This window comes from Corvus hawaiiensis, chromosome 3 (assembly GCF_020740725.1).
Source record: "Corvus hawaiiensis isolate bCorHaw1 chromosome 3, bCorHaw1.pri.cur, whole genome shotgun sequence".
In the NCBI taxonomy this organism is placed as follows: Eukaryota; Metazoa; Chordata; class Aves; order Passeriformes; family Corvidae; genus Corvus; species Corvus hawaiiensis.
In genome coordinates this window covers 100,137,172-100,207,082 of record NC_063215.1, presented here as the reverse complement: position 1 = coordinate 100,207,082, position 69,911 = coordinate 100,137,172, and the positions used below count along the sequence as shown (strand labels likewise).

At 44.7% G+C, this 69,911-nt stretch overlaps 4 protein-coding genes across 6 annotated transcripts; 2 read left to right on the top strand and 2 right to left on the bottom strand.

Annotated features, from left to right (window-relative positions):
- Positions 1–2,822: 2,822 nt before the first annotated feature.
- On the bottom strand, positions 2,823–14,977 carry LOC125323000 (adipocyte plasma membrane associated protein). Of its 2 annotated transcripts, XR_007202330.1 has the most exons (10): positions 14,858–14,977; positions 11,719–11,835; positions 11,111–11,226; positions 9,838–9,930; positions 6,475–6,591; positions 5,803–5,977; positions 5,214–5,348; positions 4,663–4,855; positions 4,237–4,403; positions 3,582–3,670 (listed from the first exon to the last, which is right to left on the bottom strand). XR_007202330.1 is itself a non-coding variant. In XM_048297507.1 (9 exons), exons 1-9 carry the CDS (start codon positions 14,947–14,949, stop codon positions 3,461–3,463), a joined length of 1,248 nt encoding a protein of 415 aa, XP_048153464.1. In that variant the 5' UTR covers positions 14,950–14,977; the 3' UTR covers positions 2,823–3,460. The 2 variants fall into 2 exon arrangements, 1 of the variants encoding a protein (XP_048153464.1); XM_048297507.1 differs by lacking the exon at positions 4,237–4,403 and having other exon boundaries at positions 2,823–3,670.
- A 4,654-nt stretch (positions 14,978–19,631) lies between these two features.
- LOC125322360 lies at positions 19,632–25,562 on the top strand. The gene is made up of 6 exons (XM_048296013.1): positions 19,632–19,745; positions 20,349–21,140; positions 21,354–21,723; positions 22,330–22,451; positions 24,086–24,246; positions 25,192–25,562. The coding sequence occupies exons 1-6, from the start codon at positions 19,632–19,634 to the stop codon at positions 25,262–25,264; spliced, it is 1,632 nt and encodes a 543-aa protein (XP_048151970.1). The 3' UTR covers positions 25,265–25,562.
- A 3,659-nt stretch (positions 25,563–29,221) lies between these two features.
- LOC125323352 lies at positions 29,222–58,411 on the bottom strand. Of its 2 annotated transcripts, XM_048298226.1 has the most exons (6): positions 57,943–58,411; positions 46,361–46,533; positions 37,905–37,973; positions 32,688–32,791; positions 31,125–31,329; positions 29,222–29,941 (listed from the first exon to the last, which is right to left on the bottom strand). In XM_048298226.1, the coding sequence occupies exons 4-6, from the start codon at positions 32,786–32,788 to the stop codon at positions 29,477–29,479; spliced, it is 771 nt and encodes a 256-aa protein (XP_048154183.1). In that variant the 5' UTR covers positions 32,789–32,791; positions 37,905–37,973; positions 46,361–46,533; positions 57,943–58,411; the 3' UTR covers positions 29,222–29,476. The 2 variants fall into 2 exon arrangements, with proteins under 2 accessions (XP_048154183.1, XP_048154182.1); XM_048298225.1 differs by lacking the exons at positions 37,905–37,973; positions 46,361–46,533; positions 57,943–58,411 and having other exon boundaries at positions 32,688–33,386.
- Positions 43,203–54,531, top strand: TLR5 (toll like receptor 5). Its single transcript, XM_048298224.1, has 2 exons — positions 43,203–43,312; positions 50,611–54,531. The coding sequence occupies exon 2, from the start codon at positions 50,615–50,617 to the stop codon at positions 53,198–53,200; it is 2,586 nt and encodes an 861-aa protein (XP_048154181.1). The 5' UTR covers positions 43,203–43,312; positions 50,611–50,614; the 3' UTR covers positions 53,201–54,531.
- Positions 58,412–69,911: the final 11,500 nt, after the last annotated feature.

Below are 69,911 nucleotides of genomic sequence, written 5' to 3'. Positions count from 1 at the left end.
GAGAAGAGTCTCAGAGATGCAGAGGTGTTATGTTCCTGCACTCATATCATCAAGAGAGAAGACTGGCTGTTTTCTTCCAAGCCTGTCTTGTTCCAGGTTTCTCCTTGCTCAAGGCAGGTGTGTCACCATCCAACTGAAATCAACACACCATTGACTCAGCCTCTGTGGAACGAGCCTGTAAAACCGGTCTTCACAGGAGCATCAAGAGGAGTTTATGCCAGTTTGTTTATTCCACAGGCATTTTAGTGCTGCTGCTTTACTCTTGCATTTGAGAGCCCACCAAGGATTAGAAATCTCTTTAGAAAAAAATTGTTTCTAGAAAAATACTGTTCTTAAGCACCCCTTATGCTGCATAATGAGACCTGTGTGTCAGCCAACCTGTTTAATCTGGGTTTTACTACAGTCCCCCCCACTTCTGCATATCATGGATGGATTATCAGGATCCAGCAGAACACCAGAATGGGAGCCAGCTAAAATGAAGTGTTAAGGTTCTTGTGAGAAATGGAACACCAATGGCCTGGTTAAGCAGCCTGTCACCATGCAAGGATTGTTGCTTAGCATTGTGCCACGCACCACAGTTGGGATTTACAGGCTTCAGAGGCCTTTAATCTCTCAAACTGAATAAATCCTGTCTGTCCAGCCTGTAGAAATAGAGGGAGTTTATGGGGTACAAGTCCAGTCACTCTGCAGTACCCTTAAAAAAAATTAACTGAGAACTGCACTCTGTCCAAAGGTTACTTGGTGAAATACTTTGGCAAATAAATCACTAGTGATAACTGTGTACCAAGAGGTAAAGCTGTGTTTGCCACAAGGCTGCCAAAGCATCAGGGTGAAAGAATTACCACAGCAGATCTGCTTTTTCAACCCCAATTTAAGATCCCATCAAGTTCATCTTTTATATCCCACCAGAAGGGGACAAATAGTTGCAAGGGCTGGCAGAGCAGTGTTAACCAGCTGGTGCTGAAGCAGCCTGCCCTGGACTGGGTTTTCCCAAAACCAGCAGCCCCTGGCCTGTACAGGAACAAATCAGCCTGATCCAGTGGCCATCAGCTACTTGCCACAGGACTGCTGCAGCCTGGCAGTAACACAGAACAAGGTGACAGAAGCACTGACAGGGAAGAGTCATTTTCATTTGCATAGCCTTCCATTAATAGAAGAGCAGAAGGCCAGTGAAATCAGGTGACATTTTTAGCATCACCTTCCCCTTTTCTGGTGCTTTTCGTTACGTATTTATAGCAAATCTCTTTCCTTTCCAAAGGTGAGGAAATGGAGCAGTAGTGTAAGTTTAGGTTGGATTGTCACCCAGTGGCAGAAGATGAGAGAGCAGCAAAAGCTTCAATTCCAAAGTATCAATGCACTAAATCACACAGCAATTGAAGCAACCCCTTTAGCTCTCCAAGATGCAAAACCTCTTACTTAAAATCATTGTATGCTTTGGGTTGGAAAGGACCTTAAAGATCATCAGGGACACTTCCCATGAGACCAGGTTGCTCAAAGCCCCATCCAGCCTGGCCTTGAATGCTTCCAAGGGTGGGGCATCCACAACTTCTCTGAGTAACATGTTCCAGTCTCTCTGCTCCATGATCCTGCCAGGCTGTAATTCCCCAGGTCTTCCTTTTTCCCCTTTATTTTTAAATTGAGGTTATTTTTCCCCTTTTCTAGATGGTGGGAACTTAACTGGACTGCCATGACTCCTCAAATATGATGGAGAGTGACTTAGCCCCTTCATCCATCAGTTCCCTCAGGACCCCTGGATGCATTTAAACAGGTCCTGTGCACCTTCATGTTCTTCAGATGATCTAAAACCTGATCTCCTACAGTGGGTGATTCTTCAGTCTCCCAGTCCCTGCCTTTCCCTTCTGCAACTCGGGCAGTGAGGCTGGAGCACTTCCTGGTGGAGAAGGGGACAAAAAAGTAACTGAGTACCTCAGCCTTTGCCATGTCTCAGGTAATCAGGTCTCCCCTTTCCTTCCAGAGAGGGTCCTCATTTTTCCTAGTGTTCCTTTCATCACCCACATACCCACAGAAGCTTTTCTTCTTGTCCTTGATGTCCCTGGCCATGTTAAATTCTCTCAGGGCTTTATCTCCTCTAACCTGATCTCTGGCTGCTTTGACAACCTCTCTGTATTCCTGCTAAGCTACAGCCCCTGCTTCCACCCTCTGTAGGCTTCCTTTTAGTGTTTGAGCTTGCCTAGGGGCTCCTTGTTCATCCACACAGGCTTCCTGGCATTTTTGCCCAACTTCTCTCTGTTGGTGAGCACCAGGTCCACCACAGCCCTTCTCCTCCTTGGCTACTCTATGAAGCTGATTTGTTGTCTGGAATTCCTTTGTGCTGCCAGCCATTCCAGACACAACATGTAACAGCACAGGCTTCCCTTCGCAATAGCTGACAGAAAAGCACTCTCTGCATTTACCAAGCAGAGTATCTGTTAACAGAGGAAGTCCCTGGAGATGCCAGAAAGCATCCATGAGTTACTACTGCATTCCAAAATCCTCCACCTAAGCCTTCCTCATCCACCAACAGTAGATTTTACAGGGGCCTTTTGAGTCCACATCCATATTCAGACACCAGTCTTCCCCACAATCTTAACCATTTCTTCATAAAGAGCATGTTGAAGAGGATTCCTGCAGCTAGCCCTCTTCTCCCAGGCACAGTCACATAGACAAGGAACAGGAGACTTTCAGGACCTGGTAAACATGAAGGAAATACTACAAACAACCCTTTTAAAAACCCACTGGAACTAGTCCTTAATAACACCGAAAATGCAACTTTCATTCATCATCTGACCTCAAAGCTATAAAGAAACACAGGAGTCCACAGGTAACGATCCACTTTGATCCTGCATGTTGATTAACAGTTAATTGCAATGTCTGATGTGACTTACACAGGTTGAGACTGAAGAAACCCAATGGCATTACTAGATTCCTAGGCATGTCCCGGATGTTGCTGCCTCTACCACAGCACCATGGTATGACATTAGAACATGCACTGTAATCACTCCTGGACAGGAGGCACTAAAACAGAAATAAACACATGCAAGCCACCCTCTTCCACCCAAATCATACACAATTATATTCCATCCATCACAAATCCTTCCAGTGTAAGAGGACACAGAGTTGCATTAAAGGTGACATGATGGTGTCTGTTTAAGATGACTCCAAACAAGGCTGGGCACAGGAAAATCGATGGATTTCCTTGGAGGAACAAAGAACTGAATGAAGATGCCTCACCATAGTCCTTAGATATGAACAATATGCAGGCCAACTCCAGAGCATGAGCAGTCAGCCAAGACAGAGGACAGGTACAGCAAGCTGTACGTTTTCCTATGGCCACAGTGCTACTGCACCTTAACAGACTGTCTGTCACTTTTTGTCCTTGGTCACACCCTGCCTCGAGCACATGCTTCCTTTGCGCCTCTGGAGTAGTACAGGACAGCAGGACTTCATCATGGATGGGCAGTTAAACATGTTGGAGATCAAGTCTGCAAATATAGGGAGAGCGGAAGGATCCCAGGTAAAGGTGTCCATTGTGTTCATGTGCCTCACTGACATAAGCCACTGTCACTCCGTTGGGATCATGGAAGCTTCTTTTGTAGGATCCTGTCTCACTGAGTTCAACAACAAGGCTATATTTGGGTACAAACTTTGCCACAGTTTCCTGACTCAGCAACTGAAAGAGAAGAAAAAAAAGAAAATTAACAAGAGGTTTTGTTCTCCACAATCAGATCTCAGACATTTATACAGGCAAAGACCACTCCACGCTCCTCAGAAGCAGCAGCTAAGAGCATAAGGACACATTTTGAGTAAACACCATTACACAGGGTTAACACATTAATATCTGAAAAGCCAACTTTAGAAGAAACAAACAGATCAGCAGAAGCTCACTGTACTCCAGAGGCAGGCTGAAAGGTTGCCCACGCAAGAGACAGCAGCTTGTTCTGGTGCAGCTGATGCCAAGCTCCCCACAGCATCACTCAGAGCTCCTGCACTGCACCAGGAGAGACAGGAACAGCACAGAGCTTGTTCAGCTGCAAGGGAATCCTAAGCACTGCTTGCTGATTTTTATTTTTTCGAGGACAGGAGTATTTCCAAGTCTTTGCATTGTTTGAAAAGCACCATGCTGTTTCTCTAGCCCTTAAAAAAATACATTATCCTTGCTCATCCTAAAGCGGGGTGACACAACAACAGGCATAGTGAACCAGAACAAAATGTCACCTAACACCATCCACAACGTACACTCTGTCTCCTAGGGTGCCTAGGGCAGGCATGGGAACAGCTCATACTTCCCAAATGCTCTTCAGACACCTGGCAATAAGCAGTTTAGGCACTTCAGCTGAAGTCTTCACATATCCAAATGTAGATCCTGTGTTGCTGCATGGTTAGAGATAGGCTCTTTTTCTTTCCTAAGATCAAGATGGAAGGCAACTTAAGAGATGTGCACCTGCTACTCAAAGAAGCAAATGCTAAATTTTACTGCCTATGAATACAAAAGGATTATTCTACCAGGGGAAAGCAACAACAGTTTTAACCACAGCCCCTAATGTTTTTTTAAATCTTCCTGTGAAGAGGAAGAAACACGACAAACAAATATTTATCACTTCCATTCCTATACTGAAGGTGATTTTTTAAAAAAAAAATCTTTTTAATATTATAATTTTTTACCTTAAATATCATCCTTTTAATCCATGGTTTTTCAGATAAGAAGTCCAACAAAGAAAATCCAGGATTGGGTCGCACAGCTGCCATAGCTACCCAATATCCTCCAGAGCTGCTTAACCTGATATTGTCTGGAAGACCAGGCATATTCTCAACAAACATATCTGCTCCACCTTTCATCAGCCCAGACACATAATACCTGAAAGTTATAGATAATAGATTAGAACATCTTAACTCAAGCAGTTTAAATAATAAATGAGAGTTCCAAAATTTAAAAAAAAAATTTTTCCCCATTATTTTTGGTACAGGGAAATACAGCACTGCCACACTTCTCCCCAGGAAAAAAGTGAGCTTGCTCCACTGTGCTTAAGGAGCCCATGATGGAAAGATTATGCAGCCCAGATGTTTACAGTGTAATAAAAAAATTAAGTATTGAAGAAGGTCACCTTGTCATTTATAACTAGGCATAAATAAAGTGTAAGGTTTCTTCAGCCACTCCACTTGTTTATTTAAACAATCCCTACACAGACTGGTAATAGTTTCCAAGTCATACTTGCCTTCTGATTCTAGCCATGGTTGTCTCCTGCACCAGGACAAAGTCTTCCGCAGGAGAGAGCTGCACACCATTGGGAAACCTCAGCCCCAACATTAAGACTTTCACTTCTTTTGTCACTGTGTCATATTCGAGGAGGCTAAAAAGAAACCATATTCGAGTGAAGATGAAAATTTATGCATCTGTGTTTTGTTCTTCAGGCATTCCATCTTTTCTCACACACACCTCACTTGAGTTAAGAAGGCAGAATAGCGAGGAAGCATTTGTTTATGAACACAAGAGAAATAAGAGAATAAGGCACTTGAGACTGGCAGCATTCAGGAAGGATTTGGGCTGAAGGTAATGCTAACACCTTCACTTTTAAAACAAATGTCCCATGCCACTCCTCTTGAAGGAAAAAGGGGAATCTCATTTATTTGGCTGCAAGGTCTCATTAGCAACACCCACACATTCCCTCACCCTCTCCTGGGCAGTGCAATGTTTGCAGAGGTGGGTTTATAAAGAGAAAACATGTGAAGAGCAAGGAAGTGGTGAAGTCCACTCCTACAAGTGAGCTTACAGCAAGTTAAATGCCTTGGGGAGGAGATACTTGCCGCCCATCATCTGTGCCTTCCATAACCAGGAACAAGTAGTCTCGTCTTTGCCATTTACTGCTGGAGTCAGTGAAGTAGATTTTCCTCCCATCCCTGGTCACTGTAAGATCATTTACAAAAGACAACTTCTGGCCTTCTATCAGTGTTTTGGTTGACACGAGCGTTTTCGTTTCACCTGGTTACAAACAGAAGAAAAGAAAAGACACACAGTGTAACCACACCAAAATGCATCTCTCTTCACTTTGTGTAGATTTGGGTTACAGGGAAGGGGAGAGCTTTTCACTACCACAGTGAGATCAAGGCAGATGCAAAAGTACAGCAAGCATGACAGAAAGTTTTATGTAACAATCTTTTTCCTTTCCTTTTATGAAAACCAAAACAGCTACAACAGAGCTCTATTCATGGACCCAGGGGTACCAACTTTAACAACAAAAATCAAGTAATGCCAGAAGATAAGTCACTGGTAGCTCTGATCCAGGCAGTCAGATACAGAGAGGAAGTGATTGCTACAGGAAAATAAATATCAAGTTCTTGCATGAGTCATTTCATCCAGACAGCTCCAAATCACTTTACAAAGAAGACAGGCATTGTTTTGCCTGCAACATCTGGCAAAACTGCAAATGAAGCCCAGATTTGTCAGTGGAAGAGAACTTCTGTGCAGAAAAGTCATACCTGTATTAGGATCAACTTCGTAGAGTCCATAATAAGCATCTGCCACAAACAGGGTGTTATTTGGCCCCACGCGCATGCCAAGGGGTCTTCCACACATTGGCTCATCCTCACGGCCTCCTTTGGAAACAATTTTAAAATGGTTTTGCAAACAGAAATTCATACAAGGCATTCAGGGTACCTACACAGGTGTGTTGGGTCTGGCTGAGATGAAGATGCTTTGCACAGGCAGCTAGAAAGGTGTTTTGGCTACTGCTGAGCAGGACTGGCACAGCATCAGTGCTCTCCCCAGCATTCCCCGCTCCAGCAGGCTGGGGGTAGGCAAGATCCTGGGAGGGGACACAGCCAGGATAGCTGGCCCAAAATGACCAAAGGGACATTCTATACCATATGGTGTCAGCTGAGATATGAAAGCTAAGAAAAACGAGGAGAAAGGGGAAGCATTCATTATTTAAAACATTTGTCTTCCAAAACAAACTCTACACGTGCTGCAGCCCTGCTTCCTGCAAAGCAGTCAGATATCACTGGCTGATGGGAAGCAGAGAATAAAATATTTGAGGATTTTTCTTTTTCCTTTGCTTGGACATGTGACCTTTGCTTCAAACTGTGGTTTATAAAAACTCTATGACATGTATGTGGCACATACATTCATTAAAGAGATGATTCTTAGTTTACTAGGTGGGACTGAAGCAGATATCCCCACACCATGTTTTCATCAGTCATAATCACAGAATCTGTCAGGCTAGTAACTAACAGCTGCCGAGGATGGGGTAAATACCAGAAAAGTGCATTTAACAAGATGCTTCTTCTCAGAAAGAATCAGTTTTACTGCAGGTTTGGCGGGGGGGCGGGGGGGGGGGTGATTTGGGTTTTTTTAAATTAAATTAATTTTTAATTTAGAAGAACCTTTCTTTTTCTGGAAAGGTCCAACAGTGAAACAGCTACTTTCTCAAGACAGACTCTGAAGACTCCTATATGAGGAGGAAGGGGAATTCTGCAAACCCGAAGAATTTAGATAAATTCAAGGAAATATTTGAGTCCTGAAGAGCTAAGAACTTCAGAACATCAGCAGTTTGAAAAGTTACCAAGAGAAATTTTTGGAGAAGGCAGATGGCTACAGCCTTTCCACTTCCCAAATCAAGGAACACAAAAGTCCAGGTTCCCCATTACCACTCTGGCCCCAAAGAAACAGGGCAGCACAACCTTCCCACCTCTCCCAAGCTGTTCAAGTCCAATGGAAATAAGCACAGCAAAGGTGATTTTTCACACCCACCCCCATCCACATTCATGCCTAAATCCAGCTTCCCATCAGCTGTCCTACCAAGGCTGTTCTACCTGTCAGGCAGCCAAGAGAGTGCTGCCAAATCAGTCCAGAGTCCAATCACGTGAGCATCCACATAAAATTACATGGATAAAATGATTAACATGTCAATGAGAGCTAATAGGGACAGCAACAGTTGCTGACCTTAACTTCTAACTGGCAATCAGCACAGGGCTGCAGAACCTCAGATGAGCTTCTGTATCATTACCACAAACAAAACCCCCATCAGTCCCAACAAACACCAGCCAGGCTTCTCACCCTGCCCAAGCACTGCTGAGATGGCCAGCATTAAGCTTCCCATAGAGATGGTTCTGTAATAAACAAGCTGCTACCAGTTTTCCCCATTCAGTTCCAAAACTCTCATTAAATGAAGCAAATAATTTGTTCAGAAAGAGGTGTGGAATTCCACAAGAAATAACTGCAATTTAGCAGTGAGAAAACAAAAATACCATCCCCAGTGCAGGATCTCTGCTAAAGCAAGGGCAGCCACAACTCCCACTGTACTTACAAACAGAGGAAGGGAAATAGGTACAACAAAATGCAAGGCAGAATTCTGTAGATGGGGAAGGGGATATTTATTTTTAAAAATCTCTAAGTAAGTTGTTGTCCTTCTGTCCTGGGTAACACAAAGACTGTGTATTGTATTCCGTATCTTCCCTACACCACCCTGCCCAAGATGACCACTGTCCCTTTAGAACCCAGGGGTTGGAAGCAGAACTGGGGTGTTTCACCCTAAGCTCACAGAGGCAGGTGGCCTGAGGTCCCTTTACAATAGAGAGGGAACAGGCACATGGAGCTCCTCTGTTCTCCCCAGGACTTCAGTGCAGAGGCTGCAGCTTTTTTTGGCCAGGCTGCCAAGAAAGTTGCCTGTGGCAGGTTCTCTGAGTCGAGGCAGTGCGAGGCAGCTTGGCAGGTTTGTTTATCTCTGGGCTTTGCAGAATTCCATAACAGCTTTTTGGCCGCTGCTGCCAGGGACAGCCCCGTCTCTGATCCGGGGAGGATGCTTCCTTCAGACCTTTGTATTCCTGCTGCCACCCAGGACAGCTCCACCAGCACCATCCCCCCCTCTCCAGGAGTCCCAGCTGCTGCCACAGCTCCAGCTGCCACTGTTGGGAGAGCTCCTGTTGGGTGGTGTGGAGCAGATGGATCGGCACCATTTGACTGGTTTCGGACAGGAACAGTTCTCCAGGGTTCTTCTGTTTTGTCCTTGTTCCCAGCTAGCTGTTGTTTGGCGCATGAGAGAGTTCTGTGACCATGAAGGCTTGGTTGCTGTGTTGGCTTTTCTTTGTCAACAGGATTCAGCACCATTTGTATCCAGTGGTTATTACTGTTATCTTGGTTTTTGCTGTTTTATTTTTTAGTAAACTGCTATTTTTTCACTTACATCTTCTCACGTTCATCTCTCCTTTATTGGTGAAAGGGGAAGGGTTAAAAATATAAGGAGAGAGAACTCATTTTGGAGTGTCCAGCCCATATAATTGTTTTAAAGCAAGACACTTTTCCACTCACACATTAGCTTAGAGTTCATTCACTCACACTTGTTTAGGAGTCCTCAGTTTTTATGAGGTGGCCCTTCACCTCAGAAACTTTAGCTTCCACAAATATCAGACCAGGTTGCTGCCCATTTTCTTCTTAAGATAAATGCTTTTTCTGGATGGACTAACAGGAAAAGGAATGTTATTTGTGATGCACTTCAACTTTGTCTTCCTCCCGATGTTAAGATGCAGGATCTTCCACCAGCACATCATCCATGTTGAAGGCCTTGTAGTCATGACACAAAATCCCCTTGCATTCTTTACTGCTGGAAACTGTGTGCTTTGCTATCAAGACCATCCACTCCCATTCTTTTGGCCCTCTGTTCTACTCTTCCTTCCAATGTACATATTTTCACTCATACTTCACTGAAACAAATACATCCATATTTCTGCTACAAATTCCTGCAGAGCAAGATATGCACCTGCAATCCAGACTGAACACAGTTCAACCAACATATGCCCTTGACCCAGACATTTTCAGGCACACTATGTTCAGGAGCTGTCACTCACCACAAGGACCGTGGCCAATTCTAGCTACTGTTTGTATTTCCCCATCTTCAATTTTGACAATCTTCCCATCAGCTGTCCCAGTAAACAGAACATCTGCAAAAACAACTTGTGTGATTAGGCTGATCACAAAACCATACTGGTAAACATCCTTCTACTAGCATGAAGTAGGGGATAAGGAGACTTCAACATTTATTCACAGAAAACTTATTCCCAGTCAGGTTGATTATTTCACTCATAGGTCAGCTGTCCCTTGCAGGAAAGCTTCCATAAAGAGTTTCCAATGAGACTGATGAAACCAGGCAACATAAAAAAACCAATAGCTTCAGGTAATCCTTTTCGTACATTGTTTACAGATACAGGTAAAAAAGCGTAATCTGAGGAAGGAATTTGCAGTAGCTTCTTACTGGATAATGTAATTTCTTTAAAATATTTTGCTATTTAATTAGAAGATATAGTAGAAGGAAAATAAATTATAGGGCTTCTGAGCACCTCTTGCACTGAAGGATCTTTCAGTAAGGGTTAAGAGTAGTTTCTAGCCTTACCCCTTCTTCAGCAGGCACAAGAAACAACCCCTGTACAACGCTGGGTTCCTGCTAAGAGGATGTCATGGCATTAGAAGGACAGGTAACTCATTAAGAAAGTGCTCAGAGGTGGCAAGGGTTTGTGATCTGGGGAGAACACATTGCCACAAGAGGGAAGTACAGAAAGGCACCTGTGTTCATTAGATTTCTTGCAAGAAGAATCCAAGCTTTAGGAGTTATTAATATGGAACTTGAGGGAGTTATGAATATGGGCTATGATATTGTGCAACAGCACTAAAATGTAAATATGCTATTTATCAATTTGAGATTTTTTTTCTGTCATAAAAGAAAATATGAACATCACAAAATTCAGCTCCCTCAGCAGCAAAGGGCTTTAAAAGAACAGGCATAGCTTCTAAATATTAATTCCCAGTTAAGAGCTAGCCAAATGAAAAAATGGGACCACTTCCTCCAAACATAAGTAGCCCCTGACTACATTGCTAATGCTTTCAGTCCTGGAAGATAAGGACTTTTAATCTGGCAACGAGATTTATTTTGAACTCATGAAAGAGGAGAAAAGCAGTATAGAGCACCCAGGTTTTGCTGCATAATACAATTACTTTTACAAAAACCTACCCATTCAAAGTAACTTCCAGAATTTGTTATCTAGGAGGTCTACTGCTGAACAAACTCTTACCAATGGAACAACATTTAAAGAGCCTTCTTTAAAAGCTGATTTTGTCAGTGCTTACCCCCAATATTGACAATGGACTCTGGTCCAATGAGATGGTTTTCCCACAGCCGTTCAGCTTTTCGTAACTTGGTGTTGGGCTCTAAAACACCCGTCAGGAGGGGAGGCTCCTTCAAACTATAAAACAGGAGGACCTCATGATCTTTTGCACAAAATGCAAACATTCTTGAGCAACACATTTGTTCATTTTTTCCCCTAGTTTGCCAACTCCTGCCCATCTGACTTATGCTTTACATGAAGCATATTTCAAAAAGTGTCGCAATAGCCTGAGCACTTGGCCTTTAGTGAAAATGCAGTTCTTGTCTCACAGAAGGCAAGAGTGTATATGTGTAATCACAGGCTGCACTGACAGTTTGGGCAGCAGAAAATAATTTTCTAGATTAATGACTAAAGAAAGTAATTCAGCTCCTTCAATGATCAGCAGTGACACACCACTGCACAAGATGGCTCAGAAACAGACTGGGTGCGGATTGCAATCACTCCTCAGTTTCTCAATCCACACAGAACCACTTCACATTGTTAACTCTTGTTTGCTGAAACAAAACAACAGAGCACACAGGAGAAGTTATGCTTCCAGAACATTCACTTTGAAACCAAACAACCATTTACCTTATAGGCTGAGGGTCTATAGGACAATCCAGCAGAACAGTCACTCCAAGCAGTGGCACAGCCACAGACACAGCCAAAGTCAGGAAGGTAACACGGAACACCTTGCTGCTGTAAGTGCTGCCAAAACCAAACAAGGAACAGGATTAATACTATTTTCAGATACTATAGTCCTCAAAAATTCTGTAGCAGCCTGCTTTCTTCAGAAAAGGAAACTAACACTTTTGCACAATCACCATCCTGACCTTCAAGGTCCATTTTGAACATATTAGGATAAGAGAAAAATCTCAGAATACCAGCATCATACAAGGCTGAACATTTTTATGTGAAGGTTTCATTCATTCTACAAGTTATAGCTGACTAAAATAAAAACAAACAAACAAAATAAGCCAAAACAAAACCAACCAACCAACCAAAAAACCAAACCAAACCCCACCCAAAACCCCCCGCAAACAAGCAAAAAAAACCCCAAAAACACCTAAGAGACAAGGGTTTTTTGGCTGGGGAGTGGTTGGGGGGTTTTTAAACTTGATCTTCAGTTTTGGCAATGCTTTCCATCCAGCACTAACTTTGAATAAAAACTTCCACTAAAACAGCAAACACAGAGGAAGTTAAATGAATGGCTGCTTAACTTAGTGAGCATTGGTTTGAAATTCAAGCCCCAGCACACAAAAGAAATTACGTATTTTCTCTTTACCCATTAAAACACACAATAAAATAAGTAAAAATTTCTTCCACTGGAGAAAACCAGGTTTTGCTCTCAACAAGTTTTAGAGGAATTAATCAAACTCAACAAATCCTAGCCTTGAACTGGAAAAGCAGCTGTTACAATTTTAGCTGTTCTGAACCCTTCAGTGGCCCAACCAGACAGGCTCCTTGTAGGATCAGTTAAATAAAGACAAACAGTGCCTGGTGGTTCTGCACTAATCCTTGGACCCCTTCCACTGTTATGTCCTTCACTAGCCAATCATCCAGACAGTAGGAAGTATGAACCACTGCCCAGAACATACATATCCAAACTGGGGAGCTAAATACATGTATTTGTAGTACTGATATCAGCATCAAGGTAACCTTTGGGATTATCAGCGAGAACATCAAGGACAGAACTAAATATTAGGGTTTAGGCAGGACTTAAGCACTTCCTGCTTTAACAGTAGATGTCTTGAGGAAGCAAAAACGTCCCAGTCTGTGTCCCCTTGGATCTGGAATTGAGAGCAGGGGGTAAAGATCAAAGGCAATCCCCAAGTTTACACAAAGACTTCAGCCCTTGGCCTTGTCTTTCTACTGTCCTTCAAGAGATGAAAGCTCAACAATGTAAGATTAAAAGTACTGTCAGCAGACACCTGAGCATCTCTGTGACAGCTGAGAACAGCTCACACAAAAGGAGCTGGGAATGAACAGGAACAGAATGGGAACTCATCTGCCAAAGCCAACCTAATTAAAGCTCCTAAAAGCATGATTTAAGTAAGGGTCATATTTCTGATCCTCAACCAAACTTGCAAGGAACTGACAATAAAGAAAAAAGGCAGGAAGAATAAGGTGACAAGCAAACTCACACTTCAAGACTGCAAATTTACAAGACCTAGTTTAGACACTGCTGAAACCACGAGAATTTAAATAAAACTGAAAAGCTGTACAAAAAAAAATAAACTAAAAAGTCATCTACTCAGAATCCTTATCAAACTACACAATATTGAATACTGGCAAGTGTCAGTCACTGGAAAGAATCACTGAGGTAAAGGTTCACCAACAGTGAAACAGAATACCTTAGTCAATTGTGTCCCTGATTAATTAATCCTACATGGGCTGCAGCCACAAATCTCCATACAGCAACTAACCAGGACTCCAGCTATAATTACAGCAATTTAGAACTAAAAAGACAAGCCATTAAACCAGCTCTTGAAAATAATAGTTGGCTGGCAAGATGCTACTACGGGTCACCATAGCCAGCAGGCCAGGCTGTCTCACCTCCTTGGCTGCTGGGCTGGAGAGAAAAGCAACTGTCCTCAAGAGTTTCTGCCATGGCTACTAGCCAGAAAAAGGCCAGGTGCAGGAATTTCCTTCCTTGTTCAGAACAGAATAGCCCCTGTGAATACTTCGGGTCAGTGATAGAGCCCTAGAAATTCATCTGATTTGACCAAGAGAGGCTGAAGGCAGGAGGAGCAGTCTCTCAAGATCAGAGATACTGATGCTCTCCTCCAAAAACAGGGACTGAGTGCAAGCCATCACACACGGTATTCCATTCTGATGACCCTGAAGGGCAGAGATAAGAATCTGGAAAGTACTCAAAGCAGAAGAGACAGATGGTGAACCAAAATATTACAATATCCATTGCATAAGTTACCTTATGCAATGAAAGGCGAAGCAAACACTACCACTAATTACAGCTATTGCCTTCAGTTACAGTGAAGGTATTTTAAATTTTTTTTTAAAATTCCTAAACAGAAAATTGTAAATGGAATCTTTTTTTTTAAACTTAGTCACAAACAGACTGTTTACAAGGTCCGACGCATCAGTTGACAAAAGATCCGACAGATCAGTTGACAAACCGCAGATTACTCTTTAAACTACTACCAAGGTATTAACAGACTAACCATAACTATACAGGACTTAATCACACCCACAATAAACCTGTACAAGCCACAATGGGATAATTGTTATTTCTTGCCTGGCAAAAGATAAACAGGACTTAAACAGACCTATATCAAAAAAGAAAAAAAAGCGAAGAGCCATAAATCAAACCGATTTTTTTTGTTGTTAAAAGCTGTTCCCGCAGCTCGGCAGAATACGTCAGTAGGCGCTGCCCCAACCCCTCTCACCGCCAGCCCGCTCCAGGAGAAGCGGCAGCACTGGGGGTACCCCCGGGCTGACATCCGCGGGTGCCCAGCACCAGCCAAGCCGGGAAACCGCGGCCTCGCTCCGCACGCCCGCAGCGGCCTCTGCGCAGCCCCGGGGCACCCGCCCAGCCCTTCCAGCCCCTCCCCGGGCACTCCGAGCCCGACCCGCCGCTCCCCCGGCCCGGCCGCGCCAGCCGGGCCGAGCCCGCGCCCCCCGGGCCCTCCCCGAGCAGCGCTCCCGGGGCCGGGCCCAGCCTCGGCCCTGCAGCCGCAGTGTCACGGCGGCCGCGCCGCCGGGCACCCACCTGCCCTCCTTGGCCTCCTGCGCCGGGCTGTCCTCGGTGATGACCTGCGGGCGGAGCGGCCGCCGCTGCCGCAGCCCCTCCACCTCATTCATCCCGATCCCGATCCCGATCCCGATCCCGATCCCGATCCCGATCCCGACCCCGCGGCCCCGCCCCTCGCGCCCGGCCCCGCCCCTCCACCCCCGGGCCGCGCCCGTCACCCCGACCACGCCCATTATTCCCGGGACACGCCCATCATTCCCGGGACACGCCCATCATTCCCGGATCACGCCCATTATTCCCGGGCCGTGCCCATTATTCCCGGATCACGCCCATCATTCCCGGGACACGCCCATCATTCCCGGGCCGCGCCCATCATTCCCGGGACACGCCCATTATTCCCGGGACACGCCCATCATTCCCGGATCACGCCCATTATTCTCGGGACACGCCCATAATTCCCCGGCCGTGCCCATTGTTCCCGGGCCGCGCCCGTCATTCCCGGGCCGCGCCCTTCATCCCGGTCACGCCCCATTCAGGCCCCCGCGGTTGTTCCCGCGGCCGGCAGCGCCCTGCAGCCACCGCGGTGGCAGAAAACCTCTACAGAAACACTTGACCGTGACACGTGCCCTGCGTGTGCCAGGAATTATTTCCTTCCATAAGAAAGTTTTGGGTTTTTTCTCACTTGGAGACACTGCCATACACACAGTGTAACTCTCGCTCATTCACTGGGCCTCAATTACAGGCATTTTTTTGGATTTTGACATATATGTGAGCTTTTTAAACATATTTCACTGGTAGGAGAGACTTAGGCAGAACAGTGTTTCCTGTCACCTTTTCTTTGTAACTACAAGAAAAGCACTACCAAATTTCCTCTCTAATATGAAAACGTCTTTAACAAAAATAATACTATTTTCTGATTAACCAAACTTTCATTCACTCTCACCACAGTCAACTTACCTGGGTTTCCTTTCCCTTCTTGAAGCCAAGATTCAGCTTCAGACTAAGGAAGCACCTTTGAGTGCCGTGACTGACAGCATGCAGGGCAATCGCCTTCTGCAAGGAGTCACCAGTGTGTAACTCCCTGCCAGGCCAGCAGCAGAGAGATGGGGATGTAGAGATGGGAATGTGCTCAGTAAGTTTTTGAAAACACCTGTTGAACTGCCTGCACATCTTCAAGTAGAAAAGGCAAACTCCAGTGTGGGAAGGTCTGCTCTTCCTGGCTTCCTCTGGCCTGGTCAGTGTTGGACATGAGATTCCAATCTGCAGCAGTTTGCAGCTGGTGTTTTACAATGCACTGAAGTGGGGGCACAATTTCACTCCTCATCCTGGGCACTGGGAGATGCTACTGCTGCTATGGGTTTATCTGTTTCAGTTTTATCTGTTGCCCCATAAGGTTGCTGAAATGTCATTTGGAGTCCTTGTCTTTCAGCAACAGATCTTGACCAATGATACCTTCAGCTTATTTACATGCTGAATTTTAGGGGTTTTTTAGTGTGAATTTGATTTTGAAGTAGCTGCTTTTAATACAAACAAGCCTATGAACTAAAGTAAAGGTTTTGCTTAAAATTAAGTATTGCATTTTTTTTCCAGTTCACAGTGGTGTCTAGAAAAATTGCATTGATTTATCCTATTAAGTACATGTGCAAAATTGCTGAAGTTCCTTTTGTATAATTTTGCTTACAGGAAGTTCCTTACCACAGTTAATAAAAGTTTGCTTAAATTACATTTACCATAGCTCGTGAAAACCTTATCAGAAGCACAGTTCTTATCTCTTGTGGAGTGAAAGCTGTTTTGGGGAGTGGGTGTAAAACCTCCCCAGTGTGTGGATGGAGAACACATTGCACTGTCTGTACATAACTCTTTTCTGTCATGTGATGCCTTGAGAGGCCACCTAAAAACAGAGACTAGACAAGAATAAGGGAGTAAAGGTAGGTATTTATTTGAAAGGCCTTCAAAGGTACACCCTGGGGAGCCAGAGGCTACTCTCAAAATGGACCCAAGATAAACAACAGGTCACGAGTTCTTCACACTTTTGTAAGTTTGGTTCATTTGCATATCAGGGTTAATTCTCCAATTAAAGCTTCAGTTAATGATGTCGTTTCCCCAAGCTTGCCCTCCCGTTTAGAGGCTTTTGGTTTATACTTTTGGGCCTAGGACGGTCTGAGTGTCCCTGGAGAGCAGGCCTGGAGAGGCTTTGTTATGTCTACCTAGCACGAGAGAGCAGGAGTTAACAGGCTACAGGAAACTTCAGAGTTAGAGTACAGGATTTTAAAAATATGAAAGTTAAAACCTAAGACATCACAGAGAAGTCCCTTAAAAAAAGAAGATACTTTGATAGTGCTTTTACATTTTTAATATTTCATAAAATCTTAATCAGTGGAATTTTTGGAGAGGTTTTGTTTTCAAACACCTATTCTACCTTTTTGCCTGTAACAATGAAAGCCATAACAGTGTTATGGAATATCACAAAAAAAATATTTTGTGCCCCATCATGGGAGTGGGGAAAGATTTTGAAGAAAAACCTGAAATTGCCAAGGTGGATTGGTGCTCCAGCTGTGTTTTTTGAGGGGTGTGTGTAGTTGTCATATTCCCATTATGTCAACATACCATCCATTTTTCTCCTCAGAACACCACCCGGTGCTGCAGCCAAATGGCTCAAGCAATTTTCCTGTTGTACCTTGAGGCAGTTGGTTCCCCTGCCACCTGAACCGGGATAGGGAAAGACACGATCCGTTTGCAGTCACAGGCAGAGGCATTACAGCAAAACCTTTTTATCTTTTCCAGTGTTGCAGATCCAATTGCAGACGCTTGGTGGAGCAGGATATTTACAAGTTGCTTGTCACTGCACACTGTTGGCTCTGCCCGTCCATAAGGAACGCCTGGTGGAAAAGCGTATTTTTCGCTTGTTTTTCTGCTTGCCCTCTGCATAAAAGATTGTAGGAGGGCAACGAATCGGGCAATTCATGCAGCCTTCAGTTCCCTCCTCGCCCAGGGCCACAGAAAGGAAAGCTGCACATGCAGCAGTAGTGCCTTAAAGAACAGCTGCTGGATTGTAAACCCATCCTGGGGACCTGTGTGAATTGCGAATGGAGATGACTTGCAATTGAAAATGGGGAATTTTGAGGCAGTAATATTTACCCTGTAAAATACTTCTTGTGTGGAAGACACAGTGTGGAGAAAATGTCACTCCGCACAACAGCTGTACCAAATGTCTTTGCAGATGTTCAGAAGAAATACTTAACATTAACATTGAATATTTAATACTGATCCAAAGGGTGAGAAACATGGCTGATCATATGTTAACCAGTGGGAACATGGTCCAACATATAAACAGGGAGAGATACATACAGCATCTTGTTCCCTCTACATAATCAGATGTTCACATGCCCTGTGTGTCTGGAGATCCCTGAGGCTTGAACTGTGCATACATGAGCTTTTCTGCTCTTCCTAGGACAACATTCTCCGAAGTCTTCCTTATAGTGCTTGTATTCCCTGTGGGAGCTGTGTATTGCTAGATTTAGTCAGCCTGACTAGGGACCTTCTTTCTCCTGTATTTCAAAAGATTTTCTGTATTTCTCCTGTATTTCAAAGGAATTAAATGTATTTCTGTATCACAGAAAGAGAACTACCTAAACCTTAGAATCAAATGAAGTAAATTCCTGTCAGAAGTACTGTAGTACATGGCAGATACTTAGGAATATAGGTGGAAATTAATGAGCAGAGAATGAGAAAAAAGTTGGAACACAAAGTGACATAAAATTTCAAACCATTTGCTTTTGGCAACGCTGCTTTAAAAAAAAAAAACAAAACACTAAACCATGCTGTAACTATAATAGAAAAGCCTTTCTACTGGCAAGAGAGATTATGCTCCTGCAAAGTTCTTCAAATACAATGATGATGCAAAGACCCAAAGCAGAACTATTTCATGCTCTTTCTAACTTCTGATTTTATAATCTTATCAAAACTGTGAAAGCAAACTGATACTGTAGACAGAAGATGGACATTAGAGTCATACAGCAATTTTTTGCACGTGTTTATATCTGCTTAACATGGCCTTCAGGGAATGGAACTTTGCCAGGCCAGAAATTCCAAATTCCCACAAAAATAAATGGGAATTGCAAGTCTTAGCAGCAAATAAGACTGAATCTGTGGAAATGCAAATCTGAAAACGATCGAGAAGGACATTACACCTTCAGCAGTCCTTGTCTGTACATCTGTATGGTTAGTCTAAAACTCTGATGTGAAAGAGCATGAAAATCTACAGCTGAATGAAAAGATGGTTTCAAAGGAACGCTTGATCCTTCTTGGCCCAATTACGGGAATACAAATAAGAAACGATTCTGTGGAAATCAATGTGGCTGTAGCAATGCAATCTCAGTAAAGTCACAAAAATATATCAGCCCACGGGATACAAGACTGTTGTAAAAAAATATTGTCTATTTCACCTGTTTCAACGTTCCCTAAAAAACACTGGAATTTTGAGATTAACTTTGTGTGTTCTCACCTTGCATTGTAAATAAGGCCTTCCTGAGGGAACAGGATGCTCTGCTGTCACAGGCACGTGTCTGAGAGTCTGCTGGGGGCTGGGGCACAAAACTGCAAAAAGATTTCCCAGGAGATGTCTGATATTTGTGAACCATATTCTGGGCTGCCTCAGAACCAGCATGGCCAGAAGGTGGAGGACAGGGATTCTGCCCCTCCACTCTGGTGACACTCCACCTGCAGCACTGTCGGTTCCCCAGCACAGATGGCAGGGACATGGGCGGAGCAGGTGTGGTGGAGGGACACCGAGATGATCCAAGGGCTGGAGCACCTCTCCTGCAAGGGAAGGCTGAGACAGCTGAGCTTGTTCAGCCCGGAAAAGAGGCTTAGGCTTGAGCAAACTGTGGCCTTCCAGTACCTGACGGCAACCTACAAAAAAGCTGAGAGGGACTTTGTACAAGGGCAGGCAGGGACAGGACAAGGGAGAATGGCTCCAAACGGAAAGAGAGTCGGTTTAGATGAGGTATTCAGAAAAAAGACTCTCCTGGAACAGGTTCCCAGAGAAGGTGTGGATGCCCCATCCCTGCCAGTGTTCAAGGGCAGGCTGAATGGAGCTCTAGGCAAGCCGATCTAGTGGAAGGGGTCCCAAGCCACAGCAGGGGGGTTGAAACGACGTGATCTTTCAGGTCCCGTCCAAGCCAAACCGTGCCATGACTCCGTGATTCTGGGATACTTCCGCTCCTCATCCTCTGGCAGAAAAAGAAACCTGACCAAGTTCCACATTGCAGACTCTGTCTTTTTGCAAGCTGCAGCTGTCTAAACAGGGGATGAAAAGAGATGACTACTGACACGACTTGCCTTTTCTACTTGAAAACTAAACGCTGCACTCCTGTCCCCTCTCGCACAACTATCAGGACGGGGAACTCTTCCTAGTGAAATGCTTCAGAAAGGTAGAAAGAAGCAGAAAGCTGTAAGTCAACACTTCTATTTATTTATGTACTGATTTATATGGTTATTTCTTTCATAGGCATTTATTTGTTTGCTTGTTTGCTTCTTCCCTTCCGCGGGGCGCGCTCCGGCTCCTCCGTTGGGCTCGTGGAGGGAACGGACGAATGGAGTCGCTCCGGCGGCGCCACCTCTCTCAATTTTCGCTCGCACTTCTCCCTCTCACACTCCGTCCACTCCACTCCACTCCCGTCCCGCCCCGTCCCTGTCTCCGCCTCTCCCGGCCCGGCTCAGGCCGCGTCCCTCAGGCCGTCCCTCGGCGGTGCCGCCTCCGCCGGGCTCTCTCCGTACTGGCAGCGGCGCCGCTGGAAGTGCCGCTCGCTCTGGTACCGGCGGAACAGCACCGTCTTTTGGCTCCGCCTGGCTCTGGCCCCGGCCCCGAACGAGGCCCCTCCGGCAGTTCCGTCCGGAGCCGCCTCGCTGCCGCCCGGCTCCTGCCCTGTCCCCGGCAGCTTCCCCGGTCCGAGCTCGGCCGCTCGTCAGCTCGGCCGCCGGCCCCGAGCCGCCGGAGCCCGGGGCGGCTCGGGAAGCAGCAGCGCCCGGGGGCCCCGGGCAGAATGCCGAGAGCGCGGTGCCGCCCGCACGGGCGGAGAAGCCTCCCCTGGAGCAGCTCTACCGGCAGGGCCCGCTGCTGGGGAGCGGCGGCTGCGGCAGCGTTTACTCCGGGACCCGGCTCGCCGACGGCGCCCCGGTAAGAGGTGGGGCCGGGTCGGAGTGGGGCGGCGGGAGGCGAGCTCAGCCCGCCGCTCGCCTTGACTTGCAGGTGGCCATCAAGCGAGTGTCCCGCGATCGCATCCCGGAGTGGGCGCGGCTGGTGAGTGAAAGCCGGCGGGGCGTGGCGGGCGGGGCTAGGGCGAGGCCCGGGAGGGTGGGAGCCGGGACGCTGCGAGGGGAGCGAGCGTGGAGTGAGCGGGGGCCGCGGAGCGTCCCGGGCCGGGCAATGGCGAGCGGCGGTGGGGCCGGGCCGGGGTGCCGAAGGCTCGGCGCAGCATCGGCCCCGCTGACGGCATCGCGGTCCCCCCCGCAGCACAGCGGCGCCCTTGTGCCCCTGGAGCTGGCGCTGCTCTGGATGGTGTCGCGCCCTGGCTTCCGCGGCGCGGTGCGGCTCCTGGACTGGTTCGAGCTGCCCGACGGCTTCGCGCTGGTCATGGAGCGTCCGGAGCGCTGTCAGGACCTCTGGTACTTCCTGGAGGAGCGGGCGCTCCTGACGGAGCCCGTGGCGCGGGGGCTGTTCCGCCAGGTGCTGGAGGCCGTGCGGCACTGCACCAGCCGCGGCGTCCTGCACCGCCACATCAAGGCCGAGAACGTCCTCGTCGACCTGGCCACCGGCGAGGCAAAGCTCATCGACTTCGTGTGCGGCACGATCCTCCAGGACACCTTCTACACCCGAATGTCAGGTGAGCCCAAAGGCGGGGCCCAGCCGGGCAGCAGAGGTTCCCCCCTTTGCTGGCAGAGGGGGAAGAGAGAGGGAGGAGGAATCTTTCTTCAACTGGCTGCAGCCAAGTTGCTTTCTGGTGGGGCAGGGGCTGCCTGTTGTGGAACAGGAGCTGGCTGGGAGGGAGCAGCACGGGCCTGATGACCTGTGCTCGTGTTCCATGGGCATGTCAGAGTACAGCCCACTGGAGTGGATCCTCTTTGGCTGCTACCATGGCCAGCCAGCCACCATCTGGTCCCTGGGCATCCTGCTCTATGAGCTGGTCTGTGGGCACCTTCCTTTCCACACCAATGAGGACATCATCCGGGGCCAGCTCTTTTTCCCGCCCTGGGTGTCTCAAGGTGGGGATACACCTTCATACAAACAGTGGCCCTTTTCCATGGGAAACAATATGCAGCCCCCCAGTGTCTCGAGGTTAGGTCAGGGGTGGTGTCTGGGGCTCCAAGGGCACCCAGAGTCCTAGCTGCTGGCAGCTTTGGTCTGGGAGAAATCCTGTGATGTTTGCAATTTTTCAAGGCTGCACTTCCTATGTGCACTTACCCACTAAAGCCTTGCCTCCCATCTGGAGGAGCTCTCCTTCCTCCAAGCCCCATGTGCAACAGAGAGCAGGAGAATGGGAAAAATGGCACAGGCTGTGACAATAGTGATGCAAAGAACCAGGAACTGATGTCAGAAGGAAAAGGGTGTAAGGTAAGGAGACCAAGTTAAGTTCTGTGTGGTAGATTTTCAGTTTATGTGCTGTAGGCAGAGCTCTGAGACCTCTTCCTGTGGTGTGAGCCCAGGGAAGCAGCTGAGCCAAGGAAGAGCTCAGCTGGACACTGTGCTTCAGGCTGTTTTTGCAATGGGTGTGTAGTGCTGACTTCATGTCCTCAGCGTGTATCAATAGCAGGGGAGGTCCCTGAATGGTTTCTGGGCTCTGTTGCGGCTCCTCCTCTGTCTTATGGCTGAGAAAACACCAACAAGCAGTCAGAGCAGTTAAAGTTGGCCAGTCTGGGCAAGCAATCCTTTAGCATTTCGTAAATTACAGGTATCTGTGAACCAGCTCTGTGTCTTGGTGGTGTTTTCTGTCAGCTGTGTCCGGTTTGGACGGAGAAAGGTGTTTGCTGGAACAGGCAGTCCTCCAAAGTCAGTTCCAGGTTGTGTCAGCTTTTGAGTGGTACAGCCATGCCCTTGTGCCCAGTTGTCTCTGATGCTATTTCTAGACTTCATCAGCTTCTGGGCAGCTTTGTGCATTCTGGCATGGCTTTGTCCAGAGGGCAGGGATGGCAGGTGGCTATGGGGAGAGCAGCCCAGAGCCCACCCCCACGATTGCCTTTGCAGCAGGGCCAGGACCTGCAGTTGTTTTGGGTTTGCCGTGGGGTGCAGGAGGAGGCAGATGAACAACAGCTTTGGTAAACAGAATGTCCAACCCAAGGCTTGTGTACTTGATTCCAGCCTTGCTGAGAAAGGACCCAGCGTATCCCTGACAGGAACTGATCCTTCCACTGAAGTTTGAACAGGACCTGATTTGGCTCTTCAGCTGTGCCAGAAATGATGGGATACTAAGGAAGGGTGTGCATCTGCCCCCACTGCCTCCACCCCCCTTGCTGGACATGGCATGGGGGCCCTGGAGCAACTTGGGCAGGCAGAGGCCTTCCAGAGAGCAGCAGGGCAGGGAGCTCTGCAGAACTTCCTAAATGCCAGTGAGCCTGAGATGATGGATGTGTGGGAGCTGGAGAGCACCGAGCATCCCCAGAGCTCAGCAGCATCGGGGCTCAAAGGCTGCTGGGGAACTGTACGAGGGAAGGGAAGCAGCAGCAGAAATGAGGGGCTTGAGAAAAGTAGGTTTGGACATCCTGCAGAATGGCTTTGTGGGGACTTGGCTGGAGATCAGCACTGGCTGTTAGGTGCTTTAGGGACAGGGGGAGAATAGAGATTTAAACCTATTCCCATACCATCCAAAAGGCCAGTGGAGGCAGTGGCACCCCAGAATATCTTGATGCCAAACATGTGGATGCCAGATGAGAATGTCCATACTTCCAGAGAAGAGGCAAGAGAAGTGAGCACAGGGAGAGAGGTGGCAAATGTGGGACATGGTCTCTCCCTCATCACTTCCCGTTCCATTCCCCATCCTAGGCCAAGCTTCTCCATCAGTTTGACTTTTCCAAACAAGTTCCAGCTAAGAGCATGGCTAAACTTCTTAAGGCATCAAAGGGGGAGGGCTGGATGTTTAAGCTGAGTACTATTATAATAATATATAATAACATTAATATATTATACATAAAGTGAAATTATTGTATTAATTTATGTAGGAATGTATATTAATAATGTTCTACTCTTTCCAGGCTTCCTTGCTGTATTCCAGTGGTGGGGATATGAAGAAGGGTTCCTTGGGACAGCCTTTGATTCCCCCTATACACAAGGCAATGAGTCCCCCTGTTGGCAGTGCTGCAGTGTGTGTCTCAAGCTCTCTGCAGCTGGATTTCCAAGAGTCCCAGGAGATGAGGTAAACCAAGGTGTCTGCTGCTGCAGTGTATTCTGATCCTTGACTGTCAACTTCTGCAGGCATGAGAATATGTTAGGGCAAATATTCGCTATTGAAGTCTGCAATTGTGTCTGCAAATTCAGGTGCTGCTTCTGTAAACATCAGGCATAACTCCTCTGTGCCTGGGCCTCCACTGTGAAATGAGATCCCAGATAAAATTTGGGGTATAGATGTATAATCCAAGAGATATTTAATATTTAGATCTGGGGCTTAAGATCAAAGAGGGCAAGGTGCTAGAGAAGAGTTATAGGACCGTACTTGATGGAAAGATATTGGCTTGGATATGTGTGAGAAAATGTAGCTGTCAAGCTTATCCTAGTGACAAGGTTAAAGCAGGAGTCACAGAAGTATCATTCCAATTGAAAAGCGTCCGTAGGGCTTTTAAAGTGCAATCTGAATATCCTTACCTAGCAGATGAATTTGAAAAAGCCTTTTCTTCTTGAAAGAGCAAGGAGATGTACTGTCATCCTCAGGAGAGAGCAGTGCTATGACCATATGTAGCCCGAGACTGTCACCAGTGTAAGGCATGAGCAGGCAAAGTCAAGCTTGAGCAGGAGAACAAAAGTAGCTGCCCTCCATACAGACTTGTGTCTCAGCTCAGCAGCTCTTGCTGCTTCACAGAGGCTGTAGGAGCCACTTGGCTCCAAAAGGAGAGAACTGGGCAGGTCTGATGCAAGTTGAAGAATGACTGCTGTGTTTCAGCTGGAGCTTGGCAAGCTCTGTGGGACTCCAGCAACTGAAAGCTTAAGGACAATTCACCAGCTTTGCATCATGTTGGGTTTATGTGTTGCATTTCCTCCTTCATCAGGGGGACCATGCTAAGAAGGTTTGCCTCCTTTGATGCTACACCCATTCCCTCCCTTTTCTTTCTACCTCGTGTGTTCTTTTGTCCTCCATTTTCTCAAGGCCAAAATCCAGCAGCAGAAGCAAAGAGAACAACTCTGAACATGCAAGTAGGTACAGAGCATGCCTGTCCTAAAATGACCATTGGAATGCTGACCCAGGGGTGGCATTGTGAAAATTTGGTTGAAAACCATCCTGGTTTAAATTTCTTCAAATTCATTTCAATTCCTTGATGGGCTCAGTGGACTTTCCCAGAGTCCAGTCACTGGGAGTGTGCTCTGGTGGTGCAGTGAAAATTACTCCAGTGTGAAGTGATGAGTGGCAGGAGCTGGAGTGGTACCTTGGGGCCCTGGAAATGCACCACAGGAAAAGAAAACATTCCTCTCCATCCTGCACATGCCTTTCATCTCCCTGCACCCTTTCTAAAGTAACAATTAGTAGAGAAAAAGAAGACATTTAGCATGAAAGGAGAAATGTTCCCACTCCTTCCTCCTGCCCTTGAAGGAGAAAACCTTCCCTTGGGGCAGTTTCTGTGCTGAACCCTTTGAGATCTGAAGGAGATTCATGGACATTGCCTGGTTTTGCACTGGGAGAAACAGGGAAACCTCCTCTGACAGAAAGTCCTTGTGAATGTTCCAATTTAGGGGAAGGAGACTTCCAAATGGATGCAGCCTATGCAGGATCAGAGTTTGTCATCCTCTGACAGCACAAGCCTAAAGCCACCTATGGCAGGTTCACGATGGCAAATCTCTTCCCCGACTCTCTCTGCCCGTGTCAGTATTGCAGGCTGAGGCTGGGGGAGGAGATGCCTTCTGCCTTGTCCCCCCTCCCTGCCTTGCCTGATCCCTGACAAGAAGAGTTGTGCCAGACCAAATGAGGTGTCTGGTGCATGTGTGTCAGCCCCTGCTTTCAAGTTCAAAGCCTCAATGACACTATTGTTGTTCCTTTGCCATCTCTGGGCGTGGAATGATAGGAGAGATGAGATTTGAACAAACAATTCTGCTGATGCAGACAAAGGGAAAAGATCCACTGGTCCCTTGGCTCAGGGACCCAAATCCTGGGCACGGCCCCTTTGGAATGATTCCTTAATTGCTGATATGCAGCTGGAATGCTGAATGCAGCTGGGGAGAAGAATTGCTCAGTAAGTAAGGTGACATTTTTGCTGGATTAATTCTGGACTAGAAATGAGCTATCTCATTAAACCTTACCTGTCTCTATTATTGACTTGACTTCTACAGGGAAAAAAAAAAACAGATTTAAGTAAAGGTCGTCTTTTTTTACTGCTTGGCTGCCACATGATTTTATCATCTGTGAAGTCATGTAAAGAATGATTAGTTCTCTGAGTTCTAACAGCTCTGTTGGAGAGTATTTCAGAATGATCTGCCCTGTGCCATTTCCATTAAGGAAATTTTGAATTGTCAGGAATTGCCAAGATCAGAAATGTTTTGAGGCAGGTCATGTTTATGTTGGGTTTGGGTGTTTCTGCAGGAACGAATGCAGGAAGTAACCCCCTGTAACAATGAAGTAGAGTAAAAGTGTAACTTTTGCATGACCAATTTGTTTCCTGCAAATACAGGCTCTCTGAATACTGGGGACATGGGGAATGCAAAGCTTTTACTTCTAACACATGGTGCCATTGTTTGTGTCCTAGCATTTCCTTTTTGTGAAAAGAAGGAAAATATTAACAACCAACAAAACTCAATCCAGAAATGAGTGGGAGTTACAGAAATAAAGGCCTTGAAAAGTAGCTTTTGAGAACAGTTACTTCCTAGGTGTAATTGTCAAATTCTAGAGACCATTGTGGCTTGCCAAATGTTTGGAAGGGAAAAGATCCTATAGTAGTGGATGGGCAACAAGCAACATATAAGGAAAGTAGTGAAACCTCTCTCTCCTGGCTTGCTAGCTCCATACTGTTCAGAGGAATTACAGTGATGCTAGTTTCATGAAAAATAAAAAACAAAGCAGTCTTCGGAATAATTCAAAAACCTCTTCAATGCCTCACCCTTCAGATAGGTTGAGTGTAAAGGTGGGAGTTCAACTAACTCACTTCTTCCCTTGTACCTGATCTACAGCTTCTTCAGTAGACAAAACCTCAAGGAAGAAGTGGATGGAGACCATGCCTAAGGAGGGCCCTGTGCGGCCTCCCCACCCTGGTGCCCTCCCGCCCCTGGCTGGCTGCAAGGATGCTGTGCAGACCCCCAGGCTTGGCAGTGCAGGTCTCCGCTCGCAGCCTGCTCAGGGGGCCTTGGCCCAGGAGCCCCGGCAGGGGCAGCTGAGCAGCGCTGCCCCCGGGGTCACTGCCAGGGAGCACAAGGTGAAGGCTGAGCATGGCTCAGCCTCACAAAGAGGTAAGGCGGGAGCTGGGCCGCTCTCTGGCGGGAGGAAGGCTCTTGTGCCAGCCTAGAGAGCCTGGGCACATTGCCAGGGAACAGTTCTGCCCTGCATGTGCCCCCTGCACTGAGCTGTGCTGCTCCCAGTGCCCCGTGGAGCTGTAGGGCTGCTCAGCTGTGGGGCCGGGAGAGGAGCAGGAGGGTGCGTGTGCAGCTGAGCCATTCCTGGAAAGCACAGGCCTCTGGGCTCCCTGCTGTCCCAGGGCAGCCCAGAGGCCAGGCTGTTCCTGTGCTGGCTCTGTGCAAGTGGGTCAGGGTGTCCTCCTGATCTGCCTCAAGTGGCTGCTGGCAGGAGCATGTTTCCCTGGACAGCTCTTTCGAAGTTTCCAGGAAACCTCTCCAATGAAATATGTAGTTTCAGATGCTTTAGGTTTGCACTGTGGTCTCTGTTATATTTTGTGTCTCCACTTTGCATGCCTGGCTGGCTACACTCTTGCCAAGAAGTTTTCCCTGGTATCTCGCTCCATGCTCCTTCTCTCAAAGCCCTTGCTTCCTGTCTAGAAGAGCTCTTTCCTTGAGCTCAGAGAGAAGGTGCTGTTTGTCCAAAGAGTGTTTGAAGAACAGGACTTATGCTTTAGGCTTTATAGTTATGTATGTACATATGTTCTGATATTTAGATGTATTTTTAAATAAATGTGTTTTGATTGTATCTTTTAAATTTTGATGATACATTTTTAATTGTATATATTTTATTTTGATGATATGTTTTTTTAATTTTAAATAAAATAAATTTAAATAAATCAAGCAGACAATGCGAGACCAGGACGTGCTATCCTAGAGGAGATGTGGTGAGGTTATGGGAGTGCAGCCCACTGAACATGCCAGTGTCTCACCATATCCCTTCCCCACTGGGCCTCTCTTCTTCCTCTTTTGCTGTGTTTTCTTCATGTCATTTGTGCTGCTGCTTGTTATTTGGCATTACAAAGGGGCCACCTATTGACATGTTTGGGGGGCAATGGACCCAAAAGATCCTGTGTAGTCTAAAGTTTTCTGCCTAGATGTATTCTGTGCTCAAAAAAGGCCTGAGCAAAGCAACAAAGAGAATGTGCCCAAATCCCAAAGCTTTGCTCCTTTGCAATGTCAGACAGATCTGGCTCAGAGGTGTCTTCAATCACAATTCTGTAGGTAAGAAGAGGACGTGTATTTCACTGGGAAAAGAGGCACTGCTTTGGAAAAGGCATCTGTATGTATATTTACCCAGGACAGCAGTCCAACGGCGTTGTTTGCAACTTGTTTGCAGAAGGATGAGCGGACTGTGAGGCCAGTAACAAGTGACAAGGGTTCCTCAAATCTATTTATACTCCAGCCTGGGTGCCACTCAACTCATGGGTATGGGATCATTTGGTACCATGGACCAGTGCTTGCCAGCATATTGAATTCCTGCCTAGCTGGAACAAGCAGTTCTGGGTTCAGCTTGAGCTCTTGGTTGGCTGCATGATCACTGACAATGCTGCCTTTCCAGAAATTATTTTACATTTTCTTTTCATAGTTATATGAAGCTTTTAAACTTCACATTTCAATTTTCTCTGCCTTAGGGAAAAACACTTCTGAGCCCAGTGCAAACTGTAACCTTGTGACAGCAAAGTCCTCGTGGTTGCCAGATTCTGATGAAAATCCATCATTCATAAGAATGCTACCACCACCCTGACTGTTGGGTTGTATCCTGACTCTGTCAGTGTTCTTGTACTATTGCATTATTTTAATTTTCCTATTAAATTATAATTCTGACTTGCGATCTCCCACTGGTTTGTTTTCAAACTAGTACAGTGGAAAATAGACAGTTAATGCCTATAATGTAGAGCTTTCCAGGAGGCTGCTGTGCAGAAGCTCTGATGAGCCAGTGTCCCTTCATGCCAACAGCAAAGCTATTCATTTGGGAAGTTGAATGGAGCCCGAGCAAACTCCAAAAATCCCTTTATCTCTGAATTCTAGCAAAGCTGTAGTCCAGCACTTCCTCTTCAGCTCCTTCTCTGCCAAAGCAGACAAGCAGCACAGAGCCAAGGGCTCCTGGGACTTTTGGGAAATGCTGATGCACATTCAAGCCTGTTGGGGGACTGGTGCATAAGGACTGCACCTGCACAGCTTCTGGTGGATGTCAGCTGGAGGTTTCCACAGACGACACCAGCTGTCAAGGCCCTCAGCGTTCTCTTGACTCGCAGAGGCAGAGACACACTTGAGGAGAGTCCATGCCAGGGCTCAGCCTTTCCTAAGTGAGCCATGGATTCTTCCAGCGTTTTCACAGCTGCGGCATAAACCCCAGGGTCCTTTGAGTTTAGGTTGTTTGTTATTCCTTCAACCAAACAGATGATCACCGAGTTTAAGGCATCTTTCAGGATGCCTAGGATTTCAGCCAGCATGTCCAGCGCCTTCTGCTTCAGTTTTTTAAGTGTATCACCAATTCTCAGGACAAAATAATCAAAAATCTGTGAAGAGAACAAACAACATGAAAGCTGGATTAAAATGTCCTTGTTTGAGGAAGGGATGTAGAAATGAGCACTCAGCAATGTAAAAGATGAAGGTGATCCTTCCTGTCAGGTCAGCACTTGCTTGCACAATTTCCCTGTTTTCCTGTGGGCCACTCACTGGAATGGTTGCACAACCTCATGCTGGTTCAAAGATTTTCATATATTTTTAAGAGGCTTGGGTGGGGACAGAATAATTCCTATGGTGTTTCTCTCCACATTTCAGTCATTAAATTAATCCCATTTATTGATGCAAAACAGTATCTTTGCTTTAGAAGTATGGAACCAGGTATTTACAATGCCTGTTTTTCTACACAGTTGCCTCAAGTTCTGAGGGCAGTTACGATTTTGCCAAAACTATGGCTGGAGGAGATCCAGGTTTTGTTCCATCTGTCTCAGAACCTGTGTCTGGAGAAGTGCAGGGCTCTGATCAACTCTTCCAGGATCCAGACCATTTGTCTACCCAGCAGGTAGACTTCTGAAATTTAATGTGCTGTACCGCTCTCATTAGAGCAGGTTCAGTCCCTTGACAGCCACATTATCAGGCACCATTTTCTGGACAAAGGGAAAAAGCAGCTACTGGGAGGAGAAGGAAGAGATCTGTCCCTAGCCATTTTCCTCCTTTTCCAAAGAGAAAAAAAGGCCCCCCAAGAAGGGTGAACACCATCTTTACCAAGAGGAATAGGGATGACGATGGAAATGAGTAGCTGGAGTTGTGCCTGTGCAAGACAAGTCGGAGTTTACAGAAGTATCCTTTAAAAAAAAATCGGTTTAAACCAACCCAGCCTGATACTTCTCTTCCCCATCCAAACCCATTTTTTTGTCTAGAGAATAATTGCCACGCTTTCAGTGGCTGGATTCCCTTCACTTAACCCAAGTGGGAGTAGGAGACAGCAGAAGTTACACCAGCAGAAAACTCTGTCTTCATCTGATGAACAGCATCAATAGGCACCTGCCAGACAAATACATCTGGACTGAAAGAACTTGTCCTGAAGCGTGGACCTGAATTAAATATTTCAGGGTAAGAGGCACCAGCCTGTCCCACACAGCCAGGATGTAGTGCCAAGACACACTGAATTAACTTTCCTGCTACAGGCTTGGGAAAGGAGCTAAAGGAAAGGAACACTGAAGACACCCTACATACTTGGACAGTGTTAGTGGAGACGAGCTGGGGGCTGCTTTTGCACAGGTCTAGGAGGAGTGCCACTCCTTCCATCCGTGTCTTAAACTCCTTGGCTTCCAGGAGATTGTAAAGCTTCTGGAGCAGCTCCGTTTCTTCCACAGCCAGAGGTAACGTGACCTGGGCTTTTGGATGGTGTAGGAGGCGTCCATCAGAGGTAGACTTCACCCTGGAGAATAAAACCAAATGCGGACCTGTTGGTGATCATACCTTCAGTTAATTGTGAGCAGAACATCTTGGGGAGGTGTCCTAATGATGTGATTTCAAGCTAGAAAATCCTGATCTGAAAAATAACGTGAGACCTCATGACAATCATTACAGGAGACAATCTGCAAGCAACATTCTCACCAGTGCTTACTCAGGAAAACCAAGGATGAGATGCATCTCACTTATCTCCAGACAGCTTCCCGGGTACACGTCACACTGCTTTGTGAGGAAAGAGAGACACTACTTCCAAGTTTAAATGCCTCATCATATGGAAGGTGTGTGCCTTATTCTAAGGAAACTCATCCCTTTGGAGAAGTGTCTCTACACCAGGCATGACAATCTGGAAAAGCAGCTCAGATACATCTGGACTGATGAATAGGGGCATATCTGAAGGATCCAGAAAATCCGTAACAGGGATAAAAACAGAAGCCAGACATCCCAGCACTACGCTCACATGATTGCTTCCCTAGAGACTAGATCCACAGCTTAACAAACCCACTGGGAACAACTCTCTTGGATCAGCCTGTCTCTTCCATGGGCATGGGAAGATCCTGACTACGCTACTGAGGCATGTGGTCACTCTCCTGCCAGCGCTGAGCATGACAGAGCTAAATAAATCCCCTCTGTTATCAGAGGACAACAGGTACAAGTAGCTCTCCCACTGGCAGGAAGAGACAGCAAGGACCAAATTCCTGTCTCAAATGCTGATTGCAGCACAGGGGGAAATAAACCAAACATGCTGTCCATCAAGCAAACAGTATGAAGGACAGGAATATCAAGACAAAACGTCCACATTGAGACACCTGTTGACCAAAGTTGCTCAGGAACTGGCTTGCTACTTACTACTCATCGTGGTACTGTCTGAGGGTAAGAAAACCATGACTGAGGCAGGCCAAACCACATACATAAGAAGTGCTATTTTGGGGAACGGCATCTTGCTTCTAGACTGGGACTTCTCATCAAAACACCCATCTGAAAAAGACTGCACTCAGATAAAAAAAGCCCTGCTTGAATTTACTTGTCCCAAGTGAGGCAGCGGAGACATGGCCCTCTCACAGCCTCCACAGCACTGTCCTTGCCACTGCACTGGATCTTCTGAGCTGCAACCAATGGGTGTCTTTTTGTCACCCATTTTTTGTGGAAACCACTCCAGAGAAGTTGTGTTCAGCATAATGTAGAAGTAGACATTTATTATCATAGAGTATTTGTAGGGAAAGGAAACAATCTCTGGCACAGGTCATCACCAGAAAGATTTTCCTGAGGAAGAGACATGTAAAGCTTGTCATGTGCTTTGTCACATCTAACTAAAGTGCTCAGTACCGTTTACTAGAAGGTAATGTGGCCTGGGGCTTCTTCGAGCCATCGCTCCTCTTCTTCACAGGCTTCTTGACAGATGGGCGTTCACCCTTCTGGATTTCCATCTCCTACAAAGGCATAAAGAAACCCCATGAATCTTTAGAATGTAAAATAGGATATTACCTATTTAAAACACAAGTTATAACCAGGATCGTTGCTACCAAGGCTTGGGCAAACATTTCCTGACTTACAGAAGGAAACAGGCCAGAGATTCAATGATGCCAACTCTTTCCTTTCAATAAGCCAAGGCAGGATATGGGTGCTACCATACTGAGCAGCAGTCTAAAATCATAAATTCGTTAGTCTTGAGCATAAATGGGAATAATGCAAACTGGTACGGAATGAGAAATCCTACGCCGTTTGCAATTTTAGGAGGCAGCACCTCACACCCAGCCACGAGCCTGGCCACAAAGGCTGGCACTTTTCCATGGGAAACAAAACTCAGCCCCACCATTTGTAGATATCAGTTAAGAAGCGGCATCTGGTACTCCAAGTACAGCCAGAGTCTTAGTTGCTGGCAGCTTTGGTCTGGGAGAAATCCTGCACTGTTTGCAATTTTAAGAAGCAGCAACCCACTCCTGGCCGCAAGCCAATGGACCAGCCACAGGTGCCTGGCCAGGAATGCTGGCCCTTTTCTATGGGAAAAAAAATGTACCCCACAGTTACTTGATGTCAGTTTGGAGGTGGCATCTGGCACTCCAAGGGCAGCCAGAGTCCTAGTTGCTGGAAGTTTTGGTCTGGGAGAAATCCTATGATACTTGCCATTACGGAGGTGGCACACTACTGTCAGCCATGTGTGACTGGATGCAAACGGTGGCCATTCTCCGTAGGAAAAAACATCATTCCCCAAGTGTCTTGGGGTCAAGGGAGAGGTGGTGTCAGAGGCTCAAAAGGCATCCACCGTCCTTCTTCCTGGAAACTTAGGTCTGAGAGAAATCCTGCACCATCCACAATTTTGGAGGTGGCCACCTACTGTCAGGCACATGACTAAACCTAACCCTAACCCCTAACCCTAACCCTGACCCAACCCTAACTCTAACACAAGCACAAACCCAAACCTAACCCTAACCTTAACCCTAATGGCAGCCAATAAATCCTAACCCTAAGCCTAATGCTAACCCTAAACCCTAACCCTAGATCTTTGGTCTGGGAGAAATCCTGAGACGTTCGAAATTTAGGAGGTGGCACCCACTGTTGGCCACATGTGACCATACATGAACCATGGGAATTTTCCATCGGAAGAAACGTCGTTCACCCACTATTTTGGAATCAGGTGATAGGTGGCGTCTGGGGCTCCAAGCAAAGGCAGAGTCCTAGCTGGTGGAAGCTTTTATCTGGGAGAAATCCTGAGACGTTCGCAATTTTTGAGACAGCAACTCACTGCCATCCACAGGAGTATAACCCTAACACTAAAACTAACGCTAACCCCCGAAACCTAACGCTAACCTTAACCCATTACATTAACCCTAACCCTAACCCTAACCTTAACATTTTCGTAACCCTTACCTTAATGCTAACCCTAACCCAAACACTAACCTTAACGGCGGCCAATTAACCCTAAGCCTAACGCTAGCCCTAACCTTAAACCATAACCCTAACCCTAACTCTTTGCTCTGGGAGAAATCCTGCAACGTTTGCCATTTTTGTGGTGGCAACCCACTGTGAGCAACATTAGACTAACCCGAACCCAAAGAATAACCCTAATGGCTCCCAAAAAACCACATCCCTAACCCTAACCCTCTGGTATGGGAGAATTTGTGCGTTGTTTGCCATTTTGGAGGCGGCACCCCACTGCCCTCCACATGCGACTGGATGCAAACGGTGGCCATTTTTCATGGGAAAAAAACCTCATTCTCCCAGTCTCTTGGGGTCAAGTGAGAGGTGGCATCTGAGGCTCCAAAGGCAGCCAGAATCCTAGTTTCTGGCAGCAGTGGTCTGGGAGAAATCCTGTGCTGTTCGCCATTTTGGAGGCGGCACCCCACTGTCGGCCACATGTGACTGGACATGAATGGTGGCCATTTTCCATGGGAAAAATAACTCATCCCCCCCCAGTATCTCGGGTGAGGTCAGAGGTGGTGTCTGGGGCTCCAAAGGCAGCCACCATCCTAGCTGCTGGCAGCTTTGGTCTGGGAGAAATCCTGCAACGTTCTCGATTTTAGGCGGTGGCATTCCACTCTCAGCCACATGCACCTGGACATGAATGGTGGCCATTTTCCATGGGAAAAAAAACCTCAGCCTCTCAGTGTCTTGAAAGCAGGTCAGAGGTGGTGTCTTGGGTACAAGGGGAGACAGAGTCCTTGTTGATGGCAGCTTTGTTCTTGGAGAAATCCTGCGACCTTCACAATTTTAGCCAGCAGCACACCACTGCCGGCCACATGCGACTGGATGTGAATGGTGGCCCTTTTCCATGGGAAAAAAACCTAATTCCCTCAGTATCTCAGGGTCAGAGGGGGTGTCTGGGTCTCTAAGGGCAGCCAGAGTCCTAGTTGCTGGCAGCTTTGGTCTGGGAGAAATCCCACGATGTTCGTGATTTTAGGAGGCAGCACCCCTTCTCAGCCACAGGCTGCTCCTCATGTCATGCTTTTCAATTTTATTGTTTTCACTTTGGTCCAGAATTTTCTCTTTTTTTTTTAAGCATTTCATTTCATCAATTTCTTCTCCTGTCTTTTCGTTTGACTTCATTCCCTGATTTCGGGATTTATGTTATTAAAATTTTGGCAAGTTTCGGTCCTTTTCACTGCACCTCATTTCATCCCAATCAATTTGGTTGTAGTCACCCCGTTTCCAATATTCTTTTTTGAAAATTGCATTTTGTTTTTATCATATCTCCTTTCCATGGTGTTTGTTACACTTTCTTCACTGATTTCAAGATTTCCTTTCATGAAAGGAAATTCTTCATTTCATTTCATGAATTGACATCTCGCCATTTCAATCAGTATTAATTCAGAAAGGTTCAGGCCATTTCCTGCACTTCAGGTCATCCCATTCCATTCCATTATATGGCTTTCACTTCACTTTGGAATTTTTGGGGTTTTTTCTTAGGATTTCATTTAATCAATTTCATCTTCTCTTTATTTGTTTCATTTCCTGATTTCGGGATTTCAATGAGTATGACTTTGGCAAGGCTCTATCCTTTTCACTGCACCTCATTTCATCCCAATCCATTTCATTGTAGTCACTCCATTTCCAAATTTTCTTTTTTTTTTTTTACCTGAATTTGATGTCATCATATCTCCTTTCCAGTGTGTTTGTTTCCCTTTTTTCCCTGATTTCAAGATTTTATTTCCTTTCATTTCATGGCCGAAACTTGCTGAAATTATACTTACTGAAATCCTGAATTCAGGGAATGAAGTCAAACAAAGAGATAGGAGAAGAAATTGATGAAAGGAAATGCTAAAAAAAAAAAAAAAGAGAAAATTCTGAAACGAAATGAAAACAGTAACATGGCATGGGATGACATGAAGTGCAGGGAAATGGACTGAACCTTGTGTCCTGGGTTGCAGTGTATTCTATTACCATCCCCATCAGCCGTTGAAACCAGGTGGGGCAGTGTTTCCTTGCCTCCTCCCCCCAGACTATCTTGCTGTTAATGGCCCATCATTGTCCTGCCACATGACTCAGAGATAACTCCCTCTGGACTATCTTCTGTTAATGAGCCTAATCAACACTTGGCCTCATGACTCATTACCCCATTGTGAGATGCTCCACCCAGAGGGAGGAACCAAGCAGCCCATCGTGGATATAAGCTGAGGCTGAACACCAGAGGCACGCTTCCCACTGGATTTCCAGAGGATAGGAGCTACACAGCCACCACTGGACCTGAGGAAGAGCAGACCCTTTTTTCTACAGGATCACCGCTTCAGAGGACTGCAGCCACCATTCTACCAGACTGCTACCACCACCCTGCCTAACAGGGACTCAGGTTGTATCTTGACTCTGTCAGTTTGACAGTGTTTTCTTTTAGTTTTTTTTTTTCTTTTCTTTAACTTCGCCATTAAATTGTTATTCTGACTTGGTGCCTCCCACTGGTTTGTTTTCAAACTAGTACACCTTGCCAAATTAATCCTCATTGAAATCACAAGATTTCATTTTCTTTCATGAAAGGAAATAAAATCTCGAAGTCAGAGAACAAACTGAAATAAACTGACTGGGGTGGACTTCACAATGAAATGAAATTCAGTTTAAAGAACTAAAAGAAAATTCTGAAATGAAGTGATTGTAATCAAATGTAGTGAGGTGACATGAAGTGTCCCTTGGCATGCCTTTTATAGTTGCACTGTCCCTGGAGGTCCAGGCTTTATGGTATGCAATCGTACTTACAAGTACTTAACACAGGACTGACATAAGTATTAGTAGCTAAAGGCACACAACCCAGATTAGTATGAAAATAGGTACTTTGGTGTCATCTCCGGCCCAGCTGATTCCATAGAAAGCAGAGCAGCTTAAGCAGGAAAGAGTAAGAATTTCCTCTCTAGATATCTTTATGCTCTGGTGGGACATCAGGGGACATCAGGGACAGAAGCAGAGTTCACATCCTATTAGGAAGAGGAGGGCTCCAGAAGCAGTGATCTGGATAGGAGAAGGATCCACAACTTGGTGTGACTTGTGAGCAAGAGCTGCCTTGGGCACTTAATTCCAAAAGAGGCTGAGACTTACGCAACCCCAACAGAATTGAGACTCATTTTATTTCGTAATCTTAAAACATGGCCCTCAGTGCTGCATTTCCAGCTGTCCAGATTGCGTGACACTTTGGTTAACAAGATGTGTATTGTAGATCCAGTGCTTTAGGCTCCCATGTCTCCCATGCAATGTTACTGAATCCCCAGCTCCCTGCTGTAGATATGGCCATGAAAAAGTGAGCTCAAGAGTTAGCTCACAGGTGGTCACTTTTTCAAACAGCATCAATTTCAAGAAATTTTATCTAAATGTAACAGGAAAACCTAAATTACTATAATTTTTTAAAAGAAAAATTACCCTGTCCTCTCTTTTACCTCCCCTTTTCATTCCTGGATTGCTCTCTAAGAATTACAGTAACATGCAAATAAATCACTTCAGTTACAGATCTGTCATTCAATCCTAAATTCTTTAAGAAGCCTAAGTATTCCACTTAGTATAAGGTAATGTAGCAAATGGAATATAATGGCCATTAGAAACAGGATAACAGTGTGGGTGGAGGGTCACCTGCTTACAGTTATCTTGGTCAGATTACATCAGAGTCAGCTGTACAGGAGATCTGCTGGCTCTTTCCATCTGAAAGAAAGACCAGAAGAAACAGCTCAAGCACCAAGCAGCTGGCAAACACAAATGTTCACGTTTCTTAGACTGAGATGAGTTGGTCTGATCATCTCCTATAGATTAAAATGCAGCAAAGCCCATAAAAGCTCCCTCCTGTGCTCTGGCTGCACCCCTCAGTCTGGTTTTCCCTGGCCTGACCCTCTCCCATAGAATCACAGAATGGTTTGGGTTGCAAGGGACTGTAAAGATCATCCAGTTCCAACTCCGCTGTCATGGGCAGTGACACCTTCCACTAGACCGGGTTGCTCAGAGCCCCATCCAACCTGACCATGAACACTTCCAGGGAAGGGGCATCCACAGCTTCTTTTGGAAAACCTGTTCCAGTGCCTCACCACCCTCACAGTGAAGGATTTCTTCCCAACATCTAATCCAAATCTAATCTAAATTCTGTGAGTTTAAAGCCATTCACCATTCACCCTTGTCCTATCACTACATGCCTTTGTAAAAAGTCCTTCCCCTGCTCTCTTGTGGGCACCCTTTAAATACTGGAAGGTGTTATAAGGTCTCCCTGGAGCCTTCTCTTCTCCAGGCTGAACATCTCCAACTCTCTCAGCCTGTCTTCACAGGAGAGATACCCCAGCCCTCTAAGAATCTTTGTAGCCCTCCTCTGAACCTGCTCCAACACTTCACTTCCTTCTTTTATTGGCACTCTAGAGTTCGGTATCCAGCAGCCGATCCTGGAAAGCCAGGGAGGATTTCCATTCTGCTGGGGAATTTACCTTCCAGTGCTTCTTCACTGATGATTCTACCTTTTAAACTGTTTTTTTCCCGTTCCGTATCCACATAATCACCACTTCCCTCCACTCCTTACCCCTGCGGTACCCCAGCTCTCCGGCTCTGCCCTTTGTTTACCCTCGCCTTGCGTGAGTAAGCAGCTCAGCTACACGGCTTGTTCCCAGTCTCCCTGGGGCGGTGCTTGCCCCGCCGGCACCGCGCCCCAGCCATTCCCGGTGAGTGGAGGAGGCTCTCCCGCTCCAGCCGGCCGGTGCGTATGCGGGAACAACGCGGGGAACAAGGCGGGGAAGAAGGCGGCTCTGCCCGGCCGGGTTTCCGTGCGGGGCCGCTCCGCCCCGGAGCGCCGGGACACGGGGCTGGGCTGCGGGCGGGAGCCGCGGGAGAGAGCGACAGCCTTACATGGGTCCGTCACAGCCCACGGCACTTCAAGGGTCAGTCTTCACCCTCCCTTCCCACCCTCGACCTCCCCTCTTTCCACTCTCACTTTAAGCCGCCAAGAAATAAGGTTCTCCTCCCCTAGAAAAATGTTTTGGCGGCAGGGTTGCACTTAAAACATTATGTAAGTTAGCATTCATTCACTTCCCCCCCCCCCACCACCCCGAGGCGGACAAGGATTATTACGCTCCTTTTATGGGGGAAAAAAATAGATCTGCGGGGTACAAAGTCCCTAAGAGGAACAAAGGCGTTGGAGGTGGGACTTGGTAAGACAGGGCCACATCTGCACCTGGCCTTTGAAGAGTCCAGTTTGTGGGATGTCAGCAGCTCCAGCCTGGACTTCAGTACTTGAGAACTCGAGCACGAAGTGTTTTGCTTTTGCAGATACCCAGCAGTGCCCGAGTCTGGCTGGGCTGACTGGCCAGCATCCACTGTGGCTACATGGCATAGGTGTTGTCAGGTAGGCAGGCTTCTAGCTCAGACCTAGCTAAAAACACTGCAGTGTCATAAAATGGAGCAGTGAACTGTTGCTGTGTTTAATTCCGTGACTTATGGCTGGGAGCGTTCACGCAGGTCATGGGAGAGTTCAGTCCATCAGATCTCTGCCCGAGGGTGAATAAGACGTCTCTTCCTCTTAATTGACAACAGGCTAATTTTGGCCTCCTCCAGCTTCCTTGTGAAGCTGTGTCATTATGCAAGAACTTTCAGAAGCTAAGTGAGGTGGTGAAAAAAAGGAACCAGAGGGTAGGGCAAGAAGGGCCTCCATAATGCTCTCTTAAGGATGGTTTCTGGGTTGAACACATAAATAGAATATGGAAGCAGCCCAGAGCAGATCTCCTTCCTTCCCTCCCTTGGCCCCACACAAAGCATCTCCCAATCCCTCATTAGGCTGAGACATGTCTTTGATTTAGAGAATCTTGAACATTATCCACTCAGTTGGAAGAGCTATAAGGGAAGAGGAGGTTCTCAGAAGGCCTCCTGTCCAAAATAACCAGTGTTCCACTGTCAGTGGGTATGATTGTGAAAAAAGGGTTTGGTGTTGCATTGTGAAGAAAACAGAGCTGCCTGTAGCTGTTTTACTTGACAGATTAATGTGCTAAATGAAGACATAGCTGGCTTTCTCTCTGGAAGGAGCTGGGTAGGGAGAAAATTTGAAATATAACCTGCATGCAGGTTTCTGTTTTGGTGCTCCCTTGGTGTCTCACTGCAGGTCTTTATGGATTCAGTAATCAGGTGCATGTTTTTCTAGATGCACTGCATGGAGTGTGTAATTCAGTCTCCTGCTTCCAGTCTAAATGCCTTTCATGCAGCTCAGCCTGTGTGACAGCTGTTCTTCCTGGTTTGGGTTGGGACTATCTTGTGTAAGGATACTCAGTAGATAAGCAATTGATCTGGGATATATGTGCAGGTGAGCCCTAGGATGCTACTGCCATGCTGGAAGTCAATGGAACAGCTCCCTCACCAAGAGCCTCCCACAAGAATGGTTTCAGGAAGGCTACCAGTTACTTTTCTACCTTCTTGACTTGGTAAGTCTTCATTGCATCGCAGGTTCAACAGTACAAAGTTTTGTCAGCCATACTAGTGAGTGAAATTTTCACATTTTTCTCCTCCACCACCAAGAGCAAACTCAAATTCATTCAGATCTAAAGCCTATTTCAAATAAACACAAACACCTTGATTCCTGCAAAGTCTGGAGCAGGTTTCTGATTTCACTCAAAAGCTGGGCAGATTTTACCTCTCTTTGTATTATATTTATGGTCCTTTTGTCACTGGGCATTTGCAACTTCTTATCTCTTGATTGCTTTTTTAAAATGCGTGTGCAAAAAAAATACTTGCAAAAGGAAACATCTCTGTTATAATTTGTTCCATTTGGCTCCACATATTCAGGAATCTGTTTCCGTACTTTTTAAATAATTTGTTAATAAAAAATGTGCCCAGATTTGGTCCCGGATGTGCAGGAGTGGTAACTATGCCACTCCCCCTCAGGCTGGCCACTGTTACTCATCTTTCCTGACTTCAGGCTACCAAACCATTACCACTGTTTTATGCCTGACAACTGTTTCACAGGCATGACAGCACTGATGAGCTTTATGAAAAGGTGAGAGCTTTAAAAAGAGCTGTACGGAGCTCTGCTTGTGACCCTAGGAGTTGCAGTCTGCATGCTGCTTCTCCACTCAGGAATTCGCTGCTTCCTGAAGAATCTCTGTCTCATCTGTGAAAGCTGGCTTCCTGTAACTTAAAAACTTGACTGTCATTCTTAAGATTCCTTTCCTGTTATCACTTTGATCTTTTCCAGGTGAGAGCTTAAATCCTGACTGCTTCTAAATTATCCTGCAAGCACAAAAAATTTAGTCCCTGGGCTAAATTCACTTTGTGAAAAACACAGTCCAAAACTACAGCAAAGAGGGAAGGGAAACTAACAGGAAGGAGACTTTTTTTCCCCGGGGTGGCTTCTAGTATAGACCAGGCAGTTCTCACATGACAGGTTTCAAAGCATAAGGAAAACATGGGCTCAGGATGTGAGGTAAGAATACCTAAGTGGTGACTGTGACTGCCCACAGGTGGTTTGTGCAGCTTTGAACGAGTGCCTCTGCTGGAAAACAACAGTAGCAAAAACTTGCAAAAAAAACCAACCCAAAAAACAAAAATCAAACCCAAAAGCCGCCAAACCTCCAAATCTTCACTGTCCTCACTGAAACCCTATTTCCTTAGGATCTGAAAGACAGGTTGTTGGTCCTCTTCTGAGGCCCAGCTGAGGCTCCTTCTGCCTTCATGATGCCCTGTGAGACACAGAGCAGAGCTGGGCTGAGCGGGGCTGGCTCATGGACCAGTGCCCAGTGCTGGGGGCCTTACTGGCACAACCAGCCCAGCTGGCTGCTGGGCAGGGAAAGGAGCAGGCTGGCTCTGCTCAGCAGGGACACACTCAAAACAGTGCTAGAGGCTAAAAACAGCTGAGCTGGGGCCAGGAGCTGGGGTCTGGGGCTGAGGCACGCTCTCTCTGCCTATCCAGTTTACTCCTGTCCTCCACAGAATAGCCCAGAGCATGTTTTAGTCTCTATTTTCTGGGTTTTTTTGTCTTTATTTTCCTTTCCTTCTGGGGACTGCTCTCTTGTTACCTTTACACTATAATTAGAGGAATCACATCTGTCTTTGTGTGTTTGCATCTCATCATATAATCTGATGGGATATCAAAACAAACAAATAATACAAACAGGAAGAGGATCATTACACCAAAACCAGTGTTGGCTTTTACGGTCCTACTGCTCTGTCAGGTCATTAAATGCCTTACTGCCTTATGCTTTCTCCATCAATGATGGGAACTGTCACAGTGCCCACTTGCCTTATAAGATGCTTCCTGATTTTAAGAGGAAATATACCTATATTTGAGTTAAGCATCCTGGCAACTTAAGGGAGAGGCTGAGGGGGCAGGGTGCATTCGTTAATCATCTGATAAATTAAATAGTTTCTTTTTTAGATCTTAACTGGCCAGAGGGGCCCCATGACAAAAATTGTGTTTACACTGCACAACTTTTTATGAGCACAAATGCATATATTATGATGGCTTAAAGCCCAGGCAAAAGCTTGGAGCTTTATTTTTGTTTCAGTAAGTAGATTTGATCTAATCAGATAACAGCAGCAATACACATTTTCACAATAGCAGTTGGCCTTTATCTGACCAGTCTAAGAACAAAAGCTTACTGTTTTGCAATATATCTTTCAAGATGTTTCTTATGGCCTAAACAAGTATTACAAACTCCTTGTCAGTAGGCTTTTTGTTAGATTAAAAGAAAAAGGATGCTCTTTGAAGGTCTTTGGGGTTTTTTTCTGATAAATTTTACCAAGCACCAAATACAAATAGTCCTTCGCAGTCAGTGAGTATCACCAGCCTCTGGGAAAGCTACTCATGATTTTTGCCACGAGTGAGAATAACATGAATGATATTAGGGCATCAGGCAGTGATATTTTGTACTGCACTTTCTCCAAGAAGTAGGAATGATCCTCATTTCCCTACAGAGTTGCGACCTGGGAATATAAAGAGAAGACTGCACAAGGGAGACACATTTGGATGGCTGGAAGGTGCCCAAGATCTGAAGACGGAGGTCAAGACACATTTGTCTATTCAGGTGAATTTCAGTGGGGTTTAAGCAGCAATTGCACAGCAACTGCAGGTGTTGGGGAGGTCCATATGAAGAATGTGGCCCCAAGCAGGGGAGTCTGCATGGAGCACTTCTCTCCGAGTCTAATGCAGGACAAAGTAGCCATGGACCTTTTCCTTCAAACTTTAGCCAAGGAAAGGAGGGGTCTCTGACACTGTGACCCAGTTAGACCATTAAAGGAAGTGGAATATCTGAGAACTTTGCCTTCCTCAGTCTGAGAACCTTCGGCCTGGTTCTCACTCAAGGAAGGGGTTTTAACCACAAGGCACGTAAGTGTGTTAGGTAACAGGACATCTCTCCTGCACAAACGTGGCTGTGCACATGAGAGCTGTGAGGATTTTCAGCTAGGGCAAGTGTAGGGTCCTGCACATGGGGAGGAATAACCCCAAGTACCAGCACAGGCTGGGGCTGACCTACTAAAGAGCAGTTCTGCTTATAAGGACCTGGGAGTCTTGGTGGGTGACAAGCTGACCATGAGCCAGCAGTGCCCTCACAGACAGGAGGGCCAATGGTATCCTGAGGCACATCAGCCCTATCTTCCAGCAAGTTCTATGTGTGTTTTGTTGTACCTTAACAGCTCAGCTTTGTCCTGTGAGCATGGCTGGGTGGTATCAGGCTGTTGTATCTACCATAACTCCTTTCCCAGGGCTGTTCCATGCACTTTATGGCCAAATACAATATGACCTTATACAATATGGCCATGGCCGAAGATCAGTTATTTTAACTTAAATGCTATCAGGACATGAACATTTTCCTAACATTTGTTATCAAAAGTAAAATTTGTTATCAAAAGTATCTGTGTTTGAAAGAGGAAGGAGAAGAGAAGAAAGAAAGGATTTCTTTGACTTTGCTAGAGTTCTTGTTCTAGAACTTGTGGCCTGAATCAAGAAAAATTTTAAAACCTGAGAGTCCTCCTAGTTGAGATTATCTATACTGAGTCAGGCTTAACCTTAAACTAAGCAAAAATGTCCTTACTTACCCAAAAGTTCTGTATTGAGTTTGTGTAGGTTTTGATAGGAGTGGGGGCTACAGGGGTGGCTTCTGAGAAACTGCCAGAAGGTTCTCCTATGTCCAACAGAGCCAATGCCTGCCAGCTCCAGAATAGATGTGCCCCTGGCTAAGGCCAAGACAATTAGGAATAACAGTAACACCTCTGTGATAATATATTTAAGAAGAAGGAAAAAGGCATTGTGCAGATGTAATTGCAACCAGAGAAGAGCAGAATGAGAATGTGTGAGAGGAACAGACACCAAGGTCAGTGCAGAAGGAGGGGGAGAGGGTGCTCCAGGCATCAGAGCTGAGATTCCCCTGCAGCAGATCATGGTGAGGCAGCTGTGCCCCGCAGCCCACAGAGGTCCACTATGGAGCAGAGATCCACCTGCAGCCCCTGGGGGAGCCCACACTGGAGCAGATCCGTGTCCAAAGGAGGCTGTGACCCTGTGAGAAGCCTCCTCTGGAGCAGACTCCTGGTAGGATCCGTGGACCTAAGGAGAGAGGAGCCAATGCTAGAGCAGGTTTACTGGCAGGGCTTGTGACCCCGCAGTGGGCCTGTGCTGGAGCAGCCTGTTCCTGAAGGATTGTACCCTGTGGAACCAGCTCATGCTGGGGCAGTTTGTGAAGAACTGCAGCCTGTGGAAAGGACTCACATTGGAGAAGTTTGTGGAGAACTGTCTCCCATGAGAGACATCCCCTGCTGGAGCAGGGGAAGCATGTGAGGAGTCCTCCTGAGGAGGAAGGAGTGGCAGAAACAACGTGTGGTGAACTGACCACAACTCTCATTCCCTGTCCTCCTGTGTCACTGGGCAGAGGAGGAGGTACAGAATTTGGGGTAAAGTTAAACCCAGGATGGAGGGAGGAGTGGGGTAAAGTGTTTTACAATTTTGTATTTATTTCTCATTACCCCACTCTGATTTGATTGGTAATAAATTAAACTAATTTCCCCAAGCTGAGTCTGTTTTGCCTATGACAGTAATCAGTGAGTAATCTCTCCCAGCCTTTATCTTGACCCATGAGCCTTTCATTACATTTTATGTCCTGTCCAGCTGAGGAGGGGATTGATAGAGCAGCTGTGGTGGGCACCTGGCATCCAGGGCCAGCCCACCACAGGTTCCAGACTCTTCCTGATCTTTGTTTCCCTTCCCAGTGGCTCTTTCATGCCCCTGTGCTTTGTACCCGCAGCTGATTTCTTTATTGATATTTTTATGAGTGCTGCATTTTGCCAGTTCCTGGCAGGAAGATCTGGGTTAACTAATTAGGAAGAGTAATTCAGGTTAGATGAATACAAAACAGTCTCTTTTCAGTTAGCTGGACTCTGGACATACATGTAAAGAAGTTGGCTTAAATATATTTCCGAAACAATCACAACAAAAGTTGTAAACTGATGATGAAAGCAGTGTGCACATCAAATTCTAAGTTAAATCTGTGATTTTATACACAAACTCATCTCACTTTAGAAAACAATAATAAGGGACAATTAAGACAGTGTTTGTCTCTTCAGTGCCTAATATTTTGGGGTATAGAGGGAGAAAAGACTTTCAGCTATATACTGGTTTTACAGGCAAGAAATACACCCTGAAGCTGCTGAATCCTCTCTTTCTTTTTCCTTTTCTCTGGGGGCCTTTTGTGCTACCTGTGACAAGCAGTGGTGTTTCACAGAAAGACATCAGGGTAACAGCAACACTTGTGCAGGCATCAAGACAGCTCTCACATCTTGCTGTCCAAACAACAAGACCCTAAGCTATGGAGCTAAAGAGAAGAAAACCTTTCCAATTTGGCAGGAAGATTGACGTTTATCCCTTAATCCTTAATCCTAAAGCAGGTTTGCAGCAATTAGAGACGAGATTCTCACACAGCAAAAAATACGCCTACCTTTATTTTATATAAATATGTATATACACCCTACCCATCTGTGTTTCAGTGACCTGCAGAAAATGACACGGATGTTTTCATGAAAATTAGCATTAGTGAAAAATTTACTTTTTTTTATCATTTTTGGTGCAGATATGAAAATCTTACCAGCTTTACATCTGTCTTCATCTTTTTATCCACTCCTAAATGACTGGTATTCTTGGTCACAGGATTTTTTCTTTGTGGAATTGTTCCGAGCAGTCTCCTCATGTTGTGGGCACACAATTCCTCTGCCTGAGTCACCATCAAGGAGGAATCTCCTTAGAAGGATATCATGGTCACTGCAATAGGTTATTAAAGGTATTTTTAAACTCTAAATCTTTGTGATGATAATATCAGACTGGTCTTCTCTAAAGGCTACCCAGAACCCCAAAACCCATGGCTGACAACTGAGGACCACTTAGACCTGCTGCTCATTTTCCTAAGCACACACAATTCCTATCTGTTCCCTCCCACTGACATTTGCTGGCTCATTTTTGACTTAGTTTTATGTGATGGAAGCACTGGAGGCAGCTGAGGAGAATAAGCATGCTGCTGAATGCTGCACAAAACCACTTCTGAGAATGAAATTTTCCTTTCAGGTCGCTCTCTTATAAAGCAACCCTTGAGCCCAAGCAAGGACAGAAGCAGAGGATGTAACCTACTCTTCATTTGTGTGACATCCAGTGCATTTTTGCTGGGGGTGTGGAAAGGGGAGTGGCAAGTGCTTTCTAAGTCTCCATGGGACAGTTGCTACTCTGGCACGATTAACAAAAAGAAACAGTCTGAGCCCTCCTTTTCAGCTTTACTGCAGGCCCTGCTTACTGACAGACCCTCTGGGTGTCCTAAGGCAAACACAGCTGTGCTGAGAGAGACAGGCACTGCTGCAACATCCACTTTCAGGTATTGCCAATTCCCATCCTCTTTTGCTGTGCTAGTGAAGGTTTCTAGGTGGTTTGAAACCAGATTAGCAAAATCAGTTAAAAAATGGAGTACAATAGTGAAGGTCAGTTCCAGATGACTCAAAACCCTCCCACTTTTCCCCTTGCCTTTACTGCTTACCCCTTCTGACATCAGTGCAGTGGAAGGAAACAAAATCTCACACGCTGGGCTCTGGTTCTCTAAACTTCAGTGCCCCGGTTTTCAACAATGAATATTTTCAGTAGTTGACAGGATAAGAGGATACAGACTCAAGCTCCACCAGGGAGGTTCAAGTTGGACATCAGGAAATTTTTTTTCACTGAAAGGTTGTTTAAACATTGGAAGATGCAGCCCAGGGAGCTGGTGGAGTCACCATCCCTGGAAGTGTTCAAGAAACAACTGGGCTTGGCAATTAGAGCTATGGTTTAGTTGGCATGGTGGTGTTTGGTCAAAGGTTGGACTCCACAATCTTGGTGGTCTTTTCCAACCTTAAAGATTCTGTGACTCTGTGATTCTAGAATGAAGCATTTACACATCCCTTCATCTCCACATCCCTGCACAGACACGTAACTGAATGGGGTGATCCTCGTTTTTGTGGGAAGAATATCCTTCCCAAAAGGCTTTCCATGCTGATGTACAGTGGTAAAGGGTTGCATAAACTGCTACATGATGGGATTCTGAAAAATTAAAAATCTTTGCTGTCCTCATGAGAGCATTAAGAGGCATTTCTTACTGCCAGCATCCCTCTCCTGCTCAGGGATTCAGGGGAGAAGGTAATAATTTATGCAGAAAGGGAGCAAAGAGTTTACAAGTGAAATCTTGCTTGTCACTAAACCAGAGCAGTTGGAGTGTAACAACTGCTAAAAGATTGTTAGATATTTTTTTAGCTTACAAGAATGTGGAAAAGCAGGTGAATGTAAAATAAAAGATGTCTAAAAGTATTTCCCCATTTTCTTACATTCTTAAAAATAAAACTATATTTTAAAAATTAAACCCAACATTTTCTAGTTCTTGCACTCTAAACATTTCGAGCTTTTTCTAGCTGTTTATTGTACACATGTCCATTAAATATTGACTTTCAAGGTATTTTCTCTTTGTCACTGCTTTTGATTATGCTGTGATTTTGCCCAAACTTTAAAAGCAGCCAGTCATCTGGGATGAAAATGTAAAAGTCTGAAAGATAAATGTAATTTAAAACTCTTTGTGCTAAACACCTTATATCATGGTGTCAAGAAGAACCAATATAATAGTTACCAAATATTAAAAGGGTAACTCGGTGTTTCCTTTTCATGGTTCAAGCAAATAGAAAAGTAAAAAAGTAAACAAGATCTTGAATGACCTGCTGTATGTTTAATTGTGTCTTTTTTAGTAACCTACAATATTTTGTAGTCACAACAAACATTATATAGGTTACTGCTTATAATGTTCCCTTTGAAAGTGCATGCTAGGTAAAAAAAGAGGTTAGTAAATACAATTATTTTGTATTATGAAATTATTATGAAATGAAATTATTCCCCATAGGAGAAGTTAAAATTTCTTTAGGGTTTTTTTAAAGTACAGTATACAGACAACCCCTTTAGGGCTAATAAATTGCTCTGTTCTTTACTATGCTCAATAAAAGAGAATTTTGATACTGCCTGCAATTTGCTTTCCTTTGCAGCACATCCTGAATTCCTTAGGGAGACAAAACATGAATGAAGTTTGAATGCCAGGACTTCAGAAATCAGCTCTTGTCCTATATCCCTAATCTCCTTTCCTTCCAAGGATCAGAGCTTGTCTCAAGTACATGAGATTGTCTTAAAAATGACAAGATCAGTATTTTAAGTTGTGAGCTATGTGGGTTTCCCACTTAGTGTTTGAGCCTCTAGAGTTAAAATTTGCAGACTCACTCCAGCTGTCAGAGCTGCTACAAGGTTTTAATATAATCAGATGACTTGGAGAACATCACCAAAAATGTTTGATACAGTAGGATCATGTCAGTTATGAGACTGGATTGTGCTGTAATGTCCTACATTTTATGGAGCAGATAGTCTCTAAAAATTGGCTGGCTCTTTCCTCTGGTATTAACAATGGGAATGTCATAGTGACTTCTACAGACATACTTTCTAATTTCCCAAGAACCCCTTTGCATGGCAGCAATAAGCATAATTTAAATTTAATTTAATTTAATAGTGCAATATTCTGCACAGGGTTTTATACTTGCCCCTTCAAGAGGCATTGTGTTCAAACCAGAACAGTAATCGTTCAAAGCCCCACTTTTTTCATCTCTGAAGTAGATTTACTTTGCAGACATTAGATGGCCCCTGGGGGTTTGGTTCTACAAGGATTCACACTTACCAATTTTTAAGCAGATTGTGCTGGAGGACATAAAAATTCTTCTACTGGGTCATCATTTCATTTCAATAAATGCTTGTCTAAAAGCAGAACCAGATGGTTGCAATCTTAGAAGGTTGGGAGTTTTTTCAAACTACTCTACACAAATAACCACTTTAGGGCTACTAATTTGCTCTGTTCTTTACCATGCTCAATAAAAAAGACCTTCCTTGCTTTGGAGAGGTTTTTGTCTCAGATAAGAAGGGCGACAGACAGACAGATGGCATAATGCAAGGGAAATACAGAGCGGGAAGAAATGGATTCATCAGCAAGCTACATAAATTGTGTTATGCACCTTTTGTGTCACTGAGGAATTTACAGTTTGGGAAATGTAGTTTTTTGTAAAGCATGAAATCTTGCAGCACAGTTTCAGGCTACTGCGCTTTTTTTGTTTGTTTTGTTGTTGTTGTTGTTTTCTTGGTGGTTTTTGTTGTTGTTTTGTTTTTTGTTCCATCACTGTTAGCCTTGTTCCTGCCTATACTTTCAAAACTATTTTACAGCCGTTTCCAGAAAAATTTCACATTGTCAGGTTAATCTGAGGCTCGAGGAGCCCCACAAGAGGTTCCCCTTCTTAAAAACTCATGGCTGTTAGGCACCTCTGTGTGACAACAATCTGAATTCCAAACAGGTGACTGCCCTGACAAGGAGAGCACTCGTGCAAGGAGTGGCATTTGCCTGCTCTGTTGAGATGACTAGGTGGCTGCACTTTACTTGGACAATCCAAACTGTTTTAGCCCTTTTGGAAAAACTAATTAAGGAGTTAAGCTAATACACCAGCATTACCAGTTCCATGGTGCAGATTAAATAGCTAGGCCAAGATTTTTACTCTTACTTGGTGGGGTTTTAAGGAACATAAAGGAGAGTTAATTTTTAGGTCATAAGAGGTCCTCACATCTTTTTGGGATGCATGTTCTGACCAAACAGCCTGTCAGGTGATGCCTGTTAGATTCAGAGAATCCCAAATCACATTCTTAGTGTGACATTATTCCTCTATTCTACAGCTGTCAAAGATGTGCCCCACAACTCACTGCAAAGACAGCCAACTGCAGAACTAATTCTCACTACTGTCACTTTTTTTCACATAGGTTCATGATGTTGTGCCGTCAGCTCCTCCTTGTCTTTGGCCTGTCACTAGCTAGTGGGGTGTGTGCTTCTAGAATGTGCTACTCAGAAGCCCAAGTCGCCATGTATTTTTCCTGCAACCTCACAGATATTCCACCTGTGCCAAAGGATACAGTGAAGCTTTTACTAACTTACAACTATATCAGACAAGTGACTGCGACTTCATTTCCACTGCTGGAGCACTTGCTGCTGTTGGAAATGGGAGCCCAGTTTGTCTGTCCTGTTACCATAGGACAAGGAGCGTTCAGGAACCTGCCAAACCTTCGTATCTTAGACTTGGGAAACAATAAGATTCTTCAACTGGATCTCGATGCTTTTGTGGGCTTGCCAAGCCTGACTGTCCTCCGTCTGTTTCACAACTACCTTGGAGATTCCATCCTGGAAGAACGTTACTTTCAAGATTTGAGGTCATTAGAAGAATTGGATCTTTCAGCGAATGAAATCACAAAACTTCATCCTCATCCCTTATTTTATAATCTAACAGCCTTGAAAAGTGTGAACCTGAAATTTAACAAGATATCCAACTTTTGTCAAACCAATCTTACCAGCTTCCAAGGAAAACACTTTTTATTTTTTAACTTTGGTTCTAATCATTTGTACAAGACAGAAGATGTGGCCTGGGCCAAGTGCCCCAATCCTTTCAAAAACATTACATTTAGCTCACTAGACCTTAGTGACAATGGCTGGAGCACAGAGAGAGTCCAGTATCTCTGTACAGCCATTAAAGGGACTCAAATTGGTTCTTTAACATTTAGCTCTCATATAATGGGTTCGGGATTTGGCTTTGATAACTTAAAAAATCCAGATAATTCTACTTTTGCAGGACTAGGAAGAAGTAATCTTAGTTTCTTTGATATTTCAAACGGTTACATTTTCTCTCTCAATTCGTTAGTGTTTCAAAGTCTTGGTAATCTGGAATCGCTGAACCTTTTCAAAAACAAGATAAATCAAATCCAAAGGCAAGCATTTTTTGGCTTGGGCAACCTAAAAATTCTCAATCTCTCAAGTAATCTTTTGGGTGAGTTGTACGATTATACCTTTGAGGGTCTACGTAGTGTAATGTATATTGATTTACAGAAAAATCATATTGGGATGATTGGTGACAAATCGTTCATGCAATTAGTAAATCTGAAAATAATTGATCTCCGAGACAATGCCATTAAAAGACTCCCTTCCTTTCCACATCTGACCTCTGCCTTATTAGGTGACAATAAGCTAATGTCTGTGGATGACAGAGCAATAGCTGCAACACACCTTGATTTAGAAAGAAATTGGCTGGCAAACCTAGGTGACCTGTATATTCTTTTCCAAATTCCAGATCTACAGTATATCTTCTTAAAACAGAACCGGTTCTCTTACTGTGTGAAAAGTGCTAATGGTATAGGAAACAGTCAGTTAATATACATGGATCTAGGTGAAAATATGTTACAGCTGGTGTGGGAGAGAGATTTATGTTTGGATGTGTTTGGGGCACTGCCCAAACTTCAAGTTCTACATCTGAATAACAACTACCTTAGTGCTCTTCCACAGGAGATTTTTGGAGGTCTAACATCTCTTAAAGGACTTAACCTGGCTTCCAACCTGTTGTCTCATCTTTCTCCTGGGCTTTTCCCACAAAGCCTAACAAACCTAAACTTATCTGGAAACCAGCTGTTTTCCCCTGAGCCTGAGGTCTTTATGACTTTGAGTATTCTGGATATAACACATAATAATTATATCTGTGACTGTTCTTTAAAGAGCCTGCTGGTGTGGCTGAATGAAACCAATGTAACCCTGGCTGGCTCCCCATCTGACAGGTACTGTGTGTATCCCCCTGCCTTTGAAGGGGTACCACTGTCACATCTGACATACGATGGTTGTGATGAGGACGAACTCCAGGAGACACTCAGATTCTCATTATTCATCTTCTTCTCTGTCACTCTTCTCATGTTTCTGGTGGCAGTCATCATTTTTACTCGCTGCCGGGGGATTTGTTTCATCTGGTATAAAACCATCACCAAAAGAGTGATAGACAGCCAACCACGAGTAGCAGATAAAAGTGAATACAAATATGATGCATATCTCTGCTACAGCAAAAATGACTTTGAATGGGTCCAGAATTCTTTGCTAAAGCACCTGGATTCACAGTATTTTGATAAAAACAGATTTACCTTGTGTTTTGAGGAAAGAGATTTCTTGCCTGGGGAAGAACATATCAACAATATTCGTGATGCCATTTGGAACAGCAGGAAAACAATTTGCATTGTGACCAGGCAGTTTCTCAAAGATGGGTGGTGTGTGGAAGCCTTTAATTTTGCCCGGAGCAGGTACTTCTGTGATCTGAAAGATGTCCTCATTATGGTAGTGGTTGGGTCACTTCCTCAGTATCAGCTGATGAAACACAAACCAATTCGAAACTTCTTACAGAGGAGTCAGTATTTGCAGTGGCCTGAAGATTATCAAGATGTAGACTGGTTTTTAGATAAACTTTCTTGCCAGATTTTGAAGGACAAAAAAGTGCAAAGGAAAACCACTGGTGTAGAGCTGCAGACTGTAGCAACTGTCTCACACTGATGCTGTGAGTGCCTGGCAAATATCGCATTTCCAACTGTGCCATGGCAGGAATAAACAGAAATTGGCTTCGTCTTTCCTTAAGAGGACATGCAGAATGATAACTGTTTCAGTGTAAATCCTACAGAACATCCAGACAAAGCAACCAGCAAATATATGAAACTGCAATTGTTTTGTGGACTACAACATGCATTTTCAGAAGAATTGAATTAATAACAGATGCTTCACATGTTGGGTGTATCTTCAGGCATTTTAGTCCTGATTTTTGGAGTACTGCTTACTTAATGATCTGTTTCAGCTAGAGAAGGATATTCATGATTGTTTTTTCAGAGAGAGCCCATGGTACTGTCCAGGAGTGACCAAAAGTGCTCTCAGGCACTGCCAAGCCTGACCATTGTGGTTCCTGGACTGCCCACTCCTGTGCTTGCTGCACTGGTAACTTTTCATGCGCTGTTTCATGGTACAATCACTGTTTTGCACCTTTATGCTTTATATTGGTGAAAAACAGATTTCATTCGTTTTCTACTCAATAACCTCAGCTCAGTTGGAACATACAAACTTTGGACTTCATTCATGCCCTTCCTCTCCACAAATTCTCTGCTTGGTGGTCAAACTACAATCATTGCTCTACACCATTCGCTGCTGTTTCAGCTTTGGTGCTTTTTCACTTGAGCTGCCTCCTGCCCTGCAGAGAGGAACAGGTATTCCCTATGGATCTGAAGGAAGCCTGGGCTTGGAAAGCAAATAAGAAACTAGCTCAACAGCTGTGCAGGCTGTACCCTGGTGACAGGGCTTTTGTGTTCTGGGAGTGGGAAATACACTGGTACTTTGTCCTGTGTAATTTGGGTTGTCCTCAGCACACCCTGTGTTCTGATCAATTCTAAGGTGTTTTCCTGCTTCTATTGAAATGTTTTTCTAGAGCCATTAATGCCTGGTGCTCTCTTACTTCTCTGATTATTTTACCACTGTCTGCTCAGGTATGTGTCTTCAAGGGGTTGTTTACAGTCATTTTAATAAAAGTCTGACCCAGTGTTCACTGTTGCAGAACCTGCACCTATTATTTTGATAGTGGCATACTCCCTGAGTGTTCTGTTCATCTCGGTTTGTGCATTTATTCAACAAAAGCTTACCAAAATAATTTCAGTGTGATTTCAGTGGGGTTTTTTGCTCTAGGGATGAAGCAGGAATGGGAGGTTTTATAAGTTGCCTGCTTCGACCTTAGCTGCAAACATTTAACATCATCTTAACTGTTTTGCTAGAGATGAAAGAGTATAATCCACTTTGTCTGAATGCAGTCGTTGCAATACAGATGTGCCTGTGGCTGATCTAATTTACTCTCAGCACAGTATACATGATTTCTATTGATAAAATTACTACAGAAAAATATCTCTTCCTTCTCAATCAGTGTAGTCACTCAGGAAGGCAAAAAGAGCTAAACCTTGGAATATTTTCCAGCCGGCATGGGACACGGGGTTGCAGATGAAAGAAGGGATTGATTGTGCTGGTGGAGGAGCCCTGGGTGTCGCTGTTGGCTCAGGTAACAGCCCGGCTTTCCTGAGCCTCTCCTGCCTCCTGCCACTGCAGCTGCTGGCAGTGGAGGAAAATCCTGCTGCAAGGAGAGGGTTGGGAAAGCACCAGCAGCCCTGGCTTCCCAGAGCCCCCCATGAGCCGTCAGAAAAACCACCACGGGCATTTCAGCTCTCTGCACTTCTTACATTTCTCTGAAAATGTCCAACTCTTTCTCCTTTTGTCCCGTCAACCAGTGCAGATATTTATAGGTATCCTTGAAATGCAGAGGCTATACCAGGGAGTATTGCACATAAAACCCACTGGCAGATAGCCAAAGCAGGAATGAATGTGTACAAAGAAGATCATCTGCAGGTCCAGGTGATTAGTCTATGGATCTGTGCATGGTCTAAGAGTTGGGGAGTTTAAAAGCACCCTTAAGAAATTATATTTGAGTGAGTATCACAAAATATTTTTGGTCAAGTGTAAATTTAGAGCCCTCTCCACTTAGGACCCTACTGTATATTTACAAAACATTCCTATCGTTTCGGATACGTAAAACTTTCTCCTGCTAACCTGTGTATTCAGGAATGACAAGTAGATGCAGGAGATGGGTTAAACCAAGGCTTTTCCATTTCATTTGAAATGCTTCTGGCTATTTCATGCTTAGGACATAAGGTTTGCATTTACTTCAGGCTTTGGAAAGGTCTGACGTTTTACATACAGGTTTTAATAAAACCTTTGGATGAAGTTTCATTGTCTTACTCTGTGCTTATTAACCAATTTCAAAACTTAAAGAGATCACACCTGTGCTGGATGCAGATGGGAAAACTTCTTTCTCCCACAGATGCAGCTTAGAAATGTAGAATGAATCCAGCCTCCATCTTGCAAATTCTATTGCAAGGTGTTTACAAAAGGCAGTAAAAGGATTTTTGGAGAACATGCTACTGAACCATTCCTGACTGTGGAATGGCTTGCAGGCAAACGAATAACTGCAGTGTCGAATTTTAAAGAGATCCAAAATAACTTTCTTTTTTGCTCTCCGTGAAACCATTCCAAGCCTGAGACTCTCAGAACACAAACAGTTGATACAGTCTGTCCTATATGATGAAAAATTGCCTTCAAATAGATCATAAGACCCTGACCACCACCTCTCTAAAGTCACCTCTCTTAAACTGACAAAACCTGGGCAATTGTTGAGAAAGGGCTTGTGCTGACTTTATACCCCTCTGCTCAGCACGAACCACAAAAGCATCCTGTACAAAAATGGAGAATGACTATGCTTGATGAATTAAGGCCATAAATTGAGCCTCAACCTCGTAACTATTGATCCGATTTCCTTCAGGCTCACTGGGAACATTACTGCTCTATTAGAATTTTATGGCTCCTTAGTCAAGGATACTCTCATCAGTTTTATTCACCTTCCTCAGTGAAAAACATTAACTTGTTGGAGAGGGTCCATAATAGGGTGTGAAGTGTGGCACTGGCTCTAAAGCAAGATATTAAGATGGAAGCTGGTGACTTTATTTGCAGTAGCAGCACAGGGGAGGACAGTAACTCAGTGCCCTATGGTATCAGCTCAGCTATTCAATAGCAAAAGCCCACTCCTGCCATTGCAATGTATATTATAAGCACCAATTGGTCAAGTGGGCACTGTTGTTCAACAGCGACGTCTAGCCAGCCTGTCAGTCCAAGGATTGCATGGGCTCCTCCTTGAAGTCCAGGCACTCAGGACCAGAGCCTAGATTCTAGAAACATATCCCTGTGGAGATTAACAGAATCAAATAACTGTGTGCCCACTTATTATTTCACATTTTACATTATTATTACTATTTCACACACAGTGAAATCAAGCATCCCCTCCTATCTGACATGCATGGTAGTCTCAGTGAAGTCCAATTATATTTGTTAATCACAATCAGAGAGACTGTTCCACCTGCTGGTAGATATATCATGTTGTTAATTAACAAGGTGATAGATCTAACTACTAACAGTTGGTATCCAGCATTGCTCCCACCCCAATATGGGAGAACAGGAGCATAGATAAGACTACAGAGAACTCAATCTTGAGTGGGACACTCCTACACACATTGCCCAGAAACCCAGTGAAAACTCTGCCTTTAATTTTCTTGTGTCACATCATTAACTCAGCTCATTTGCTGACTTCTGGGTCTTTTTTTCAGCATGACAGCTCTTCTTCTCCCTGCCAGTGACCGTCTGCATTTCAGGTCACTGAACCCCACCTTCTCGATTTCGTGTGGTGCCCATTATTTTACAACGTGTTTAACACGTTCTCTTCTTGCTGGAGCTCCAGTCCAGGTAAATCACAAAGCAAGGCCCATGCCTGGGAAAATACAGATGAAGAGCAGGACACAGCTGAGTGGCAGGAGTGAGTGGTTGCAAATGGAGCAGAAGCCTCACATGAGAATCTCTGGGAAAGCACAAAGTTGGGAAGGGTGCACACTTGGGTTCCACGAGAAGTGGAAAGATGAAGCGAGAAAAGACAGACAAAGATCAAGATAGATCTTTAGGGTTTGACTCTAAAAACATGAGCAGGTATAATGCCCTAATGGAGTAAGAAGGTTCACCTGAAAATAGCTCGAGCAAATACTGGCAGGGTTTCTTTGCCCTTATACAGTACTGCCAACAGTAAGCAGGCAGTCCTGTAAAATAAGGCTTCCAAAATCAGAGACTGATGTAAAAAAACTCCAGAGAATAGAAAACAATTGTAAATGTCTTGTATTTGACCCTGTAAGACCACATTTTCACACTTTCTACATGATCAAAAGATGGTGGGTATTCATGCAGTCTGTGAATATAAGAGCCAAGAAATCACCCAGTTATTTCAGGACTTCTGCTTAGCTGTGAAGAAGATCTGAATTAGTCAGGCCTGGAATAAAGAACTTTAGGAAGATGATGGAGGAAAGACAGGCCTTTCCAGCTTCCCAGCCATCTGTGGGCAGTGATCTTACATCATATATCATTCATGCAAGATGTTTAGTAGTTGCTGTTAAATAGGATCAGCAAGACTAGAGCCTTGACCACAATGAAATAACGTGAAGGAGAAGTGACAATATGAACACTTCCCATACTGACAAATTCACATCAGCAGTCCTCACAAGGCCTCTCCTGGTGGCTGTTCCATTAGGCTGCCTGTCAGACTCTGGGACGGTACAAAACCCTTTTGGAATGCCAAACAGCTCGTTCTGCCTTTGGTACGAGCACTTTTTCATACTCACCTTTCAGTTACCTGTTTTCTGATTTCTGCCTCCCAAAGATGAGCTGAGCATCTCGGTCTTCAGTCTCATTGTGCTGCTCCTGGCAGCCATCAAAGATTCCACACACATCTGGAACAGAGCTGCAGGTGCTGCTCCACCAGTATTTCCTTTAACTAAACAAAAGCTGCAAAAGCAAAGTTTAGGAGCTGAGATTTACCCAAAAAGGCCACTGTCAGCACTGACTTGAACCAGAGAATGCTGTATGCCAAGCAGGTACCAGAAGTTCTAAATTCAGCCTTGCATCACATCTAGAAATTACTGTTGGGCCAGGCCGACTCCCTACATGATTCCTCCTCTCTGTTTGTACAGATTGACAGGAGGCTTCTCTTCCCTCTCTAACCTTAACTTTGCTTTCTGTATTGTGTATATACAGTGCAGTGGGTGCCAAAGGTAAGTCTACATTTCCTTTCCCAATATGCAAAAGTCAGAATGTAGGTATGACATGATTTATTTCATAGTGCAAAGACTATCTATTCATAGCAGACTCTGTTTGCTTCAGACATGTGGTTTTCCTTCCTTTTAGATAGTGTATTGTTTGTCTTTTTCATTTGTATTAAAAATAAAATCTTTGAGACCTGCAAGCAAGAGAGAAAAAAAATATATATTTCTTCTGAAACTAACAATTCTCCAAACAGGAAGGTTAGCTTTTTCCTGTTTAGACATTATGTTCAAAGAGAGGAAGTTGGGATTTTCAATGATAATAATAATTACATGGTATGTAAACATCAGTAAGTATCAAAGAAAGCTTCACTCAATTCAGTGTGTCCCAAATACTGTTTAGAGTATTTTTACCAATTCACCAGTCTCTTCCAAAGCTGAATTTATGAGCAGTCATTGCACTGGTTTGATCACCATGTACAAGATCCCGCAGTGTAAGAAATCAGGCTGCCTCAAGCCTGCATGGAGGGCAGTGATGAACAGGAGTGGAGCAAATGGAGAATCCTCATGCAAAACAACACTTTGAGATGGCAGATTTGCAGATTTGGGGGGAGTGTTGAATCAGGGTTGTATCTACCAGGCTGTTCATGCTGCTACCTAAAGCTAAGTACTTCAAGTCGTGAAGTCTGTTGACACTGTTCCTAAAAATTGGATTGGCAATGTAATTTCAGCATAGAGATCAGGTGCAGTATCAAAACATATTTGGCACATGTGGGACCATGTAGCAGTGAACCTCGAAGTGTTGTACAAAGATGAGTGCATGTTATTATCTCCTCTCTAAAGATGGAGGAATTGAGGCAGAGAGAATGAAGTTATGTACCTTTGGTCACGGGCAGCACTGGGAAGAGAGCTCAGGTTTGTCAAGGCTCTTAGGTCGGTTTGCTTGGTTTAGTAGGAGTTTTACAACAGGTATTTTTATTACCTTGGAAATTAAAGTCTTCTATTTATCTGCAGAACTAATTAACAGTGTAAGGCCTCCACTTAGTGTGCTACCAGTCTGCCCATGTGGGACAGAACTGCTTTTACAGGGAGGAGAAGGCAGCTGAGGAGTCACTGAGCATCACCAACTTGATCTGAGCCTATTCAGGATGGGAGCAAGAACCCACTGGGCATTTCACTGGGAGTTGCTAACACTTTTCTGGTACCCACATGGTCTGATATTTCTGATGAGGGTTTGCAAATTATGAATGATAGGAAAAATCATGGAAGACATATGGCACCATAAGCACACTGTCCTCAAGAAGATGGACCTGTGGGAACATGAGCAATGGAGTAGGGAGAATAGGAAGAAGGCAAGGTAATTTGAAATACATGAACTCTATTTTGAGAACTCTCAGATACTAAAATTCATCCATGATCATGAAAAATCTTTGGAATGGGCCATTTGAATATGTTGCTTCAAAACAATGAAGCCTAAGAATTTAACGTCAATAAGAAGAAAAAGGTTAAACAATAAATTGTACAAAGTATGAGAAATGAACAAAACTATCCTAACTATAACCTCCTTTTTTCCAAAGAACTGATGTTCTGGACTTTATTCCCTTTCACTCATCTGAAAGGGAAACCCCAGGCCCATATACCCAGCTTTCCCTTTGGGATGGTGAGAAATGCCACTTGCTTTGTGTAAGAGCCTTAGCACCTGCAGCCCTCCTGACATAAACATCCAACACTCCCAAAAAGCAGGCCTTGAATTTCTCACTCCTCTCCTAGGGAGAACAGCCTTCAAGCTGCATTCCAGCTGCCTCTTGGAAGCAATCTTGCACTTTTCAGTGTCAGCTTTCTTAATTTCAAACTTTAACTGATTTGCATCTCCTTTTTGTAATCTCCCTTGCTCCACACCATCAAACATCCCTGGACCATCTTTTGTTACAAACGGATGTGCAGCCACCCAGGAAAAGCCCATCCTGTGCAGTAAGGGAGGACTAAGAGCAGCTGAGAGGTACCATGAACGTCTGTGTGATTAAACACAAGTTAGGGAAGATGTGCAAACCATTTACCGAGGTATGTCCACCATACCCACTACCCAGGCTTCAGAGAAAAGCCATGGATTAATCAAAGCCCTTCCTCATGTCTCTGAAGTCTGGGCTGCACTTCTCCTGCCAGAGGCAAGACCTTTTAAGAAGACGCCAGCTCAGTCTTCAGCTGTAGCAGCCAGTGCTGCCCCTGACAGACCTCATGGCACGAGGCAAAATACAGGCTGGTGTGGAACAAAGAGAAATCCAGAACACACATCACCTTTGCCAAATCCCTTGATACCTTTCAGGGACACATCCAGCAAGAGGAAAAATGTTGGCTGTCAGTTAGTACAAAGCCAGTGGTATTTCATTCAGTTCTGTCTTTACAATTCTTTATCAGGAACAATTTTGGAATGTGACTTGATGGAGAACAGACCCGAGCTGGGAATGACAGAGCTTGGTTAGTTTAAATAAAGGGGGAATTTCTTCTTTTTTTGTTCCTAAACTTGAGATATGCTTTAGAAAAGCCCAAGCAGTTTTCTGCCCTGTTTTCTATTTTTGTGCAATTTTCCTCACCTCCTTGCTGAAGATGGAAACAAATCACTTCATGAAAGAAAAGAAAGATTAGAAAAGATCTTTAGTCTGAAAGAGCTGAAGAACCCAGAGAAGCAGGAGTACCAACAACAGCTGCAGGAAAGGTATATCTGAAGTCAACAGATGTTTTCAGTGCGAAGGAAGAGGAGCTGCACTACTACAGAGGGCACCGTCCCTGTCAGCTCACTGTCTATTCATATTGTAGATGATCATATGAAAGACAAAGAATGGTATGAGAGGCCAATAACCTGAAATAATGGAGACAAATTCAACTTCTAAAGAATCTTGTGCAAAGATGCCTCACTTTTTCATCTTTTTCGTGAGAAGACAGCACAAGCCCTGTATCATAAGGGTGCTGTAATTGTAGAGATATTAAAACTGAGAGACAATTAAACAACATGCTGATGAAGCAATGTAAACACAGAAGACAGATAAGAGCTTGGCCTTTTTTAATTTACTCAACTCCTCTTAAGAGACGAATCCATAGGCTTATCCTATGGCTGTGGAAGTATACTGGGACTCGTCTTCACACCCAGAAGAACTTAACTCTAAGGACAGACATTATTTCAGGTTTTTGCTAAAACTGGAAAATCTTTCCTATTTAGCATGACTTCTGAAAAGAGAATCATGTAGTTCACTAGAAAGTGGGAACCCACTCCCCCTGGGTGTTCTTCCTTTCGAGTATTTGCTCATACTTCTGTGGTCGTTTTTGCTAACAGTGTCCTTTTCATCAGTGTTCTTCTCTGAAGAGACTCATTCATAATATTCTCATTTGGGTACACACACATTTGCCCCCTTGACACTTCAGAAATCCGCAGTTCCATTCATACCCCAGCACACACATCAGAAGGCTGTTTAAAAAGCCCCAGGAAGTTTGCTCAGACATGCTATTTTAGGAGACCTGGACTGGGTCTTGGAATTTTACAATATTTAGAGGATTTGGCACCGTGACTGTTTCCACACCAGGCCATGTGTGCCGACAGAACGCAGAGCGTACGCCTCATGAGAGAGGAATAAGCTACCTGCAAGCTGAGCCATGAAGAGAAGGCCTATAAAATGCTTAAGAGTGGCTGTAGTAAATGATTTGGGGAAGACTGACCCAGTCAGCCAACAGCCTGACCCTGAAGAGAGAGGCAGGCCAGGCTGCAGGTGGCCAACCATGGTACACACGCTGGGGACACATCCGTGCCCTGCGAGGAGGGAGGGCACCCAGGAAAGGTGGTCCTGCCTGAGGATGGGTTATAACACAGTTTGGAGTTAGCTGAAGGGACAGAATTAAACTATCTTGTTCATGTTACAGCACTACAGAGCACACAGCTACAAAGCCGGCCACCTCCTCTGCACAACTCCACCAGGCCGACACATGTGCTACAGTCCTAAAATCACTGACAGATAAAAGGGCTGCCCAGTTGTTTCAAGCCCGAGGAGTAAGAACAATAATTGCAGTTTTCTACAGAGCTCCAACATACTTGTTGGGAGCTGCAGAGGCACCAGAGATGCACCTTTGTAGTCCATCCTGCTGATCCTGTGGTGAGGAGGCAGCAGCGACACTCTACAAGCTTTATCCTTCTCATCCAACAGGCAGCCGGGGACACCTGCACAGACACCACTGACTGACCTCAGAGAACTGCACCAGGGACACTCTCAGCAAACAATCATTTCTGCCACTCAAGTTACTCTCCATAGGCTCCTTGCAGGGTCTAGGGTTTAGGAAGGATCCATGACTCACCTCAGGTTTGCATGTACTCAGTATTTGCAAGCCCTTAGGAAAGAGGCCTGACACTACAAATTAGGGACCTATCAGGAATACCTGGAGGAAAAAATATTTTGCAAAGTAGGTTACTGCAAGTAACCATTATGGCTGGGCTGTTCTGCCGTCCCAATTTTCAGAGGAATGTGGTATTTCTCGGATGTCTGTTCTTCCATGGGAGCAGGACATTTATCCAGAAACTGGTTCGTGCTTCACATTCATGAGACACAGCAATGGGTGATGAAATTCACTGAACAGACCTGCATCAACAGCAGCACAACAGCAGCTCTTCTCAGCAAAGCCTCACCCTCACTACTGCTGTGCTGTAGACTTCCCAAACGGCCTCAGAATCCAAGTTTTTAACTCAGTAACTTACTGCTCCCTGACCTTGGTTTTACCCCTTTGAAGGAAAAGCTTAGCAGGAGACACTCTGAAGGGATCCACTTGTACTTCACATAGAGAAGAAGCAGCTTTTCTTCCAGCGACCCTTTGGTAGCCCTTACTGAGGTTGGAGATCTCCCCATATCCTGTTGACTGTGCCTCCTTGGCATGACAAAGCAGCACATCCTGCCTGAACCTATGAACCCGAGGCCAGGCCTCATCTTGAGAGCTCCAGGATACATGCATTAATAATGCCTGATGATCTACCCCAATGTGTTTGGTGCCGTAGTCACTGAAATGCAGCATTGCAGAATATCGCTCTGTTCTCCTGGAATGTGCGTCTGGAGCCAGAATCCTCACTTAGAGCTGCTACACCACCAAACACCCTGCACAGCAAAACCAGCACAGATTTCAGACGGGAGCTGCTGGGTTTATTCTGACTTCCTGCAAAGACTAGACATGTATCGAGCCTCAGTTTTCAAAGTAGCGTCTGGGATCAATGCAAACCTTTGTCACAAGTGGCTCAAGGTGCAAGGCTCAGGCTGCCTCCCACTGAGATCCAGCAGCTGCAAGCATCTCTGACAGACTGATAGCTGTTTACACAGCAGTAAATATTTTCTTACTCCATCTATTTATACTTTCATGTCACTTCAGAATTATTTATGTTTTTATTTTAAATCAAAGATACCAAGAAGGCTATATAATTCTGTGTGTTACTTCACAGTTTGATAGAGAAAACATGACCTAGAAGGGTAAGAGTCTGAGAAGTGAGATGTGATTACTTTAGCAGAAAGATTAATTAAATAAAATTCCTCAAGATCTAATCCCTCCTGCCTAGCTCCCACTTGGCTTTTGTGACTGCTCTGCATGTTTCAATCTACCCACTGAGAAGTCATTGAAGGGGATAAAGGTTGCAGCCCACCTGCCTGGGTGATATCCACTGACTTTGAGGAGGATGGGAAAAACATCTTTGACTGATATTTGCTTTCAGATTTATGAGAAATAAACCCAGTCAGTAAGTTGGTGACTGGTTAATGAATGTTTTGGCTTTGATGAGTCATCTGAGATGTGAACCTGAGAAATATCTGGATGGTTGTAAGCTGGATGAACTGGGGAGGATAAGTCTTACACAATTATGTTGTGGTAAAAAGAGAACCAGGGACCACAAGTCAGAAGAGAACAAAAGGGCTTGAAAATCAGAGAAAACTAGAGAAAAACAAAAAAACACAGAAAAACAAATAAGCTTTTTAGATTTTAAGCAATCTAAGATCTGACCCAGCTTCATCAATAGAAAGATACCCAGGGAAATCCACAGATACCTTAGGTTTTTTTAAAAATGCATTTTTACTACATCTTGAGTAGATAAATCCTACAACAAGAAGTATAATCTTTGTTTTCCAAAATCTTAGCCCTTATTGAGAAATTTTATAAAACAGTATTAGATCTTGATGGGGCAAATCAGATGATCTCAGAGCTGGACCAGCTTCTGACTTACAGCATTCAAAATTATCAAGATTATTCTTCTGCAGATGTGGCCTTAAGCATTTTTAAAATATACAGCTGTCTATGAATTCCACATATAAGAACGAAAAAATTACAGAAAGGGACCAACACAGTGACTCACAACTCAAATCCCCCTTAAAAAAAGAGATGTCTCTGTCCCTTCCCAAAATGTGAGTCACAATTCTCTGACATGGGCCAGAAATCTGCCCTCTAGTTCTCAGATAATGGTATTTTTAACACAGCAGTATCTAGTGATTAAGGAATTGCAAGGCCTCTTGGAGAAACAAAAAGGGCTGCTACACCCAGGTTCCAACCAAACTGCATGACCCCTGGGGAGAAGACATCCTTGTGGATGAATGTGGGATGGGAAAACAAAGATACAAGGACTGCTCTTGACAAGGCACAATCTCTGTGTTTTCCCCGTGACAACCACAGACTTCCACAGTCATAGCAGGAATTCATTTGGCAACAGAAGCTTATTAATACATATTTTAAATAATTCCCAGGAACTTCTAGGATGCCTCTAGGAACTTCTTCAAAAGGTGTCTTAGCAATCAGGCACTTCTGTTTCACAAGTCAGAGTATAAGCACACGGGAAAATCAACTACTCAGGAACTGCTCTAAGCAGGAGCCCTGAGCAACATCTGCCCTGGTACATCAGCCTCCTGAAATTAGGTTTGACTTTGCAAAAAGGAGTGTGCAGGTATCCTTGTCAGCTCCAGAGGCAGGAGACAGGAATGGCACTTTAATAATCCACTTAAAAGTAATGAAACAGCCATTTATCCTAATTGGAAGAACACTAATTATATCAGAAAGTGGCACACTCTTAGATGGCAGAGTGCAGATGCTATCTAATCAAGCCTAATGAATAGGTAAAGTGTCCTGACAGAGCATCTGTGCATCACTCACGCATTCCTGCAAACAGAAAAATTGGGCTGTAGGGAGCTGATCTGGAACTGTTGGTTTTAAAATGGAAGGTTAATTATGGTGGCTGGATACATGTTCTTAATCTAAAAACACGTTCCCACCATGAGCCTCGAGGGATGTTTTCCTTTTGAAAGAAATGAAAGTGGCTGGAACGTGAGGGTACATCCAGTGTGGAAGGCTGTAGTGGTTACTGGGAACATGTGAGGCACTCCCTTCTATTCATGGGACAGGAGAAGGCTCAAGATGGCCTTTGAGTGAAGCCACCACAGCTGGTAAGTCACAGGGGTGAATCTTATGCTGAAATGTCTTTGCTTTCTCTCTAGCTGGCTCCCAGCAAACAGAAGAGAGGCCTTTGGTACTGCTGCTGGGAGGAGAAGGCCAGTTCCAGAATCTTCCCAGCCAGACAAGTCTGGAGGGCAGCAGAAGGAGAGTGTACAGCCCTGGGCTGGCACGAAGCACCTCACAAACCCTTCAGCCCCCGTCCTTCAGGACAGCAGTGGGGCCACTTCAGCCAGGCTCTGAATGAGACCTCATTTGCTCTGCCTTAGCAAGGAGAAGGGTGGTTGGGATGCAAGGGCTGGGAATGGACATAAAACAAGGATCAGTGAAGAGGTCCTGGAGAGCACACTGGAGATCAGCACTCCTGGAAGAGGAGACTGTTATTGCAAGGGGAGTACAGGGGTCTTGCCTTCAGCGGTCACACAGATACCCTGGTGCATTTCTAAGAAGTGAGCTGGGTTTTCTATGAGCTGTTCAGTGATGAGATCCCAACATCTATGGGAAAAAAAAGAGGAAAATCTTTGACACCTTCTAAAAAAACCTCTAATGAGGAATAGCAGTGAATTAACAAAGTTGCAACCTTTGCCAATGAAAAGAAGTCATCAGACTTTGCTCTGGTGAGCAAGACACAATGTTAAAGTCAGAAAACATTTACCCTCAAGCCACATTAGTCAGAGCCTTAAAATATTAGCAGAACTGGCTGCATGGAAGCCATGCGAACAGCACTGGGTTTATGTACTGAAGATGCCAAGTAAACACACAAGTCTTGACCAAACAAGTACTGCACTGACAGCTCATCTGGAAAAAGAAAAAAAATGCCATGAGGGATGTAATAAAACTCCAAGCAAAATGTGCTCCCAGCCAAAAAACCAAAACAAACCTCAACAACTCAGGATAAAAAGACATTCACGGCCTCTGAATGCTTACTGAGATTAAACATAAAAGCCTCTTCAACTTATCTCGAGTTGTGCTTTCCTCTTAATGTCAAAGGGTACCCTGCCGCATAGGAAGATGTTTATACCCTCTCATGGGAAGCCAGAGGCTTCAGATAAGGGAGTGTCTTTGGAAGAAGAGAGCTTTAAAGACTTGGGAAGATAGCCTTTATTATCAGCCAACCCTCTATTGGGTTGGTGAGATTCCTGTTTGATTTGGCTGCAGTCTCTAGTCTCAAGTTCCTGCCCCAGCTTTTAAAATAGAACAAGATCTCCCTGCAGCTGAAAAAGGGTGAAGGGTGGAACATGTAAATAGCAATTAAAGCAAAAATCTTGTTTTTAAAAAACCCTCCCCTAAAAGATACTCTGTGCTCTTCCCCAGTGGCCGAGGCAGGCGGGCTGACAAAGCCAAGCATGCTCCACAAACCAGCTCAAGTTAAATGTGACTTTCCCAGCTATTTCAGGCTGCAGATGACAACACAACCCTGATGTCACTCTTCCTTGGTCTCACGATTAGAGGCAATTCAACCAAAAGGACAGACTTCTTGACTGGGGTTCATGAGTGCTGGGGGCTGTCCTGGCTTCCCCAGCAGCCTGGAAGGTAATAACCTTGGGGCATCTCTCTACTTTCTGAACTATTTTTGAGACCTGTAAATAAGAAGTTCTGCATCAGGTATTAGTATATATTCTTACGATCAGTGGGGTTTGTTCCATACCGATTGGTAAGACTACCTAGAAAAATAAAACAGCTAAGCAAACCGAACTTGGATTGGGGAATAAGAGCCCCCCCAAATTCCTTCCTTCCCATCATGGAATAGCCCTGTCAGACTCGTCTGAGTGTGCTAAGATCCCATTTACTGCTCATGTTTTGTGACCTTCCCTCACCTGTTTCTCAGTTTTTCACTGTACTCTTATAAATCATGACTTTCTTGTCTCTCAGCATTTCAATCAATACATAAAATGTCAGATGAGATACACTAATGTAATTTCATAATGTGATTTCACTTTTCAGAGAAAGAATCAGAAAAGCTATTATTGGGACAGGAAGAACTAGGTAATCGATAAAGGGCACTTTAAAGGCAAAATTCTTAACAGTTTTTTGAGTACAGCATTTGGCTTTGGATTATACACAGGTGGCTTCTGTGATATGCTACAAACCAGAATTTCTTCCAAAACCTAAGCACATCTACAACTGACCTTGGACAGAGTATCCACTGGGATACCAAAGTAGATATTTAAGTGGCAGTACCTTGAGAGTTCAGTTAGGCCATGGAAGTTTTTCAGCATCTACGATAACTTTTTATATAGCATTATTATCATGTGCTATATAAAATTTATATAAGGTTTATATGTCATGTGGAAGTCATCACACTCCAGCCCATTGCTTTCTGTCTCATTTCCAAGCAATATCTGACATATGGGATGTATCTAAGGTGAAGTCTCTCCAAGCATGACAACACTGTACAGAGCTCTTGAAGAGCTGCAAAGTGCGAGGCGTGAAATGGAATCAGCTACAAAACTCTGGGGAATAATTAAAGAGTTCATACAAGGGGAAAAAAAAATCCCACCTCAAAAATTCAGGCTATTTTTTGAATCAGTGCTCCAAAAAAGACAAATCCAAGACACAGACAAGACCCAAACTTAGTCCTGCTGGCTCTGGAAGCAGAGCTGTGCAAGGACAAGATGAAATTCTGCTCATGTGTGTGCACATTTTCTCTCCATTTTTTCATGGCCATATCATCCCACTGATATTTTTCAGTTGGGATTCTAGGGAAGACGGCTTCAGGTAGTCTCTTCCAGGAGCAGATTAGGAATGTCTGACAATTTGTGCCATGTAACAGCAGGCTGCAGCTCCTGAGCACGTTGTAAACTTCCCTCTGTTCTCTGAAGGATCAGCATTATCCTCCCTCCACTGCTCAGACTTGAGAGCACAGAGAAATTGAATAGTACACATCATTGGAAAAGACAGAGTCTGGGCTGTAATCACAATCCTTATGTTTCTTGCTTTAACCACCACTTGGACCATCCAAAATCTTTTCAAAGAATAATGGAATAGTTCCAGTTTTTCTCAGCTGAGTCATTGAACTCAGGTTTTGCCCAGTGACTGGTTGGACACAACGAACACCTCAGCAGGAAACACAAGTAACTTTCTGTGATTGCAGTTTCACTGTACAGTCTTGATGACCAGTCTCGTTTCAACTTGTAAAAGCTTTTGCTTCATAGGGAGGGAGGTTTGGTCAAGATTAAAAAAAGTCATTGCATTGCACAATTATTCTTAAAACACCCCTAATTTCCAAGTGCCTTTGCCAAGGAAAATATAATAAATGGGTTTTTTTGAAACATGGAAATAAGCAAAGAAGCAGAACTAAGAATTACTGGGATAGACTAATTTGAGATGGGAGGGAAACTCAAACAGAAATGAGGGAATACAGCAAGGGGCATTGGCACAATGCTGTATGGACATCTTGATAAGAATCACAACTGCCCCAAAAAATTCACTGAAACCAGAGGGATCTCAGATATTTTTTAGCACTGATAAACTGTGTGGATGCCAGCACCTGAACGAAGATGCAACTTTTCCTAAGAGAAAAGAAAGAAAGAAAGTGAAGGGCTCTGAAGATCCAGGCATCTTCACATCGAAAGATCAGCAATATAGGAGAAAGAAATGCATTTTTTTTCAAATTCTCTGGTGCTAAAATGACCAGGAACCCAGACTTCACTGGAGCTAGATTTCCTCTGTAGCTTCTACTCACAGGGACTCGCTTTGCCAAGCATCAGGCACACATGGCAGAGCCAGAGAAGTCTGGGCAGTTACTGGTTTTAATTGTTACCTGAAAGTGTGGAAGGTGACTTCACCTTGAGGTGACAGAGATAAAGCAGGTACCTTGGGCACTGTTACACAGAGACAACTTAATTTCAGTGTGTGCCTTAAAGCAGAAAAGGTTATGTGGGCAATTTGACACAGGCATACCTGACATTCTTCCCAAATTGAGTGAAAAGACCAGCCTGTGATTTATAAAAGAGAAGACAAAGCTGCACAAAGGCCAGGGGCAGGAAAGAGATCAAAGTCTTAAACAAAACAAGCTTTTCTTATCAGATTGAGGTGCTTTTTCATTTCAGAAAACATTTAAAATATTAATTTCCAGCAAAAATCATACATTCAGAATCATC

Bases quoted from the DNA above. Each gene is read 5' to 3' on its own strand.
- LOC125323000 (XM_048297507.1), bottom strand. From the start codon at position 14,949: ATGAATGAGGTGGAGGGGCTGCGGCAGCGGCGGCCGCTCCGCCCGCAG. The intron at 11,227-11,718 runs GTAAATGGTTGT...CCTGTTTTATAG, and splicing joins ATAGACCCTCAGCCTATAAG to TTTGAAGGAGCCTCCCCTCC. The intron at 6,592-9,837 runs GTGAGTGACAGC...TTGTTTCCAAAG, and splicing joins AATTGGCCACGGTCCTTGTG to GAGGCCGTGAGGATGAGCCA.
- LOC125322360 (XM_048296013.1), top strand. From the start codon at position 19,632: ATGATCCAAGGGCTGGAGCACCTCTCCTGCAAGGGAAGGCTGAGACAG. The intron at 22,452-24,085 runs GTAAGGAGACCA...TACTCTTTCCAG, and splicing joins CAGAAGGAAAAGGGTGTAAG to GCTTCCTTGCTGTATTCCAG. The intron at 24,247-25,191 runs GTAAACCAAGGT...CATTTTCTCAAG, and splicing joins CAAGAGTCCCAGGAGATGAG to GCCAAAATCCAGCAGCAGAA.
- TLR5 (XM_048298224.1), top strand. From the start codon at position 50,615: ATGATGTTGTGCCGTCAGCTCCTCCTTGTCTTTGGCCTGTCACTAGCT.
- LOC125323352 (XM_048298226.1), bottom strand. From the start codon at position 32,788: ATGGAAATCCAGAAGGGTGAACGCCCATCTGTCAAGAAGCCTGTGAAG. The intron at 31,330-32,687 runs GTACTGAGCACT...TTTATTCTCCAG, and splicing joins ACATTACCTTCTAGTAAACG to GGTGAAGTCTACCTCTGATG. The intron at 29,942-31,124 runs GTATGTAGGGTG...TTCTCTTCACAG, and splicing joins TCTCCACTAACACTGTCCAA to ATTTTTGATTATTTTGTCCT.